Source organism: Sminthopsis crassicaudata, chromosome 3, assembly GCF_048593235.1.
Source record: "Sminthopsis crassicaudata isolate SCR6 chromosome 3, ASM4859323v1, whole genome shotgun sequence".
NCBI classification, from domain to species: Eukaryota; Metazoa; Chordata; class Mammalia; order Dasyuromorphia; family Dasyuridae; genus Sminthopsis; species Sminthopsis crassicaudata.
Genome location: NC_133619.1, coordinates 603,332,099 through 603,393,046, shown reverse-complemented (window position 1 = coordinate 603,393,046; position 60,948 = coordinate 603,332,099). Strand labels below are relative to the sequence as shown.

The window sequence follows — 60,948 nt, the reverse complement described above, 5'->3', positions numbered from 1 at the left end:
GAAATGGGAAGGAGTAAGCTAAGCGGAAGGGAATACATAAATTGTGAGGAAAAGGGGTAAGAAAGGGGGAGGAACTGTAAGGTGGGGGGAGGGATACTAAAAAGGGAGGGCTGTGAGAAGCAAGTGGTGTTCACAAGTTTAATACTGGGGACAGGGTAAGGGGAAAGGAAAGGAGTAAAGCATAAGTAGGGGTTAACAAGATGGCAAGTAATACATAATTGGTAATTTTAACCATAAATGTGAATGGGGTAAAGAAGAAGTGGTTAGCAGACTGGATTAAAAGCCAGAATCCTACAATATGTTGTTTACAGGAAACATACTTGAAGCAAGGCAATACATACAGAGTAAAGATAAAAGGTTGGAGCAGAATCTACTATGCTTCAGGTGAAGTAAAAAAGGCAGGGGTAGCCATCCTGATCTCAGATCAAACAAAAGCAAAATTAAAAGACATAAGGAAGGGCACTATGTCTTGCTAAAGGGTAGCATAGATAATGAAGCAATATCAATATTAAACATATATGCACCAAGTTGTGTAGCATCTCAATTCTTAAAAGAGAAATTAAGAGAGCTGCAAGAAGAAATAGACAACAAAACTATAATAGTGGGAGATCTCAACCTTGCACTCTCAGAATTAGATAAATCAAACCACAAAATAAATAAGAAAAAAGTAAAAGAGGTAAATAAAATACTAGAAAAGTTAGATTTGATAGATCTTTGAAGAAAACTAAATGGAGACAGAAAGGAGTACACTTTCTTCTCAGCAGTTCATGGAACCTATACAAAAATTGGCCATATATTAGGACATAAAAACCTCAAATTCAAATGCAGTAAGGCAGAAATAGTAAATACATGCTTTTCAGCCATGATGCAATGAAAATTACATTCAATAAAAAGCCAGGGGAAAATAGACCAAACAATAATTGGAAACTAAATAATCTCATACTAAAGAATGATTGGGTAAAACAGCAAATCATAGACATAATTAATAACTTCACCCAAAAAAATGACAATAATGAGACGCCATACCAAAATGTGGGGGATGAATCCAAAGTGGTAATAAAGGGAAATTTTATATCTCTAGAGGCCTACTTGCATAAAATAGAGAAATAGAAGGTCAATGGATTGGGCTTGCAACTAAAAATGCTAGAAAAGGAACACTAAACTTGAAATTCTAAAAATAAAAGGAGAGATTAATAAAATTGAAAGTAAAAAAACTATTGAATTACTAAAACTAAGAGTTGCTTCTATGAAAAAACCAACAAAATAGACAAACCCTTAGTAAATCTGATTAACAAAAGGAAAGAGGAAAATCAAATTGTTAGTTTTAGAAATGAAAAAGGAGAACTCACCACCAATTAAGAGGAAATTAGAGCAATAATTAGGAGTTACTTTGCCCACCTTTATGCCAATAAATTCAAAAACTTGATTGAAATGGAAGAATACCTTCAAAAATATAGCTTGCCCAGATTAACAGAGGAAGAAGTAAATAGTCTAAACAGTCCCATTTTAGAAAAAGAAATAGAATAAGCTGTTAATCAACTCCCTAAGAAAAAATCCCCAGGACCAAATGGATTTACATGTCAATTCTACCAAACATTTAAAAAACAATTAACTCCAATCTTATATAAACTATTTGAAAAAATAGGGATTGAAGGAGTCCTCCCAAATTCATTTTATGACAAAGACATGGTACTGATACCTAAATCAGTTAGGCTGAAAACAGAAAAAGAAAATTATAGACTAATCTCCCTAATGAAAATTGATGCTAAAATCTTAAAACATTAGCAAAAAGATTACAGAAAACCATCCTCAGGATAACACACTATGGCCAAGTAGGATTTATACCAGGATTGCATGGCTGGTTCAATATTAGGAAAACTATTAGCATAATCGACTATATCAAAGACCAAATTAACAAAAACCATATAATCATTTCAATAGATGCAGAAAAAGTATTTGATAAAATCCAACATCCATTCCTAATAAAAACACTTGAAAGTATAGGAACAAATGGATTTTTCCTTAAAATAGTCAGGAGCATATATTTAAAATTGTCAGTAAGCATCATATGTAATGGAGATAAACTGGAACCTTTTCCAGTAAGATCAGGAGTAAAACAAGGTTGCCCACTATCACCATTATTATTCAATATTGTATTAGAAACACTAGCCTCATCAATAAGAGTTGAGAAAGAGATTAAAGGAATTAGAGTAGGTAATGAGGAAACCAAATTATCACTTTTTGCAGATGATATGATGGTATACTTAGAGAACCCCAAAGATTATACTAAAAAGCTATTAGAAATAATTCACAACTTGAGCAAAATCACAGGATACAAAATAAATCCACATAAATCCTCAGCATTTTTATACATCACCAACAAAATCCAACAGCAAGAGATATAAAGAGAAATTCCATTCAAAATAATTGTCGATAGCAAAAAATATTTGGGAATCTATTTACCAAAGGAAAGTCAGGAAGTATATGAGCAAACTTGCAAACACTTTCCACACAAATAAAGTCAGATTTAAATAATTGGAAAAATATTAAATGCTCTTGGATAGGCTGAGCAAATATAATAAAGATGACAATACTCCCTAAACTATTTACTTAGTTCTATACCAATCAGACTCTCAAGAAACTATTTTAATGACCTAGAAAAAATAACAACAAAATTCATATGGAAGAACAAAAGGTCGAGAATTTCAAGGGAATTAATGAAAAAAAAATCAAATGAAGGTGGCCTAGCTATACCTGATCTAAAACTATATTATAAAGCAGCAGTCACCAAAACCATTTGGTATTGGCTAAGAAATAGACTAGTTCATCAGTGGAATAGGTTATAATCGCAGGACAAAATAGTCAAAAACTATAGCAATTTAGTGTTTGACAAACCCAAAGATCCCAACTTTTGGGATAAGAATTCGTTATTTGAGAAAAACTGCTGGGAAAACTGGAAATTAGTATGGCAGAATTAGGCCTAGACCCACACTTAACAGCATATACCAAAATAATATCAAAATGGGTCCATGATTTAGACATAAAGAACGAGATCATAAATAAATTAGAGGAACATAGGATAGTTTACCTTTCATACTTGTGGAGGAGGAAGAAATTTGTGAGCCAAGAAGGACTAGAGATCATTATTGATCACAAAAGAGAAAATGTTGATTACATCAAATTAAAAAGCTTTTGTACAAACAAAACTAATACAAACAAGATTAGAAGGGAAGTAACAAATTGGGAAAACATTTTTACAGTTAAAGGTTCTGATAAAAGCCTCATCTTGAAAATATACAGAGAATTGACTCTAATTTATAAGAAATCATGCCATTCTCCAATTGATAAATGGTCAAAGAATATGAACAGACAATTTTCAGATGATGAAATTGAAACTATTTCCACTCATATGAAAGAGTATTCCAAATCCCTATTAATAAGAAAAATGCAAATTAAGACAACTCTGAGATACCACTACACACCTGTCAGATTGGCTAAGAAGACAGGAACAAATAACGATGAATGTGGGAGGGGCTGTGGGAAAACTGGGACACTGATGTGTTAGGATTCTTACAAGGTACTAAGACAGTGGAATTGGTAGAGACAATAATTATCTAATTTAGCATGGTTCAGTATGATTTATCTAATCCTACAAGGAGATGTTATGAGCCAGAAAAGTGGAATTGAGGAGACAATAGTTAAATCTAGTTTAGCATTAATTTAATCCTACATCAAATAATGGTTTCCTATGATATAATGATTGGTGTATACTCAGTGTGGGGTATATAAGGAGGAGGTCTCAGGGCCAGGAAGGACAAGCCCACTAGAAGCTCATTTGGTGGAAGCCAGAGGCAGAAGCTGGCAGAGGCAAAGGACTAGTGGCAGGAGCTCTCAGAACCAAGGAGAGATAGGCCTTTAAGAAAGCTAACCAGGCCCAAGGAAGGAGACAAGACTTTGAAGGAAACAATAAAGGATTTGGACTTTTAATACCTGGCTGGACTTGTGATTACTGAGCAGAAAGGAAAGCTGCCTCCAGAAACCCCCCAAGAAACCTACTCACAGGAACATTACATTTTAGAGAAGAATATTACACTGATGCATTGTTGGTGGAGTTGTGAACAAATTCAACCATTCTGGAGAGAGCAATCTGGAATTATGTCCAAAAAGTTATCAAACTGTGCATCCCTTTGATCCAGAAATGCTACTACTGGCCTTATATCCCAAAGAGATTTTAAGGAAGGGAAAGGGACCTGTATGTGCCAAAATGTTTGTGGCTGTGGCTAGAAACTGGAAAATGAACAGATGTCCATCAGTTGGAGAATGGTTGGGTAAATTATGGTATATGAAGGTTATGGAATATTATTGCTCTGTAAGAAATGACCAGCAGGAGGAATACAGAGAGGCTTGGAGAGACTTACGTCAACTGATGCTGAGTGAAATGAACAGAACCAGGAGATCACTATACACTTCAACAACGATCGTATGAGGATGTTCTCTGATGGAAGTGGAAATCTTCAACAAAGAGAAGATCTAATTCAGTTCCAATTGATCAATGATGGATAGAATCAGCTACACCCAGAGAAGGAACACTGGGAAATGAGTGTAAACTGTGAGCATTTTGTGGTTTTCTCCCAGGTTATTTTTACCTTCTGAATCCAATTCTTCCTGTGCAACAAGAGAACTGTTTGGTTCTGCACACATATATTATACTAGGATATACTATAACATATTTAACATGGATAAGACTGCCTGCCATTTAGGGGAGGGCGTGGAGGGAGGGAAGGGAAAAGTCAGAACAGAAGTGAGTGCAAGTAATAATGTAAAAAATTACCCAGGCATATGTTCTGTCAATAAAAAGTTATTAAAAAAAAAAATGATAGACTGTACCAAAATAAAGTCAAAATGGGTACATGACTTAGGCATAAAGGGAGATACTATAAGCAAATTAGGAGAACTAGGGATAGTTTACCTATCTGATCTTTGGAGAAGGGAGGAATTTATGACTAAACAAGAAATAGAGAACGTTATGAAGTATAAAATAAGACATTTTAAGTACATTAAATTAAAAAGGTTTTGCACAAATTAAGACAACTCTGAGATACCACTACACACCTGTCAGATTGGCTAAATGACAGGAAAAGAATGACGAATGTTGGAGGGGATGTGGGAAAACTGGGACACTGATGCATTGTTGGTGGAGTTGTGAACGGATACAACCATTCTGGAGAACAATTTAGAGCTATGCTCAAAGGGCCATCACAATGTGTATACCCTTTGGCCCAGCAATGCTATTACTGGGTCTGTATCCCAAAGAGATCATAAAAAAGGGAAAAGATACTACATGTGCAAAAATGTTTGTGGCAGCCCTTTTTGTAGTGGCAAAGAATTGGAAAATGACGATTCCATTGGGGAATGGCTGAACAAATGTAGGTATATGAATGTAATAGGTTTCAGAAAAGCCTGGAAAGATCTACATGAGGTGAAGCTGAGTGAAATGAGCAGAACATGGAGAACATTGTGCACAGTAACAGCAAGATTGTGGATTGATCAACTATGCTAGACTTAGCTCTTCTCAGTAATTTGGTGATCCAAGGCAATTCCAATAAACTTTGGATGGAAAATGCCATCTGCATCCAGAAATTTTCCTGAGGCTGGGGGTAAGTGACTTGCCCAGGGTCACACAGGTAGGACGTGTTAAGTGTCTGAGATCAAATTTGAACTCGGGTCCTGCTGGATCAGGGCTGGTGCTCTATCCACTGCGCCCCCTAGCTGCCCCAGAAAAGTTTTTTAAATGCTTTCCGACTTGTGGGCTGAGGAGAATGAAGAACTGAGCGCAAGGAGCAATTCGGAAAGGCCTCTTGGTCTCGGATTTGGGAATTAGCTTCTACTCTCTGTTCCCACAATTACTCCCTTAGCTCAGGGTCATCTAAATGATTTCAAGGGCCTCCTAATTGGTCTTTTTGTCCCAAATCCCTCCTTGCTTCAGTCCATCTTCCACAAGTTCTAAATAATTTATTCTTAAGCGTAGATCTGACCCTTCTCTACCTGATAAAATTCCAGTAGCTACTAAAATGTACAGTAAAGCGGGAGGGGCGGGGTGAGGGAGGGAGCACGTGGCCTGAATGTTTCCTGTAAAATAGGAGGGAGGGGGAGGAGTGCCTGAGGAAGCGGGAGGTTTACAGGGGCTGCGGAGGAGGGGAGGTTTGGGAGGGTTGCTTCGAAGCAGTGAGGACCCGGACAGTTGTGTGATTTTCTCCACCTTCCTCTTCTCTTCTTAGGCTGGTGAACAATTATTGTCTCCCTCTGGAGAACAGAAGCCCGCTGGGACAAGGGCCGTTCCCTTCTCGCATTGGCGTGCACAGTGGCGGGCACATCATGGGTAGTAACGGTGAATTACTAGCAGAAGGAATTCCAAAGGAGAGAAAGGAGAGGAGAGAAAGCATTCTGGGGCCCAGAGTCAGTCAATAAACATTTATTACACAAATAAACAAGCCCGGGGGCCTGGGCGGGAAGGAATCGATTTGGGAAAAGGTTTGGGAGAGGCCAGCACCGAAGCACGGAGGGGCAGGAGGGGCAGCTCTCTCACTAGGTCCTTCCCTCAGCCCGGGGAAGGGGGGTAACGTGTTTTCCGGCCCTGAGGCCCGGCCCTGTAAGCACTGCGCTGCCCCGAGGCAGGAGGAAGGAAATGACGGGGTACGCAGGCCGGCATCCCGGCCTAGCCAAGACTGGCCGCCTAAGAGGCGGTTTATTTCACGCCAGAAGCAGTAGGGAGCCGCAGCAATCTCTTGGCTGGGAGCGGAGAGCTGAGCGTGTTCTCTTGGCCGCCGCGTGCTCCACGTCAGTGCTCCTCGGCGGGATCCTCGGGGGATGCCGCACGAGGACGAGAGGTCTGGCATAGGCCCCAAGAGGCGAGGCTGCTGTTCCGGGGGAAGGGGGGGACTGTTAAGAAGGGAACATCATCTCCAGGAAGTGACGCAGAGCAGAACGGCTCCGGCGGCCGGAGGTAGCAAGAACCATGGCCGAGGCGGAAGCGGAAGGATGCTCCCTGCTGCTGCCACCAATGCCCCCTCAGGGGATGGCGGAAGTGGAGGCGGCCGACGAAGCAGCGATGAAACAGTTCCGCGGAAGCGGCGCTGGCGGCGGCAGCGGGGTCGTGGGCATGGACGTGGAGCGGAGTCGCTTCCCTTACTGCGTGGTGTGGACGCCCATTCCCTTGCTCACGTGAGTAATCCTCAGAACCCCCCTCCCCGCTCCCCAGCCATATTCCGGCTCAGCCTCTGGAGCCCGGAGTGAGAGCTGTCGGCCCCGCCCCCATCACTAACCCGGCCCCGTTGTTAGTCCCCTAGCGCCTCACGAGCCTGGCTCCGCCCCCTCCAGCCCCTCCAGCTCCGCCTCTGTCTGACTTTAGCCCTGGGTGAAAGCTTTGCCTTGGAGAAGCTCGTGCCCCGTTCCCCGCCCCCATTGTAACAGCTCTGCTCTCTGGTGTGAAGCTGGCCCCGCCCTCTGAGCTGTCCGAGAGCCCAGCTCCGTCCCCCCCACCCGTTCTCACAGCTCCGCCCTTTGCCTGTCCCTCTGCGGTCCGTGAAAGCCGCTCCCACCCTTCGCCCGCCCCCCCCCCCACCCAGCTTCAGTCCTGTCTCTTCCCCGCGCTGCTCACCAGCAGCCCCGCCCTCCTCGGGTCACCTGTCCTAGCTCCGACCTCTGTGGTCTCAAAACATCTGTGGCTCCGCCCCCCAGAGTCCTGGAAGGAGGGCAGCCCTAGCCTTAGGTGCCCCTCCTTGCCTGAGGCCGCCCTCCCAGGTGGAAATTGGACTGGAGAAAGCTGGGGTGGGTTTTTTCTGCTTGTGACTCTTAGGCCTTGATGACTTTGGTCTCCTAACTGAAAAGGGGGTCCTGATGCCCGGGGCACTGCGCCCCCTGCAAAACGGCATGGGGGGGGAGGGGATGAAGGACCACCCTGACTCCCGGGCTGAGCCACCCCGGCTCTCCGGCTTCCCCCGGGCCGGCCTTCCGAGTGCTCCTTCCTGGGCCCTGGGGCCTCCCCTCGGTGGCCCCCACCCCGTTAGGACTTCCCTGCCTGGGGCCTTTGGGGAGAATCCCAGCCTGGAGGGGGAGAAGGAGACCAGGACTGCTCCCTGAGGCGGCGTCCGTCTGCAGCTCTTCGGGCGCTCTCCACGGCAGCCCCGGCCCCAGCGCCTCGCTTCCCAGCGCAGGAGGAGGGATGCCATGGGAGTAATAACTGAGTCCGAGGGCTTTAAAGCCCGCAGTCTTAGGCTCTCGCTCCGCCATGACCAGTGACTTCCAGATCCTTGGAACCCGCGCTGTGGGGCTTTGGGCCCCAATGTGAGCAGCCTGCTGGAAGGCGTGGCCTTGGACATCCCCGCCTACTCCCCACGTTCAGAGCGGCCCCCCTGCTCCCCCCTTGCCGGGGCTCTGGGGGACACAAGAAGCCTCTCCCTTCGAGGCCCCGGCCCCAGCTCCTCCGGACTCCCTTGCACATCTCGTCTCTACCTCTCACCCAGCCCCCAGCCAACTCTCCTCTGGCATTGCAGCCGCCTCCCTTCTGATCTCCCCCCCAGGCCCCTCTCACTTTTATCCCAGCTGACACCTGCATTACCTCTCCTGTCCCTTCTCTGTGATCCTTGGGTTTTCTGGGCAGAAACATTTGCCACATCCTTCTCCAGCTCATTTTTATAGACGAGGAAACTGAGGCACACAGGGTAAAGTGACTGGCCCAGGGTCCCGCAGCTAGGAAGGGCCTGAGGCCGGATCTGTTCTGAAGAGGAGCCTGCCTCAGGCCCTGCTCTCTGTGCCTGTGGCGCCCCCTAGCGCCCGTCGGGTGGTTCTGGAAGAGGACCAACCTCCCTGTGTTGGAGGGGGGGGGGGGCTGATGTGACACAGGGGGGCGGAGCGCTGGCCACAGGCTGGATGGGGCAGTCCCTCTGAACAGTGGGGATGAGCTCTCCAGCTCGGCGCCGTGTCCGGCCTAGTTCACTAGGCCCCCAGAGCAGCCTTCTCTGACACGCCAGGCTGGCCTGTCCCCGGCGGGGGTCTCCCACAAACCCAGGGCACGGCGCACACTGGCTGTCCCAGAATTCGTCTCCTCACCTCCCCCCGCTCCAGGCAGCCTTCCTGCTCCTCCAGCCTCCTCCCCAGATAGCGAGTCTTCTCCGTATGTTCACAGACACGCACGTTGCCTCCCCGTTAAGGCAGGGACTGTCCCTTTGCCTTTCTGCCCCCAGCCTTGGCACAAGACCTGGCCCAGGGAGCGCCTCAGAGGTGCTTAGTGAGTCAGAGGGCACCGGTATTACCCCCTTTACAGACAAGGGGATGTGACCTCTGAGACCCACAGCGAGGTGGGGCCAGGACCAGAGTCTGTGTGCCCTGTGTTGAACTAATTGCTCTCTCCCACACCCTGTCCCTCTGTTGTTCTGATAGCAGAGAGGAAGATAAGCCAAGGGATCCTTAAAGAACCCGTCCCATGATCTTCCTCCTGCCCTTTCAGGCCCAGCACATCCTGCTTGCAGCTTTCCCTAACTCCCTTTTGTGGCTGGTCCACGCTTCCCCTTCCCTGAACCTTGGATGTGGCTCTCTGTAGACACACTGCATCTCCCACCCCCGCCCAGAGCTGAGACTCTTGGAAGATCATATGCCTTTGACCTTGTATCTCCAGTCCCAACACCAGTCCCGTACCCCTGGGCCCTTAAGGAATGCTTGTTGAATCCAGCCGCACTTTTGTCTTGCAGGTGGGTTTTCCCCATCATTGGCCACATGGGCATCTGCACTTCCACGGGCATCATTCGAGACTTCGCGGGCCCCTACTATGTCTCGGTGAGTTCCCCAGGCCTCCATCCCTCTAAATCAGCTGATCTCTGTGCTTGGCTTCATGTCACAAAGATGAACCTGCAGTTAGCAAGCCTGTTTCTTTCCCCCTCCATTATTTGATCCTAGCACCAGCACCTCTTGTCCCAAGGGCATCGTCCAGGGAGTCAGAGTGGCCAGTGGTCATTTCAGCGGCTCTCTTCCTCGTTTCTCTTCTCTGGACCCATTTTTCTCTGAACAGTCATTTCCATCCCCTTAGGGATCCCTTCACAGCAGAGCTTGCAAAGGCAGGAGAGGAAAGCATGAAAAGCCACTTACAGGGCATTTGATTCCAAATGTTAAATGAAGGTGTGGAGAAAAGTGTTAAGTGTATTGGGACCCGCTCTTCCCTGCCCTTCCCCACTTACAGATTTAGAGTTCTAGGTAATCGCTCCTTCACGTCTCACTGAAAAATGGAGGTGATGAGATCATGGAGTGGTGGGCATTGTAGGGAACTTAGAGAATTACCCTTTAGATGCAGGTATGAGAGGAAGACTAGTGTGTGTCCGTCAAGAACAGGAGTCTCAGGGCTCCCGAGGGTGATGGTCTTACATCTCACCAGGAGGAGGCACACTTACCGGCATGGGTCTAGTTAATTATGAAGATCATATGGCATCATATGCATTGGCCCTTGGTCCTCGCATCCAGTCAGCTTCAGTCAGGCAGTGGTGAGGGAGTGGGCTTGGGAGCAGCTGGGAAAGAGCCTTGTCCTCCTCCTTCCTCAGCAGCTCCCCCATCAGCCAAGGAATGGCTCAGCCATAGAGTGATGGTGTCTGTGGCCACATGGGTGCTAGGGACCCCTCCCACTACCTCTTACCATCTCCAGTAACTGGTCTTTTTGATTTTGGGCTAGTTCACAAGGACCCCTTTTTTTTTCTCTTGAGGACACGAGATACTGGTCTCCTCTTCCTTCTTTAGCACTCTTAAAAATGCTTTCGTTTTTACTATTGTGTGGGCCCCACTTCTCCCCCCAGAGATCTAGACTGCAGTCACTGGCCAGAATGACAAGATCCCCCCCTTAGACCTAGAAGAGACCTCAGATTTATCTAGTACTTCCTGCATTTGGCAAAAAACTTCCTCTGCCGGCCACCCAGCAGGTGCCCATCTGTGAATACCCAGATGCTTCCAGAAATGGAGGCTCACCGCTTTGTAGGACAGAGCATTCCACCATCAGAAAGGTGTTCTCCTTTTTGAGCTGGAATTTCTCTCCCAGTAACGCTCATCTTTGAATTTTGGAAGGATTATTGCTGCTGACAAAGACAAGGCCAGAGGAAGAAAAATTAAACCTCAAGAGGGCTTCTCCCAGGGCCCAACAGAGGAGTTTCCCTCCCTGCTGCTTCTTGTAGGCATTCTTCACTCTAGCCTCCTCATCCCCAGGACCCCAGCCCCCTTCTCCTTTCCTCCTCTCCTCTCTGTTCTCCAAGTTAGGAGGCCTAGGCCAACCCTCCTGTCTTTATACTCTTTTTCTACAGTCAGTGACAATGTTATGTGACTTACAGAACTATGGTACTTTCAGTGCCCACATGCCTGTCCCATTTGTCCTCGGGGACTTCTTCCTTTCCCCTTAGGCCTTGACCTAGCCCTGTAGCACCGGGCTGGGATGTCTCCCCTCCTGATCCACAGAACTCGAGCTGTTGTTTGTCCCTCTTGGCCGTATGTGACGTTCTCTTCTCTCCCCACAGGAAGACAATATGGCCTTTGGAAAGCCTGTGAAGTAAGTGATTAAAAACTTAACCTGGAGGCTGGGTGTACCCCACATGCCCCAGCAGGGAAGGTGTGGCCAGAGTGTGTCTGCTTCCCAGAGCAGGGGGCAGAGTCTGCAGCAGCAGTGACCCGCAGGCTCCCCTTGCTGCCATGCTAGAGGCCTGGAGCTCGGTCCCTGAGATAACCTTCATCTTCCTTATTCATCGGAGGAAGTGCTGTTTCTACCCACGGCCTTAAGTTTGAGGGGAAGGGACCACACAAAACTGGCTAGAAGTGGGTGGTAGATGCCCATGGGCCGAGAGGGCTTCGCATTCAGAACTTCCGGAGGGACCTGGCACCCACATCCAGAGGGACGAGACCAGCTTCAGGGCCCCTGGGGATTGTGTTTGCATCTTCATTTCTCCATTGCTGAGCTCCCTTGTGGTTGATTCAGTGCAAGTGCCATCCTCTTCACAGACAGGTCCTTATCCCGACAGGGGAAGCCAGAGGCTTGTGTCCTTTCCTGCTGCTAGGGCCCAGAGTCCTTACCTGCCCCCAAGTAAAGCTGTCTTTGCTTTGAAAGCTTATTGGGATGAATTGTGGACTTAGAATAGAGGTTCTGGGGCTCTTCAGGAGAGAGGAGGATGTGTTCCCCACCCAGTCCTAGTCATAAAGGCCTTAGTCCCCCATCTCTCTCCTTCAGACCAAAATCATGGCCCTGGGTCTGCCCTGATTCATACTGGCCTTTGGAGGGGCAGGTGAAGGCAGGGACTCCACCCTCTCAGAAAGAGTGAGCTGGGCAGGGTGATTGGCTGCCAGGGCAGCCTCAAGTGGAGAAGAGGTACAGTTAGCCTTCATGATGCTGGAGCCCCATGGGTCCTTCTCCCCACAGATACTGGAAGCTGGACCCCTCCAAAGTGCACGCCGGCCGGCCCAACGCCTGGGACACGGCGGTCAATGAGGCATCAGAAGAATATAAGCATCGCATGGTAGGTGGGAGGGGCGGGGGCGGCCCGGGCTCCCGACTTGTCCCCAGGGTCGGCCCCTAACGCCTCTGTCCCTCCCTCCTGTAGCACAACCTCTGCTGTGACAATTGTCACTCCCACGTGGCCCTGGCCCTGAACCTGATGCGCTACAACAACAGCTCCCACTGGAACATGGTGAAAGTCTGCTTCTTCTGCCTGATCTATGGGAAGTATGTCAGGTGAGACCAGGCTCTGCCCCGCCCCCTGGGGAGAAGGCCACTGGCTGGGGGACAGAGGGTGGGAGCCTCTGCGGCCGGCGGCTTCTGCCCTCAGTTCTGTGCAGTGAGCTGTGGTGAGCAGTTAGTATTACTGAGATTGGCTGAATGACCTTGGGAAATCACTTCCTCTCTGTGTCCTTGTCAAGAAAACTGGGGCAGTCTTCTCTTCTCAGGGCTGTGTCAGGGAAAGTGCCAGGATGAAGACGTGTGCTCTCCCCCATGCCGACACCAGGGGGTGCTGTCTTAGCTCGGAGGCCAGGGACGGCCCCCACACTCCCTCAGAGATCATCAGACCCTTTGTCCAGGAATGGATCTGCCAGCCTCCCATCTCCTGGGGCAATTCCAGGAGCTGAATGTGAACCCTGCTCCTCCCCCCAGTCTGGGCCTGACTGGACAAGAGAGTAGTTTGCGCCCCTGGATTTCCAAACCCCCAGGAGTGCTCCCAAGTTGCAGCCCCTCCAGAGGCAGCCAGAGGGGGCTTATTTGGCTGTCTGTGAGCCTGGAGCTCCGAGGGGGCCTTAGAAATCTGAGCAGTGTGGTTGTCTTTGGTCCCACTGCAGCCAGGGAGCACGGGGATGGGTGTACAGAGGCAGTCCTGATGGCTTGGACAGTGCCTTACAGCCAGTGAAAGTACTCTCTGGCCCAGGGAGGGTCAGGGAGGGCAAGGACCTTGTCCAGAGTCAGGCCCAGGCTAGAGGGCAGAGGCCGGACTCACACTCAGCTCCTGGAATTGCCCCTGGAGGTGGGAGGCTGGCAGAGCCCAGATCCATTCCTGCATGATGTCTCTGATAGTCTCTGAGGAGCCCAGGAGCCGTCCCTGCCCCCTGGCATTGGCATCCGGGGGAGAGTGCTGGGTGGGAGAAGGTGGGGCTGCCCATGAATGTCAGCCTCTACAAGCCTAGCCTTGTTCCCGCTACCGGGGAAACCTAAGACACGGGCCCTTCCTCCACAGCCCAGCCCAGCCAGCCCCTGAGCTGAGGAACATGTCCCAGAGTGCAGTCACACACACGCCCGCGCCCTTGCCACTCCCCATGCCTGGGCTGTTTGCTTCCTGGTGTCTTTGTCGGAGACCCTTCTCAGAGCCTCCAGTCATGACAGCAGGAGGCTGAAGGCCCACCGAGGGCCGTCCCTTCCCCCTGGCTCACACAGCAAGGCCTCAGCCAGAACCCGACCCTAGTCCGCACCCCAGCCCGCTCTGCTGAATTCCCCCCTGACAGCTCAGGGCCTGTGCACCCCGGCCCTTCCTGGGGAAGCCAAAGCCCAGGGCAGTCCGCGGACTCTGGCCAGGCTAGCATGGGACAGTGTGAGGGAGTCAGGGGTTCAGGGAGGTTTGTTGTCCAACATCCTGTACTGCAATCAGCCTTCATCACAGGCTAAGAGGGCCCGGCAGGAGACCAAGATGGGGGCCTGGGTCCCTCCTGCTCACTCATCCTTGTTCCCTTCTGTCTCTCCCATAGTGTCGGGGCGTTTGTGAAGACCTGGCTCCCCTTCGTCCTCCTCTTGGGCATCATCATCACCACTGCCTTCGTCTTCAACCTGCGGTGATGGCTGCATCTCCAGCTGGCCCGGGAGTCTGGAGGCCCCGGCCGGAAGGAGGCTGGGCCTGGCGTACCCACTCTCCCTGCCCCACTGTCCCAGAGCGACGCAGGGCCGAGACTCACACCTCCTTCTGTCGCAGATACTGCTCCCTCCCAAAAGTAGCAGAGCTGCCCGTGAGCCTGGAGCCAGGGTCCTTAGCAGCCAAAACTCGAGACAGATGCTGATGCTGGAAGGGGCCGGGTCCTCCTAGCTCTGTTTTAGCCCAGCCAGGGCCCTTTGTCTTCTCCCTACCCCCTGGTGGAGCAGCTGTCCTCTCCTCACCTTGTGGGGGCTGGCTCTCTTCCCAAGGCCAGAATCCTTCCCTCCCCTTCCTGACCTTTCCCACTGAGCCCTGTAGCCTGGCACAGCCCGCCTCTGCCCCCATCCCAGGCTCCCCAGGCCTTTCCTTCTCGTCCCTGTCTGGGGAGGGACAGAAGGGCTGGCACAAATTCAGTCACTCTAGCCTAGCTGAGGCCCAGTGTTAGCCAAGGTGCCCCAGCAAAGGCAGTAGGTCAGGGCCTGTCTTGGGGAATGAGGTGCCCTGGCCCTCCCCCAGACTAATAATCTCTGGTTCCCCTTCTCTGCCAGGAGTAGGTAATGAATTGGAAGGGTTGGGCTAATAACTGCTACGATTGCCCAGAAGGGGAGCAGCAGGTGCCCAGCCTCCATCCCCTCCTCAGAGGCATGGGCTCCACTCAGGTCCCTCCCCTTGCTCAGGGCCTTGCCCTCTAATTTAGTGCAGAAGATGGTCAGCTGACCCTACTTCTCCCCGTCTGTTCTACCATGGAGGGAGATGTGTTAGCAATTCCTGGTCCAAGCAGGAAGCCCCACTTGTGCAGGCTTACAGTTCTTCTAGTAACCCCGGTGTGAGGGCAGGAGGGCCGAGCCACAGTGGGAACTCCAAAGGGATATGGATCATTATGCCCAGTGCCACACTGACCAGCCCTGAGCCTCCTCGAAGGAGTACTCCGGGGGCTCTCCTCGCTGGGGCACCTCTTTTCATGTTATGTGATTGGGGCCTGGTCCCTCCAGTCCCCTGCCAAGCAGATCTAGCCTTCTGTGTCCCTGACCTTCAGAAGGAAAGGGGGCTCACCAGGCAGGGCCAATAAAGAGCCTTGACTCCAGTCTGCCTGGTCTTTTGCCCTTCCTTGCTCCTGAGCCCATGACCCCTGGGTCTCTCCAAGGTTCCTCAGGAGCCTGAGCCCTCCTGTCCGAGACAAGACAGAGGCCTGGATGGGTGAGGTCTGGGGCACCTCTTAAGAACAGAGGAAGTATCCTCTCTCCCGCCCTCCCCTCCCCCCCACCCACATAATATATGCTCCTAGTCCACCCCTGACTGGGGGCTGAAGTACAGTCTGAGGAAGGAGTCTTAGCTCCATAGAGGCCTGCGGCTTGTGTTATCAAGTTGACAATTGAATCTTCTCCATAACGTCTTCTCTATAACATCTCTGCCCAGGTCCTCTGGCCTCTGCCAGAAGACTTCCATGCCAGGGAGTTCATTACCTCCTGAATTTGGCCCTCCCCATTTAGATGGGTCTTGTTGAGCCACAAGCCAGACGGGGCCTTGAGAGAGCTGGAAGAACTGGACTCGGCACACAAGTTGACTGTCCTGGCTGTGGGACCCAGGCCTAGTCCTGCCACCTTCCAGTGACCCAGACAACTCAGAAGGGGCTGCCAGGGCTTGGAGGGAGGGAGCTCCCTGTACTGTGGCAAAGACGGCTCCAGCCCCTCTCCTTCCTTGTTGGGAGCCTTGGGTAGGACACCCTTGAAGATAGCTGTCACGGTCCCCCTAAGTCTCCTCCAGGCTAAATGTGGCCCTCAACCAGATGTTTGCTTTGAGAGCATTCTTCCCTGATGTCTTGGCTGTCTTGTGCAGAGTCAATATTCTTCCAAAAGGTGGGCTCCAGAAGGCCTCACAAGTCCTGACAGGATTCCGGTGGGGCCTAGGGGATTGGAGGGGCTGGACTAGCATCCTGAAACAGTGTTGGGAGCAAGATCACACCTTGGGTTTGGTGCAGGACTGAGCGTTCTAACCCGGACACCCCAAAGAGGCTCAGTCAGCCAAGGATCTGACCAACAATTAGGCCCTACCTGTCCCCTGCTCCCTGGGGGCTTTCAGCCTCCTTTGGAGCCACAAGCCACAGGGAAGTACATCATTAATATCTACATTTGTTGCCTGTAGGTGTTCAGGAGGATGCGTAGAGCTTATGGCTGGACAGAGGCTGTGATCTAGGCTAGTAAAGGTGAAGGGGAGGACATCCCAGATCCCAGCGAGAGCAAAATGGGGGAGGCAGGAGAATGTAGGGCGGACTTCTCTCAAGGACATGTTGGAGCTAGTTTGGCTGGAGCCAGAGGCCAGAAAAGCAGGTTAGAGCTAGCGATGAGCTCAACTCTATTTAAATTGTCAACTCACTTGAAAATATACCTGACTGACCTTGAGTCAATTACTTCATTTCTCGCCGACACAGTTCCCTCATCCGGAAAATGGAGGGATTGGACCAGGTGACCTTTGCGGTCTCCTCCAGTAATAAGTTCTGAGAATCTGTGAGCCAGCTGCCTTACAAGGCAGGAAGCTCCCCCCCCCCCACTGGAAATATTTGAACAGAAACTAAGCCTAGAGTGGTTGAGGGGTACTGGGGGGTATGTCTGGTAGTGGTCTGGGTCCTTTGTCCCCGAAAATGTTACCGTTAGCTTATAGTAATAGGCTGCCATCAACAAGGAAGTGATTAACCAGCCCTGTGTTTAAAAAGGATTAATTACTCTGCCCTTGTGTACAGGAAGGACTGAGGGAGGTGAGCTCCAGGAGAAATGGTGAGGAAGCTGTTGAAATGGTCCAGATGAGGGAGTGACCCACAGGTGGAAAGTTAGACGTGTTCAAGCATGTTGGAAGGAGGGCAGCAGTCTGCTGGACAAGCCTGGGAGACAACTGGTCCAAGGATAGTTAACCTGGAGAAGACACAGTGTCCTGAGGGATGCTGTCCCTGCCATAAAGTATTTGGAGGTTGTTCCAGAAGGATCAGATTTATTCTGATTTATGTTCCAGGAGGAGAACTAGAGGAAAAATTAAAGGGAAATAAATGTTCACTGTGGGGTGGAAGGTATTCTTAATAATTTTATGAGAGTAGCTGGGGGCTCAATGAATAAGCCCCAGCCCTGAAAGTCAGGAGGACCCGAGTTCAAATCTGATCTCAGACACTTAACACTTCCTAGCTGTGTGACCCTGGGCTAGTCACTTAACCCCAGCCTCAGGGGGGAAAAAAACTTTGTGTTCAGTCATGTCTGACTTCACGACTCCATTTGGGGTTTTCTGGCAGAGATCCAGGAGTGGTTTACCATTTCTTCTCCAGTTAATTTGACAGATGTGGAAACTGAGGCAAACAGGGTTAAGACATGGCTAGGAAGTGACTGAGGCTGAATTTGAATTCAAGAAGATGAATTTTCCTGAGTCCAGGCTGGGCACTCGATTCATCCCATCACCCATCTTTCCCTTCTTAACAACCAGAGCAGTCCAAAAGGCCTCTCCATCACTGGAGGTCTTCAAGGGGAGGTTTAAGGACCATTTGCTGTTTCCTGCTCAGATATCAACCTGGAGGGCCTCCTAAGTCCCTTCTAACCCCAACATTCTGTGTCAGGAGATGGAAGGAGCAGAGTCAGGAAGGTGATATCCATTCTGCTCGGGCAAGCTGGGTGAGAAGCAGTTTGGAAACAAGGTCATGGATGGTGTGGGCTAGAGTCTGGGTGGAGAGAGGAGGCAGAGGGTGTGACCCGGGGAGAAGTGGGCCCATCCATGGGAGTCTAAGAGCTGCACTGGGCGAATGGATGGGAGGAAAACATCAACGCTTTGCCCCCTTCAGGAAGGATTTTTGAGGTGAGAAGCGTGTGTGTGTGTGTGTGTGTGTGTGTGTGCACAGGGGCCCCTCTCCCATTGATCAGGATCTCGAAGCTTTATCCAAGGACTTCAGTGAGAGCAGTGGTGTGAGATATTAAGCTGTGGGTAGGAGACTACATGGGCACAATAGACACAGGGACTGTTTTTTGTTTGTTTGCTGAGGCAATTAGGGCTACCCAGGGTCACTCAGCTAGGAAGTGCTAAGTGTCTGAGGCTGAATTAGAACTCGGGTCCTCCTGACTTCAGGGCTGGGGCTCTCTCCACTGCGCCCCCTAGCTGCCCCCAGGGACTGTTAGGTATTGTGAGGTTTGGCGTATCCTGGTGGTGAAAAGCTGTTTGGAGGGCTGCCTGAACGTGAGAGAGCTTGAGGTAAAGGCTCATTAGACATCATCTGGCCCACCTCATTTTACACATGGAAGGGACTAAGACGTCTGCAGGATCAGTGTAGAAAGGATGCCAGGGGTTCTAGAATTCAGAGCTGACCTGGCCTTCTATTCCAAGCCCCCGACTCTGCAGATGAGGAGCAGGAGAGGATGTAATCTCTGGGCCCAGGAAGGAGCGGGAGGGCTTTTGATGGCAGAACTTCCGGGTTAGCGGGGACAGCAGAAGCCGTCTGCGCCAGAAAAGAGATCCCCTTCTACTGACAAATGGCCAGAAGGAGCTCAATTTAGGAAAACCTTGAAGGACCAAGCTGCTGCTATTGACTCTGTATGTTTTTCAAATCCACAAGACAAAGGAACTAAGGAGCCGATGGAAAAATTTATTTCCAAGTCAAATAATAGCAATAAAAGTAAAGAACAAATCTTTTTTTGCTTCAGGTGACTAGTCTTTCCAGCATTAACCATCACCAGGAAGGGAAGGCCCATCACACCTGTGTTCCTTTCCCTGCGCCCACTGCCTGGGAGAGGGAAATGGCGTCAGTCGGGGCCCCTCCAGAAGGAAACACATCGTGTCCGGAGGCGAGGGAGGCTTGCCCTGCGCCCACTGCGATAACAGACCTTATGGGTGGGGGTAGTCCCTCTCCGAGCTGCTCCCAGAGGCGCAGGCGGCTTTAGGGGACCTCTGGTGGCGAGGGTGGGAACTGCAAGGAGGTGGGCGCGGTCTTACTGACTCCCTCATTTTTCCAATAAGGGAACTGAGCCTAGATAAAAATGATGGTTTGCTCCATGTCACAAGGCAGTGACTGAGCCAGACCTAGACCTTCCTCCAAGTCCGCTGGCTCCAAATTACTGCTCTTTCTGTGACCTCCCGCGGTTCAGTCCTGTCCCACTCCTTGTGGCCCCTTTCCGGGGTTTCTTGGGAAAGATACACTTCCCTCTCCAGCCCATTTTACAGATGGGGAAACTGAAGCAAACAAGGTGAAGCGGCACAGCTAGGAAGTGCCTGAGACCAGATTCGAGCTCAGGAAATGAGTCTTCTTAACTCCAGAGCCAGTGCTCTTATTGCTGTACCCCCAGCAGCGTCTTCACCCCTTACAAGTGAGGCTCCATCCTACCTTCTTGTGGGAAGACATCTCTGGGCGTCCCGCAGTGAGCTCCCCGGGGGGTTCCAGCCACTCAGCTCCCACCTTTGCCTATAAATCATAATTTTAAGGAGGTGATAAGGGAGGGGAGGGGAAAGGAGCTGTTTCACTTCATGTTCTGCCCAGTCTCTGGGGGCACATCTAGGAATAATCTAAGGCTTGGCAAGGGTCAGTGCTGTAAAACTTCCCATGCGTATGCTTTGTAAATAAAAAGTTTTAATTTAAAAATCAATGAATAAAAGGTATTAAGCATTTGTTGGGGAAAAAGGGGGGGTACAAACACTTGGCCAGGTTTCTGATTGTGCTACCAAGGAGCAGGCAGGACGAGGCCCCGGCTGCCCGTTTCCCAGCCGAAGCCACGGAGGCCCAGAAGGATGAAATCATTTCCTCCAAGCCCCTCAGTAAGAGGGGGGAGGGTCAGAAGGAGGACCCGTGTGTCTGGGTTTGGGCCCCACCTGGCCGGACAGCCTCGCGGGGAGCAGGGAGTCCAGGCTGGGCAGGAGTAGGCTCCAGGCCCGGTTTTGCAACAGACTCTGTAGGTGTTTCCTCCGCCCCAGGTTGAGTCAGCCTTAGAACTCAGTGGCTGCTTCTCCCTCTCACAGATCTGGCTGCTCTGCCTCCCCTGGCTCAGAGAAATTGGGGCCACCTCAGCGCGGAGCCCCCCAGCCTGGATCCTGACAGGTAACGCCCCCGGGCGGAGGGGACCTCCAACAGAGGGCCGTGCCCATCTTTAGGCAGGGAACAGGTGGGCACTTTTCCGTGGCCACCCTAGGCCGCCCACAAACTTTGGTTACCCCTTTTCTCCGGAGCAAGCAGAGCGATCCATCTGGGATGGGGGCCCCGAGAGTGCCGGGCCCGGGCTGGTCCAGACAGACACATGCGCCTGGAATTTCTGCCCTCGAGACTGCAGGAAGGGGGAACGGCTGGGTTGTTTATCTCACCTTCTCTGAGCTGGAGGAGAGGTAGCTGGGGATGGAGAAGCCAGGCAGGTTTAGGCTCACAGAATCCCCCCAAGACGCACGTGCCCCCCCGGCTTGTGGTAGGCTCTGGCCCCCAGCTTATTAAATTATGAGTTGTGACCCCCTACGGGTTTCCTAACTGAATATAGGGGGTCATGAACTGATGATTTATTCTCAGCCAATGTTTGATTTCTACACCCATAACTATATCCATGTACCTGGAGTCACGTAAACATGTCTCAAGCCCAAAGGGGTCGCAGGTGGAAAAAGTTTAAGAAGCCCCGCCTGGCCCCCAAAAGCCAGGGATATGTCACAAGCAAAGGCGTACGCCCAGCCCAGCTCTCGGCCACACACAGCTTCACGGCCGTGCCTCTGCGTACATGTGGACGTCCACAGAGGTCCACACCGGAAACGTGGCCACCTCACACGCGTCCCACACCCGGGAGTGACGGGAGACCCCCAGAACTGACACACAGACACACAGCTACCCAACAACAGAAGGGGAAGAGGCAGACACAAACAGCCCAGACATTCATAAAACAAACGGCACAATCCGCTATGTGCACAGCCCAGGACTGCCCGGGGCCCAGAGGCCCTTCTGGAGCTCCCCTGAGGTCCCCCCTCCCCGGCCCAATGTGTCCATATGTTTAACTTTCTCCCCCAGGGCACAGTAAATAGCACCTGAGCTTGTCTGGATTTCCTAAACGTTCCTGCCCCATCCCTTATCCCTCACCCCTTCCCTTACTTATAAAAGAAACTTTTCTCCTTTTTAAAGAAATTCTCCCTTCATCCTCTCCTTAAGTTACTGCTCCGCCAGCTTCGCCATCGGGGGCCTCCAGCACCTCCCAGCCATGCTCTGGGGAGGAAAGAGCAAGAGTTGTGCTGGGGCTGAGCCAGGGAGCTGGGCTGAGAGTCCCTCCCCAGAGAAGCGAGCAAGGGGAGGGCACCCAGAGCCCCGGTCGTGGGTGCTGATTCCGGCTGAGGGGGGTAGGGGGAGAGGACACAGGACAAGACCAGCCGCAGTCTCCAGCACAGCCTGGAACCCTGGGCAGCGAAGGGGAGGCCAGGAAGCCTTGCGAGGATTTTGTGGATCCCGGGACCCACTTTGGTGCCCAATTCTCCTGCCTGTCCGAGACTCATTCCTCCTCTCCCCCCTCCCCTGCTCACCAAACAAATGCTTTCTTCTGGGATGGGGGCGCTGCCTTGGTGCCCACCCACCCACTCTGAAGGAGGTCTCGGGGCCAAGTTCTGCCGGGCCTCGGGGCCCTGCCATCCACAGATGGGGCCTAGGAGGGAGGAGGGGGAGCAGGCTTGGAGTTTGCTGGAGTGAGTCCTGGGCCAGGGCTGGGGGTGAAGGTACGCGGTGGGTGTGGAAGAAGGGTGGGGAGGAAGTTGGGGAGGTTGCCTCATACAGGAAGGCAGAGGCCAGATCAGGGGAGAAGTAGGGGGCCAGCCAGAGCGTTCCGGGTGGGGACGGCGGATGTGGGGAAGAGGATCGATGTGTGGGCCTACTGTACGCGTGTGTGTACAACCCGTGGCCGGGAGGGTGGGCATCTGTGTGCTGCACCCACGCCGCCCCTGTGTGGGCCAGCCGTGACATGCGGGGACTTGCGGGCTCCCTCTGTGGCCCTGCCCTGTGTCTGAGTGGGCTTGTGCCCTCCTGCCAGACGAGCACCTCTGCTTGTCTGTGTTTCTGTACATGCACGTGGGCACTCTGTGGGAGGTGTGTAGTCCGTCCTCTGAGTCCTGGCCTCTGGCTGCTCAGGCCACCCAACCGACCCTCTGTACTGAGCCTCTCAGCCCCATTCCTGCAGAAGCACAGACTCGGGGGCGGGAACCAGGAGGGCACTCAGGGAGAAGTACTGCTGAGGGATGGGCAAGGCTCAGGCCTGGACCCAGGGGGCTGATCTTTGGACAATCTCCTTAGGGAAAAGCTGTCCGCAGGCAGCCTGGACATCGCTACTGACTGATGTCACCAAGGGTGCCTAGGACATCAGAAGGATCCCTCTCCTACCGGTGGTCCTGGGGCTGCTCGGCGCTGCCATCCCATGGCGCATGAAGTGGAGGCAGACACGTTGCTGGATCTCAGCTTCCTTACCGAGGAGGAGCAGGATGCCATCGCCAGTGTCCTGAGCAGGGATGCCCGTCTGCGCCAGTTGGAGGAGGGGAGAATCAGGTAAGGGTGGAAGCAAGGAATAAGGAGGGCAGGGCCCCAAAATGGATGGAATAGAACTGTAGCTTCGGAGAATTAAAGGGCCGCAAGGAACCTTAGAGTGCAAGGTGTTAAAGGTACTTAGAACATAGAATGTGAGCCTAAAAAACCTCAGAACACAGAATATCAGAGTTTGGAGGGGTTTTAGAACAGGGAATGTCAGAGCTGGGAGGGCCCTTAGAACCCAGGAGGTCAGAGCTGGGAGGGCCCTTAGAACCCGGGAGGTCAGAGCTGGGAGGGCCCTTAGAACCCAGGAGGTCAGAGCTGGGAGGGCCCTTAGAACCCGGGAGGTCAGAGCTGGGAGGGCCCTTAGAACCCGGGACGTCAGAGCTGGGAGGACCTTAGAACCCAGGAGGTCAGAACTGGGAGGGGACTTAGAACCTGGGAGGTCAGAGCTGGGAGGGCCCTTAGAACCTGAGAGGTCAGAGCTGGAATCTTAGAATCTGAAAACATCTAATAGCAGAGCATGTCAGAGATCAGACCATAGCTAGAATTCAGTAAAGGATTTCAGAACGTGTAATGTATCCTCATGGACAAGATGCAGAGATGTGAGATCAATGATCACTCAGTTATGAGAATTTGGGATTCAACAAATGACCCACATAGTAGTCATTAATATACTGATGTCAACTTGGAGCAAAATCTGTAGAGAAATATCCTCTGGGATCTGTTCTTCGTTGTCCAGGGCGACTCAACATTCTTATCAATGATTTGGATGAAATTATAAATCGATTAATTTGTCAGACTGGTAAATGACATGAAGCTGGGAGATATGGGTAACATGTCAGATGGCAGAGTCAGGATACCAAAAGGACCCAGCAGGCTGCAATAATGATCCAAACCTAATAATGTGGAATTTCATATGGATAAAAACCAAGTCCTGCTCAGGTTCCAACCATCAACTGTGTAAGCATAGCATGGGGGAGATATTTCCTTGTAGGGAATTCTCAGTTGAGGAACTATCTGCAACAAGTAAGTCAAACAACAAGCATTTATTGAGTGCCAACTATATGCCAGGCACCATGATAAGCACTGGGGGAAATAATGAAAGGCACAGATAGTGAGGTCCAGTCTAAATGAATCGCTGTAAGTACAATCAGTGTAAAGGTGTGATATCTGCAGGATAAATTGGAGGGAAGGCAGTAACTTTAAGGGGAACCAGCTTTCCTCTTTTACAAGGTGAGCCTTGAGGGAGATCAGGGAGGCAAAGATGGGAAGAGAGAGAGTTCCAGTTCTCATAGAGTTGGCAGCTGGGATACCTTAGGTCAGGACCAGGCAGGAGACTGGTGTTCCCGGATCACAGAGCACATGTCCAGGAGTAAGGTATAAAAAGACTGAAAAAGTAGGAGGGGCTTAGCTGAGGAAGGGCTTTAAAGGCCATAAAATGGGGATAATAACAGCATTTACTGGGGAATGAGGGCGTTCTTAGCACTTAGCACCATGGCGCATAGTGGGTGCTAAATACAGATTACTAGTTGTTGTCATACAGAGAACTCTGTGATGTTTTATCTGATACTGCAGGCAATAGGGGGCCACTGGGGTTTATTGTATAGGGAGGTGACACAGTCAGACTTGAGCCTTAGGAAGATGGGTCTGATGAGTGAGTAGGAGAAGAGGGACATGAGCGATGTAAGTGGATTGGGGCCCCTTTGAGTCTGAGATAACACTGAGAGGTACAAGCATTTCCCCAGGCTCCCAGGCCAGGATTTCCTACAGCTCTCTAGCCACTTTCCCAGTTCCCAGTGGGTCTTTAGAAGAGGGGTTGAGCTTGTCCCATTGAAGTCCAGAGGGGAGCAAGAAACACAAGCTGCAGAGAGGTCCTTCTAAGCTGCCCTGGGAGCTATCCAAGGTGCTGCGGGCTGCCTTGGCAGGAGCAGATTTTCCATTATTGGAGGTCTCAAGCAGAGATATGATGATCCCTCACTGGATATGGGTTGTAGAGGGCTGTAGCTCTTAGGGGCTGTAATTCTGTAAGTAATTAATGAGTATGACTGAGGAAAGAAGGCTTGGGAAAGAGAAGAGCAGGCTGAGGGTAAAGGGCATGGGGGATTGCAGCTGATTAGGGAGAGTTGCCAAGAATCAGCATCAATCATTGCCCATGTTGCCATCTCCTCAGCAAGCTTCGAGCATCACTAGTGGACCCTGGGCAGCTAAAGATCCTGACAGGAGACTGGTTCAGAGATGCCCGCTCCCAGAGGCACCGCCATGCCCGCCTGGGCTCTGACCTTGTTCGAGCCTCCATCCGCCGGAAGAAAAGGTCCAGGGGTGAGGAGCTGTTGCTCCAGGGACTAAACGCCCCTAGGAGTTTCCATTTGGAGCCCCCCTACCTCCCTACCCTACCCCTCTGAACAATTCCAGTCAGAAAGTAGGCCCCAGCCTTGTGGGTCTTGGTGCCCTGCCATGTGTCCCCTGATTAGCCTGGCACATAACTCCTGTTCTTTTCTGGTCTTTCTCATAGCTTAGCATGGTCAATCTCCTGGACACTGTGTCACCCACCTACATTGTCCCCGTTAACTTCCACCCACTTCTTCCTTGATCTAGACATAAGGGGCAGAATGTGTCTTCTGGGAGGACTGCCCAATGGGTGCAAGGATTCTGGGGGTAGGGAACACTGAGGCCCTTACTTTGGCACAGGTGAGCCAGAGCTGGGGAGTGAAGGAGAGCCTGAGGAGGTGGGCTCCAGGTAAGCAGGGAAAGGAGCTTAGGGGATGCCATATGGGGCACCAATGGGGCTGAGAATCCCAGAAGACCAGAATCCTTCCCCTGACACCCTTTTCCCTGCAGTCTCAGGCTCTCCTTGGAGGTGCCCACCCCAGAGAGGGACAGTGAAGCTGAGGTGAGTAGGGAGCTGGGAGAACCCCTGGATGCAGCTGTGGTAAGTCGAGCACAGTTTAGCAACCCAGTCAAGCAGGAGGCCACTACCCTGGGCTGGGTTTGGACTTTTGTGGGAGCCCAGAAGGATTGAGCCTATAAGGCCCTGAGTCAGGCTCCTGTGAGCCTCCCCTCCCACAAGCCTTAGGTCAGCCCTGGCCTGAGGGGGAGGCAAGTGAGCTGTTCAGTGAGAGTGGGAGGAAGCAGCTCTAGAACAGGCTAAGCTGGTCCCACAGCTCAGTTTTCTCAGCCCCACCCTTAGGCTCAGGACCTGGGCACCAAAGTTCAACCTCTGACCCCCCATTCTTCACTCTCTCCTCCTCACCCCCCAATCCTCCCAGCCTTCCTCTTCTCTGTCCTTCCAGGCTCCAGCCCCAGCCTCAGTTGAGGAAGAGCCAGGCTCCCAGGACCAAGCAGGTAAGCAGTCTTATGTGGGGAGAGGGCCTGAGCAAGAAATACTGGGGAAACAGGCAGGTCTGATTGTTTTTCCCAATAACAAAAGAAAAATGCAGGCAGCTTGGCTCAAAGGAAGAGATCTTCACTGGGAGTCGGGAGATGGGATTTTAATTCTGTCACTGATGCTCTGTGACCATGGGTAAATCACCTTTCAGGAACCCGGGATGTCAGAGCTGGGAGGTTCTTAGAACCCAGGAGGTCAGAGCTGGGAGGGCCCTTAGAACCAGGAGGTCAGAGCTGGGAGGGCCCTTAGAACCCAGGAGGTCAGAGCCGGGAGGGCCCTTAAAGACTGTCAAAACTGAAAAGGCACATAAATATAATAAATATAAATAAATGTGGAGAAATTGAAAGCCAAAGAGAGAAGGAAAGACTCCATTTATATATCATCTACTCCATGGGTAGACACTGTGCTAAACATTATTTCCCCCCAAATATTATATCATTTGATCCTCATAACAATGCTGGAAGATGGGCCATCTTACAGAGGAGTGAGTAACTGAGGGCTGAGGCTGGATTTGAATTCAGGCCTTCCTAACTCCAGGTCCAGCCCTCTATCCATTCTATCAGTAGCTGCTTCCAGAAGGTAAGTAATGTATCCATGGCAACGGGAAGAGGTGGCTATAAAGTCAAGGCTAAAGCTTGGCTCTGGCCAACCACAGTTCCTGTTCTTCACCACTGAAGAACCTATTGCCTTCCTCAAACCAATGAGAGATGAGGACAAGAATATGATTAGCCTTTTTTGTGCCATGGACTGCTGGCAGTCTGGCGAAATTGCTGGTCCCTTTTCAGAATAAGGTTTTTTCATGCATAAATTAAAATAAGAAGATTGCATTCTAAACATTATTTAAATTATTGCCAAAATGTATATTTTTAAAATAACAGACCAAAACAAAAACTCTGGATTTTGAGGGGTTGGTGAGTCTCAAGTTAAGAACTTCTGAACTAGATGGATTAAGGCTTTTCCCAGCTTTAATTTGTTCTGAGGTAACTTTTAGGTAAAATAATCTATGTTTTAACTGTCGATAACTTAGGATCTTGGACAGCTAATCAGTTAGCATTTATTGGGTTGGATCTTAGTGCAGAACACCTTGTTGGGGAGAGATACAAAATTCAGATATGATTCTGTCCTCTCCGCTTGAGGGCCCTCCCAGCTCTGACATCCCAGGTTCTAAGGGCCCTCCCAGCTCTGACCTCCCGGGTTCTAAGGGCCCTCCCAGCTCTGACATCCCAGGTTCTAAGGGCCCTCCCAGCTCTGACCTCCCGGGTTCTAAGGGCCCTTCCAGCTCTGACCCCCTGGTCTATCAAGGAGATAAGACACTAACCCACCTGCACAATATGAAGCGATAAAGGCTTGGAACTAAGAGGCAGAGTGATATGGTGCAAGAGCTGCAATTAGAACCCGGGATGTCAGAGCTGGTAGGGCCCTTAGAACCCAGGGGGTCAGAGCTGAGAGGGACCTTAGAACCCAGGGGGTCAGAGCCGGGAGGGACCTTAGAACCCAGGGGGTCAGAGCTGGGAGGGCCCTTAGAACCCAAGAAGTCAGAGCCGGGAGGGCCCTTAGAACCCAGGATGTCAGAGCCGGGAGGGCCCTTAGAACCCAAGAAGTCAGAGCCGGGAGGGCCCTTAGAACCCAGGGGGTCAGAGCTGGGAGGGCCCTTAGAACCCGGGAGGTCAGAGCTGGGAGGGCCCTTAGAACCTGGGATGTCAGAGGTGGGAGGGGTCTAGAACCCAGGGGGTCAGAGCCGGTAGGGCCCTTAGAACCCAGGGGGTCAGAGCCGGGAGGGCCCTTAGAACCCAGGGGGTCAGAGCCGGAAGGGCCCTTAGAACCCAGGGGGTCAGAGCCGGGAGGGCCCTTAGAACCCAGGGGGTCAGAGCCGGGAGGGCCCTTAGAACCCGGGAGGTCAGAGCCGGGAGGGCCCTTAGAACCCGGGAGGTCAGAGCCGGGAGGGCCCTTAGAACCCAAGAGGTCAGAGCCGGGAGGGCCCTTAGAACCCAGGATGTCAGAGCCGGGAGGGCCCTTAGAACCCAAGAAGTCAGAGCCGGGAGGGCCCTTAGAACCCAGGGGGTCAGAGCTGGAAGGGCCCTTAGAACCCGGGAGGTCAGAGCTGGGAGGGCCCTTAGAACCTGGGATGTCAGAGCTGGGAGGGCCCTTAGAACCCGGGAGGTCAGAGCTGGGAGGGCCCTTAGAACCCAAGAGGTCAGAGCCGGGAGGGCCCTTAGAACCCAGGATGTCAGAGCCGGGAGGGCCCTTAGAACCCAAGAAGTCAGAGCCGGGAGGGCCCTTAGAACCCAGGGGGTCAGAGCTGGAAGGGCCCTTAGAACCCGGGAGGTCAGAGCTGGGAGGGCCCTTAGAACCTGGGATGTCAGAGCTGGGAGGGCCCTTAGAACCCGGGAGGTCAGAGCTGGGAGGGCCCTTAGAACCTGGGATGTCAGAGCTGGGAGGGCCCTTAGAACCCAAGAAGTCAGAGCCGGGAAGGCCCTTAGAACCCAAGAAGTCAGAGCCGGGCGGGCCCTTAGAACCCAAGAAGTCAGAGCCGGGAGGGCCCTTAGAACCCAGGGGGTCAGAGCCGGGAGGGCCCTTAGAACCCAAGAGGTCAGAGCCGGGAGGGCCCTTAGAACCCAGGATGTCAGAGCTGGGAGGGCCCTTAGAACCCAAGAAGTCAGAGCCGGGAGGGCCCTTAGAACCCAGGGGGTCAGAGCTGGAAGGGCCCTTAGAACCCGGGAGGTCAGAGCTGGGAGGGCCCTTAGAACCTGGGATGTCAGAGCTGGGAGGGCCCTTAGAACCCAAGAAGTCAGAGCCGGGCGGGCCCTTAGAACCCAAGAAGTCAGAGCCGGGCGGGCCCTTAGAACCCAGGGGGTCAGAGCTGGGAGGGCCCTTAGAACCTGGGATGTCAGAGCTGGGAGGGCCCTTAGAACCCGGGAGGTCAGAGCTGGGAGGGCCCTTAGAACCTGGGATGTCAGAGCTGGGAGGGCCCTTAGAACCCGGGAGGTCAGAGCTGGGAGGGCCCTTAGAACCTGGGATGTCAGAGCTGGGAGGGCCCTTAGAACCCAAGAAGTCAGAGCCGGGCGGGCCCTTAGAACCCAGGGGGTCAGAGCTGGGAGGGCCCTTAGAACCTGGGATGTCAGAGCTGGGAGGGCCCTTAGAACCCAGGGGGTCAGAGCCCCGAGGGCCCTTAGAACCCGGGAGGTCAGAGCTGGGAGGGTTCAACTACTAGTGATGATTGTGAAAGGAAGGAAATCAGCATTTATTAAGCATTGTATGCCAGGTGCTTTGCAAATATTATTTTGTGTGATCCTCATGACAATCCTGAGAGGTGGATGTTATCCTCATTACAGTTGAGGGAACGGAGGGAGAGAGATTAAAGGATTTATGCAGTTACAAGGGTCCTGAGGTAACATTCGAATTCAGCTCTTTTTGACTTTGGCGCCCCCTAGTGTCCCTGGGCTGATCAAAACCCCTCGGAGCAATAAATCAGGCTTTCTTTTGTTAGTCCCTGTAATGGCTGTGGTGAAAGTCCTTTGCAGGTCTTAAGTTGGCACCTACTTGTCTGCCACTATTATGCGCCGTTTCTAACACCCAGTGGTCTGGAGCTCCTTCCATCTCTGCCATTCCATGTTTGGAGGGTTCTCCCCTGTCTGACATTCTGGGTTCTAAGGTTGTAACTGACATCCTGTGGTCTAAGGTTCCTCCCTGTTCTGACAGTCCGTGTTCCGAGGTCTCTCCTCAGTTCTAAAATTCTGTGATAACAAATACCTACCGACCCTCCCCATCCCCTGCGAGTCTATGAACTCCTTTCCCGGTCAGAGTGTCATAGACGTGCAGACATTATCACGGGATAAGTCTCTGTGTGCGTGAAGAGCTGGAGTCAACAATGTGTTAAACGCTAGGGATTCAAAGGCAAAAAATCCCACAACTTTCCAGGTGAGCGCCCAAAGGCCGCCCCCCCCCCCCCCCCCCCCCCGCCCCAAGCACTCGCTCGTCTCTGTACAAAGCTTGCCCTAGGTGTTCGAGGAGGGACTCTCTCCCAGCTTTGGAGACGGGGCCGGTGTTCACTCTGGTTTGGAGGGAGAAACTGCGGTGGGATGGGGGTGGGGTGTCCCATGGCCTGCCCTGTTCCCTGTAGCTCCAGGTACTGACCCCGGATCCGGTGTAAAGGGCTGGGAGGAGGTGGTGAAAGAGGAGAAGGAGAAGCAGGAGGAGGAGATTAGTGCCGGAGAGGTTCAGGAAGCGGAGCCGGAGCCGGAGCTGAGGCCAGAGCGCGAGACCCTGGGGCAGGAGCCCCGCCCTCCCCTAGTTCAGGTAGGCCGGACGGCCTCTCGCAGCTTTCCCAGCCGGCTGCTCCCAAGATGCGGAGCGGAGACCACGGCCTGGAGCACCTCTTTCCCCTCCACATTCCCGGGCCTCAAGGCTCGGGATTCTCAGCGGCCCCAAGGAGGGAAATTCGTACCCCCAGAACCTCGGAGTTGGGCCCCCTCAAGGAAGGGGCCGGGAGCTTGGGGAGAAAGGGCGGGAGTGGAGGCTATTCCGGGAGGGATTTGGAGAGGGGGCCACCAGTCTGGGGACGGCCCCCCTGCCCCTCACCATTCTCTGTCCCCCTCCTCAGGATGAGCCGGGTCTCCAAAGCTTGGAGAACGGCGAGGAGGAATCCTTGGGCTCCCCCCAGCGGGGCTCCGCCCCCCCCTTCCACCGCATGCTGAGTAGTAGCTCCTCCGTGTCCAGCCTCAGCTCCTCCACGGTAAGGGCGGGACAGGGGGTCCGGTACCTTGGGGAGGGGCTTGAGGACTACCCGGGCCCTTGCTCACCCTCTGCCTGGCCATGATAGGTGGTTTTTTCTGGGTTCCCTCCCTGTATCGGTACCCTGAGTCCCCTAGGCCCGTCCCCCCGCCACCTGCCCCTGGACGTGGCTGAAAGGTTCCGTCCCCTCCCGCGTCTCTCTGCGCGCCGGGAACAATGACGTGGCCCCGGTTCCGTGCCCCTTTCCCACTTTTCCCGTGACCTCTCTGGGTCCCTCTTTCTTCCATTCCCGTGTCCCTCGGCCAGTGACATGTGTGCCCCGTTCCATGCCCCTTTCCCTGCCTGTGCCCTCCCCGGGTCCCTCCCCCCGCCGGGCCCTTGAGGAGCCCCTGACCGCCCGCCGTGCCCGCAGCTGAGCGGCAGCCAGCTGAGCCTGTACAGCGAGGGCGAGGCGGGCTCGGTGCCCGTGCGCGGCTCCATCCACTTCTCGCTGCTCTACCAGCCGGTCCCCGGGGAGCTGAGGGTGCAGGTGATTCAGTGCCAGGGGCTGGCCCCCGCCCGGAAACGCCGCTCGGACCCGTGAGTGGGGGCGGGAGAGGCTGGGGGGCTTCGGCCCGAGCCCGGGCGGGCCCTAACACCCCCCCCCCCCCACTGCGCCCTCTCCCCTAGCTACGTGAAAAGCTACCTCCTCCCAGACAAGTCCCAGCAGAGCAAGCGCAAGACCGCGGTGAAGAAACGCAACCTGAACCCGGTGTTTAATGAGACCCTGCGGGTGAGGAGGGCCGAGGGGCGGGGCCGAGGAGGGGAGCGCGGGAAGCTGACCAGGAGGAGGGGAGGCAGAGGGCGGGGCCAGAAGGGTGGGGCCTGGCTGAGGGGGCGGGGAGTGGTCAAGGCGGAGACCTACGAGGGGGCCTGACCTAGTGGTGAGACTTGAAAGGCTGAGGAGAGAAAGAGGCGGAGTTTGAAGGTTTGGGATGGGGGCGGGGTGTAAGAAACTTGAAGCACGGGTCAGAGCTCTCTGTAGGAGGAGCCAGAGAGGAAGGGCGTGGCTTGGGGCGTGGCTGGAGCTGCCGGCAGCCTATCATCTTAAACCTCCTCTCCCGCTCCCAGTACTCGGTGGAGCAGGCGGAGCTGGGCAGCCGCGTGCTCCACCTCTCCGTGTGGCACCACGAGAGCCTCGGCCGCAACCTCTTCCTGGGCGAAGTCGAGGTGCCCTTGGGCACGTGGGACTGGGCTTCCGAGTCGGCCTGGCTGCCCCTGCAGTCCCGGGTAAGGAGGCCCCGGCCAGCAGCCCTCCCGCCCCCGCTCGCCCAGCCTGGGTGTGGCTCCCTCCCGAGCCCTCTCCCCTCAAGTTCCTTCCATCCCCCAGTCTCTTGAACGACCGCTCCCCACACTCTCTGTGCACGCCGGGCTGAGCTTTCCCGGTCCTGGGCCTCCATCCCGGCCCGCCTGATCGCCCCCCGTGGGACCCTCCCCTGTGCCTCCTCTCAGATGCTCCCCTCCCCCACAGGCCCCGCCGTCCCCCGACGGGCTCCCGAGCAGGGGGCAGCTATCTCTGGCCCTCAAGTTCATCCCAGCCGGAGCAGAAGGTGAGGAAGGCCCCGCCGCAGACTCCCCAGCCAGGCCAGGACCCGCCCCCAGGGCTCCCAAGGGCAGCCGCTGGGACCCTTCCTCGGCTGGGGGGGTGGGGAGGGAGCGCCGGCGGTAAGCGGAGATCTGTCTCCTGTCTTGGGACTGCAGGTGCCGGGCTCCCTCCCAGTGGGGAGCTGCACTTCTGGGTGAAGGATGCACAAAACCTGGTCCCCTTCCGCTCGGGATCCCCGGACTGCTACATCCAGTGGTGAGCGGCACCCCTCCCCCACTCTCCACCCGCTGCTTCCCAGCCGTCCATCAGCCCTTGCTGGACCCACTTCCCCTCTGTGCCTCCAGCTCAGTGCTGCCTGACGACAGTCGAGCCAGCCGCCAAAGGACGAGGGTGGTCCGCCGCAGCCTGAGCCCGGTCTTCAACCACACCATGGTCTATGACGGCTTCGAGTCCTCCGACCTGCAGCAGGCCTGTGCAGAGCTGTCCCTCTGGGACTCTGGCACCCTGGGCAGTCGCCTGCTGGGAGGCACCCGCCTCAGCCTGGGCACCGGTGAGGACAAAGAGGAGGCCAGACGCACTGATGGGGGCACCCAGAGGGAAGTCTGGGAGGCAGTGAGCACGGGAAGGAGGGTGCTTGTGGGGTGAACGTGCTTCTGGAAGGCTGACGGTGTGTTTGGGAGAAAGTGGTCCTGGGGCCAGGGGTCCGGTGGAGAGCGTGTGCGGAGCAGAAGGCCTGAGGTGATGTCAGCTCATCCTACCCCTCCCCCACGTGGCAAAAGTGCCTAACACCACACCCGAATTTGGGTGAGCACCCGATTGCTGCGTCAGGCAGTGCCTGCCCATGAGATGGTGCCTTCCTTCACCAGGCAGCAGCTACGGGCTTCAGGTACCATGGATGGACTCCACCCCTGAGGAGAAACACCTGTGGCAGATGCTGTTGGCCCGGCCTTGCGAGTGGGTGGATGGACTCCTGCCCCTCAGGACCAATCTTGCACCCAGGACATAGCTCTGCCAGCCCCTGCCAGGTGCTGGGTCAGGAGGGGAGTTGGGTGGGGAAAATAAAGTCACTACCGTAGTCTAAAAGGCCCTGGGGTCTGCTTGGGGGGCCGAGGGTTCTGGGAGGGTCAGATTCTCTCCAGTGGGAAACAATGGCCACAGGACTCTGCTTCCTGCACCCTTTGTGAGGGGCAGGAGAGTCCCGGGGGGGTTGGATCTCCATGCTCAAACTCGGTCACTTTGGAGAGGTTGGCCACGGGGACAGCCTTTGCCGCTGTCCTCTTCTGCTCTCAGCCACAAGTGCCTCCTCTGCCTTCTGGCCTCTGGCTCTGGTCTGCTGGGACTGTCCCTCCTTGACTACTTCTGTGCACGTGTCCCACCATCTCCCCCCATTGTCCCCGAGAGCAGGGACAGCTGCTTCTTTCTCTGTATCCCCGGTGTTTCGTCCTTAGGGAGGGCTCCAGAAATACATTTTGCATTAGACATGGGACATAGAATCAAAAACAAATACAGACCCGGCTCCCAGCCAGGTGGATGGGGAGATGTCGATGGAGACATCCAGGGACCCCGTAGTAGTGACAGACACAAATCTACAAAAGTATGCTCTTTAATGTTCTAACATGGTCAGGGCCCTGGGCCAAGCCCTCCCCTGGGCCGTCCTTCCTGTGTCTCTTCAGCTACCACGAGCACACTTTGGGGAGGAAGGGTCCTCTGCTCCCTGCGGGGAAGCCCTAGCTTCTGGGCCTCGGCATGGATGGCCACCTGCTGCCATGACGTCCGTGGGTCTGTTTTTGTGCCCCCTGCATCCTGAGCTTGAGGCAGGGGGCTAGGGCACTAGCACGGCCCTCTGGACCATGATGGCTCTCCAGATTCGGCATACCATTCCACCTCTTGGGAGAGAGGGGTAGGTTCAGTAAGCACAGCCCACTCTCCCCCCACCTTAGGTGGGAGGGCCTGGCTGACCAGCGTGAAGGGTGCGGGGAAGCTGTGGTCAGAGAGGGAAAGGGGTCCTCTGTCAACTTTGTGCCTGAATAAATCAGGGAAGGTACCTGATCCGAGTATAAACAAGGTCATCTCGACTGGCACAGGTGAGGAGCATGGGCAACGTGAAGCCGTGGTTCAAGAGCTGGGGGCAAGAGAAGAAGACAATGGCTAGTTTTCCTACAACCTTTCAACAACACTTTCCGTGTCTTATCTCAGTTTATCCCCATAACAGCCCTGACTCTGAGGCCTGGAGAGTGCAAGACAATGTCCGCTTTCCTTGAGTCCCCATCCCTTTGCCCTTAAAGAGACTGAAGCCAAAATGCGCCGCCCAGAATGGTGGAGACCTCTGGCTTGGGGCCCCCATTCTGTCCTGATCCTCCTCTCTGGCTGTCCTCAGCCAGGCAGGGCCTCTGTCCGGACTTTGGTTCCCTTCTCAAAAAAGAATCAGAAGAACTTCATCTGGAGCTCTGGGTTTGGGTTCTGGTCTTGGACTAGTTACTTCCTCTCTGATAATGGGGGGGGGGGGCTGTGCTTGCTCCCCCTTTAACATGGTTCTTCCATGATTCTATCCCATGAGACCTGGACCTGGTCCCTCTCAGCTCCAAGAGGCTGTGACAGTCCAAGAAAAAGGAAGAGGGACAAGAAGAAATCCCTCTGTGCTTACTGTCCGGATGGTGCCTGAATCCACTCCCAGCTGCTGCAGCCACTGGGTCAGCTCAGGGTCCCCTGCGGAGGCTGCTGGGCTATCTGGAAGGGAAATGGCCTGATGAGCCCGGACTCTTCCTCCCTACCTCCCCCCTCCCTGCTCTTGGGCTCAAAAATCCAATGTCAGATGGCATCTGGGAGAGCAGCAAACTGGAATCATTCTTGTTACTTAGCCAGCTATCTCACAGAGGGACATATTCCAGCCCATTTGTGCTGTGTCCCACCTCCCCGCCCAGGCACTCCAAGCTGGTGCCCTCAGTTACCGGGAGGCCCAGAGCCTAAGGTTAGAGTTGAGGTCTCCTCTACACACTGCAGGGCCTTGAGGGCTAATGCTTGGCACTGCCTCTCCTTCTCTGCCAGATGTCCCAGGAGTCTGAAAGACAAGGGGTGATGGGAAGGGCCTGATTGCCCTATATACATCCACTGACTTCTCTAAGGGACAGACAGTGTCCGTCAGTGTGCTCACCTGCCTGTCTCTGCCTTTAAGAGGCTCAGTTGTGCCATCAGGGGTATGGGATCCTCGTCAGGTGCCCTTGAGTGGCTCCTCCTGGGGGGCACGCCCCTCTGCCCAGGTTCCTGCTCTTCTTCCTCACTGCCATCCTCAGGTTCCCCTGCAGCTGGCTTCTTTAGCTCTGAAAAAACAAGATATGGGCAACAGTAGCCAGTTTGTATTTGACATGAGCAAAGGGCCCCAGGGAGGGCAATGCTAGCCTGGCCCGGAGCATTTGCTGTGGCCCCGGGCCAGAAGATGTGTCTCTTTTCCCTTCCTCTACATCCACTCCTTTACTCTCGCCCACAGTGACAACCCTGTGCCCATGAGCCCCAGCTCAGGCCTAACCTGTCCCTAGCACGGCCAGGGCTGCCCGCACAGCCCGGCTCATCAGCCCATCCAAGGCAAACATCCAGTGGGGCCGGATTTCATGCCTCCGGAGGACCCGTTTCACCTGGGGAGGGGTTATTTCAGAGAAGAGAAAGCTGAAGTCAAAGGGAAGATTGAGATTAGGGATGGGCTGAACAAGGCACTGGGAGGAGAGCCCACTGTGTCCTAGGTGGGTGAGAGGGCAGGCATGAGATCCAGGGGAGTAGCAGGGGAGGATCTGAGGGGTTTGGGAAGTTCGAGCCAAAGGAGATTGTTTCCCTGTGTCAGGAGGACACTGGTCTTTTTTCCCATGTGAGCAGGAGCAATCTTAGCAGGGATTCAGGTGGTGCCCCATGGGCAGGATTGACTTCCGGGCCAAAGGCCCTAGGGTGGTTCAGCTTGAAAGTCCCCCTCAGCCTTATCCCCACTCACAGCATCCTGGAAAGCAAAAAGGGGTCCCTGGAGTAATCCCACGCTGTGCCCCAGGACTTGAAGCTGCTCCTGCAGGGCCTGGAGCTCCTGGGCCAAATGTCGGCGGCTGGAAGAGCAAATGTAGCTCTGGAGGCCTCTCACCAGCTGGGCTACCTGCTCCCGGCTCAGGTGTGGCCCAGGGGGGCCCTAGGGAGGAAGAGAGGGGAGGGAAGGAAAGCAAAGCAGGGTTAGCTCATCAGGGCCCCGGCCTAGAGCCAGGGGATGATGCCCTTGAAATATCTCCCTTGGCAGGTCCAGGTCCAGATGTCTCAGAGCCAAGGCTTAGCAGGGTTGGTGAAAGGCGGTTGGGATGGACTGGATATGGGCAGTGGAGGGGAGGGTGGTGCCCCCAAAACAAGATGGCTTAGAGATAAAGGACCCTAGAGGCTCTCATTTGGAGACAGAGAAAGTGGAATCAAGCTCTCCCACACTGCCCACTCTTCCAGATGCCCCTGGACTTCATGTGCCTACCTGCTCCAGCGCCCGCTGCAGGCCCTCCACGATAGTGGGCAGCTCCTGGCTGAGCACTTGATCCAGCATAGCCCTCTGCTCACTCTCCTTACGCATCAGGGACCGCTGCGGGGTCTCCTCTGGAGATGAGGTCTGCTCCGTGGCAGAGTCCTTGGGCACCCTGAACATGGCATGGGGACGGTGGCACCAAGTACCTCCAGAATGGGTTAGGCCCGAGTCACTGGAACCCTGGGGACTGCACCAGCAGGAAGGTGCAGACACATTTCTGGGCACCAGGGAGCACTTGGTGCCAGGTGCAGGAATGGTCCCTGGGGATGGGGTGGACCAGAAGGGCCCGATTTGGGACCTGTACTCCCAGCTCTTGGGGAAGAGGTATCTCGTCCTCCCCGCTCAGCCTACAGTCCTCACCGGAGCTGGCTGTTGAGGGCTCCTCCTTCACTGAAGCAGCGTGTGGGGGGCAAAAGGCTGGTTTGGGGATTGGTTCCTGGGCACGGCACTGTCTGTGACTGGCCAGCCGAGGAAGCTAGGCTGACTGGCGTGACACCTGGGGATCAGACATCGTCAGGCCGAGCTCTGCCCTGCCCCACCCCACCCCCACCAGCCCAGGGCATACCTGTAGGGTGAGAGGGGTGTTGGGGTGACGTGGAGCTCCGGGCTTTACGCCGAGGCTGCAAGAAAGGGTCCCCCAGCAGGGTGGCTGCGCTGGCCCGGTGCTCGGGCTCAGGCTCAAAGGTGCGCAGGATGAAGGCTCTGGCTTCCTCAGACATGGCGCCGGGCACTGGGGGGTGGATCTTGTACATACCCACCTGGGGGGAGTAGGCAAGGTCACTGGGGCCTGCCAGCAACGCGCCCAGGCCAGCCCGGCTCACCCCACACTGGCCTGAAGGAGGAGGGTACCTGGAACATGGCGGCCTGGGGGCTGCCCAGCTCATGGAAGGGCGGGCGTCCGGTGGCCATCTCAATGACAGTGCAGCCCAAGGACCAGATGTCAGCCGCCTTTCCATAGCCCCGGGGGCCCTGGTCAATGATCTCGGGGGCCATGTACTGCAGGGTTCCTATGGGACAGATGGAGTCTGACTAAAGGCTTGGCTTCCCACGGGCACCACCTGGACCAGGAAGGGCCCAAGCCCAAGGCCTCCAGAGGGCCTCCCTTCCCCCACTGAGTCTCACCTGTAAAGGTCTCGGTGCAGGGAGTGATGCCCGCCAGCCTTTTGGAGGTGCCAAAGTCGGAGATCTTCAGCAGCCCACTGTAGGTGTTGATTAGAACATTATCCCCCTGGAAAGAGAACGTGGGTGTCCATCAGGGGCGGGGGGGGGGAACCCCAGGGCCAGGCCTGACTCCTGCCTCTGTGGAGGGGCTCTGGGAGCCCTGGAGGGGACAGATCTCTCCAACCTGGGCCCACCCTCACCTTCCCTCCTGCCCCAGAGACAAACCCCCTGTCTCCTTCCCATCCCCCCCACACCAGTGACTCTCCTCTGTCTCCCTGTGCCTCTCTGTCCCTCCCACTTCATCAAAGATTCATGGAGTAAGGCCTCAGTTTTGTATTCTATAAAATGGGAAGACTGTGCGCAGTCCCTTCTCTCCTACTGTGCTCCTGCTCATTCCCCCAGTCACTCTCTGCTGGATGCCCTGGTCCGTCAGTGTCCTTGGATCTGACTGCTGCTGAGGAGCCGCCTCCCAAGCTCTGGGCATCCGGGCATCACCAGGCCGTACTGTGGCTCCACTGAGGCTGCCCACCGCTCCCCCAGGAGCCTTCAATCCCCCCAAGCCTGGTCTTTTAATTCAAAAACTTGAGACCCCTGTGGGGCTCCCATTGGCATCTTAATCACTTTGGCCTACAATCCTTAAGCACAGTTTTAGCCCCTGCCCAGTCTTGTAATTTTCAATTTAATTTGTGTCACTTCCAAAGCACTTGTTAAGCACCTACTGGGTGCCCGAGGCTGGGCGAAGTGCCTGGACACAGACAAATGAAGCTAGTCCCCGACCTTGACCTTGAGCCTGCCTCATGGTCCCCTGGGAAGTTCCCAAGCATAACATCTAGCCTTAACTCTGCTCGTGGGTCAAGATGGTGATGGGGTCGCCCTGCAGCAGGCTGCCCTCAGTCCTTAATGAGTCCTCCTGGCGCTTATCCCTCATCCTGACCACTGTGAACCGCCCCCCCCCCCAGCAGCAGAGCCCATGCACACGGTTCTCCCCAGCCTCTGCCTCACCTTGATGTCACGGTGGATGATGTGGTTGTCATGGAGATAGCTCAGGCCCTGTAGGATCTGCCGGGTGTAGTAGCTAATGGTGCTCTCGTTGTCCTGAAGCGGTCCCCACACAGCCCGCAGCAGGGACGACAGGCTGCCTGTGCACAGGGATGGATTTATCAGACCCCATCGAGCATCTCCCACCTTCCTCCCACAGTCCCTGCTGGCCCCTCCCCGTGACCCTTGCTGAGCTCCGGATCCACAGCAGTGACCTCCCTTGGTCCTGGGTCCACAGACTCCCTGCTCCCCCCCTCCCCCCACCCCATGTTCTGGCCCACAGTTAACACCCAGATCCCTGAGCCCACAGCCCCACGTCGCAGTTCCCCTGCTCCAGCTTTCTGCCCCCAGAGCCCCGTGCCCACTGGCACACTAAGCCCTGTAACCTTAACCAGCTACCTCCGGGGACCTCCTCCATGAAAATCTTGAGGAAGCCAGCCTGACTGATGGAGCCCAGGTACTGAATGATGTTCTTGTGGCGCAAACGCTTGTGCAGGGCAATTTCCTCGTGGAGGGGCTGGGAAAACCTGGGGGCCGGGGTGAAGCGCGGTATCAGCTGTGGGCAGTGCCCTGTGCCTCGGGCCCAGCATGGCCCCCCTGTGCAACAGGGGTCTTTTGGTCACTGCCTCCGTCCGTGCCAGCCCCCCCAGAGCCAGGCCCCAGGTACCTGCTGTCCCTCTCGGGGATCTCCTTGATGGCGATCCGCACCTGGGTGCTGAGGTCCCGGCCGGCGTACACCACCCCGTAGGTGCCTTTGCCCAGGACCAGACGCTCCCCCGTTTCTGTGTACTCATAGTCAAACTGGGGCGGGGGAGGGAGGGTCAGCGGGCCCCCTCAGCCCCTCCCCCAGGGGCCCGGTCATACCACACCCACAGCGGCCTCACCTCCAGCACCTCCTTGGTGGCTGTGCCCTCGTCTCCGGGCAAGACTGGCTGGGTCACGAAGGCCTGGATCCGCTTGCAAAACCTGTGGGGACCCAGCCAGCTCCTCTGGACCTCCACCTATACCCGCTCCCACCCGGCCTGGCCAGAGGCAGCTTTTTCCATGATAGACGGGGGCAGTGCTGGGGAACCCAGCCTTTCTCAGACCCTCAGTTACCTCCCACCCAGGGCCCTGTTCCCAGGCTAGGGAGGGCATCAGCTCCAATAACTTAAGATTATATATACTAATAATAACTAAGATTTGGGAGCACCCTGTGTGGCAGCTAGGTTGTCCCCCACCTCCTCACATGACCCTCGCTCCCACCTCCCAGGGCGGTTCAGACTCAGTGAGGTCACCGAGCACACCCCTCGGCTGACCCCTGGTGAGAAGGGGACCCCTCCGTTAGCCCCGGCCCTCAGGCTCACCACTGGCAGTACTGCTGACTCGAGAAGCCCAGTTGGAAGTCCTGGGCCGTGTGGAACACATACAGGAAGCAGCAACGCTCGTCCCTCTTGGAGATGCTGGGCAGGGAGAGTTGGGAAAGGGGCTAAGGTGGGCTTGGGTCCCCCAGAGTCCCTGGGGGAAGCCCTGCCCTCCCCCAGCGGGGCGTCCTCTGCCAGGAGCGAGGAGAAGGGGGATCAAGGGGCCAGTATCTCACCTGACTCCCCGGATGGAAGCCTCAGGGAAGGTCCAGCCAGAGCCGGCAGCCTGAGGGAGAGGGGACTGGTCTAGGGGGAGTGGGGAGTCCTGGGGTGCAGGAAAGATTCTAGGCTACAGGCCTGGGAGGAAGAGATTCCAGGCCATGGGGGAGGGAAGGGCTCAGGAGATTGGGGGGGGCATGGATTGGGCCCAAAGTGTAAGAGTAGGTTAGTCTGGATGGAATAGAGGTCCATGATAAAGAGGAGGGGGTGGGGCGGGGCTGGTGAAGGGCGATGGGGGAGGGAGGGTTTCAGGCCCCCGGCACTTGGTAGGGCTCAGGACACCGGGGAGTTTGGGGGGGGCAGCCCCACCTCTGTCTCAGACTCTAGCAGGCTCAAGGTCACAGCCGCACCGGGGCTCCCCTCGGTCACCCGAAGCCTGGCCGGCTGCAGCACTTTGTTCTGCTCCAGGATCAGCACCTGGAGGGGGAGAGAGGGCTCACCCTGGGTCGGGAGCAGCCCCGGCCCCCCCCCAGCTCCCTCCCGACGTCTGCCTCCTCCGTACTGGGCATTCGTCTGTGGCGGCGAAGGGCTGGCAAGACTGTAGAAGGAAGCGGAGCCAGAAGAGGGCCCGGAGACCCACGGGCCCCGAGGGCAGGGAGGCCGGGCAGAAGTGCTGGTAGAGAAGGAAGGTCTCCATGACAGAGGCCAGGTACCTGCGGGCATAGGACAAGCTTGGGCTCTGGGCCCCGGGGAGTTGGCCCCCGCCCCCCTCCCTCAGCCTGGAACCTACCAGAGGGGGGCATTCAGCTTGTAGAGCTGCTCGGCAGCCAGCGCCACCTGCGCGGGGTCATTGGCGAGGATCTGGGCACCCAGGTAGAAGCCCACGTCCCAGTAATACTGCATCTTCTCCACGCTGCCTTTGCGGCCCAGCAGGCATCCCAGCTTCAGGCCTAAGCATGGGCAGACACTGGGCTGGGAGGGGACCCTGCCCAGGGCCCCCTGCCCCCCTCTGCTGTGTCCCCAGGGCTGGGACTCATTCCTCACACCGGGGATGTGGGAAAGGGCTGGCCTTGTCCCTGGGTCAGGGGTCTCTCTCGGGGCAGGGGGACGGGTCAAGTCACCTATCTGCCGGAGCTCATCTGAGTCCTCAAACTGGTGTCCAGCAGCCAGCAGGAGGACGGCCGCGTTGATCCCCGAGTGAAGGCTGGGCTCAGTCTCAAAGGCCTTTTTGTACCTGGCAGCAGACGCAGGGCTGGTGAGGGGGCGGGGGCCTGTGGCTGAGCCCACAGGGGGTCACCCAGGGTGGACACTGAAAGGGCCATGATCCTCCCCCCAGTGCTCCCAGAGGCCCCTGGGACTGGCAGGAGGAGGGCCAGCTCTCACCAGTGACAGGCCTGGTCCCGGTGGCCTGTGTCCGTGAAGCCAGAGCCGATAAACATGTCCTTGTAGATGCGGCCACACATGCAGTAGAGGTCGGGGGCCACGGTCCTGCTGTGCACCAGGGGCAGCAGCACCGAGAGGGCCTTGTCTCTGTCCCCAGGCCTGTTCCTCCTGGAGCCAAGGAGAGGAGGTCCTGGGCAGCGGTACCTGGGCCCCTTCAGCCTCAGTCAGCCTCCACCAGGGGCCTCTCCCCCAAGGCCTGCCCAAGGGCATCTCCCTCACCTCCACCTGGGGGCATCTCCCTCACCTCCTGCCCAGGGGCCTCTCCCCCAGGACTTGCCCAAGAGCATCTCCCCCAGCACCTGCCCAGGCCCCTCCCTCACTGTTCTATTACAGGATTCTAGATTTGGAACTGGATTCATCTACTCCTGTCCCCTCATTCGCTGATCTATGGCGGCTGAGGGCACTTTGTCTTGAGTCAGTAAGTAGGGCTCAGCCACGATGGAATTTGAGCCCGGTGCTCCTGCTCCCCAGTGCAGGTTCTTCCCATTGAACCCGAGACTCCCCGACCCGCACCCCTCCCTGTCGGCCCTGGAGCCCAGGACTCCCACACCTTCCCTCCCCCAGCCTCTGGACCTTACTGGTTGAGGGCAAAGGTGTAGTGGAAACAGATGTTGTGCTGTTCGGCCAGGTCACAGGTGGGCAGGGCCTGCAGCGTCTCCACCAGGGAGATGATGGCCCCATAGTCCTGAGGGGGAGAGGGCAGAGAGAGATGGTAGCCCCTCCCTCCCCCACATTGGGAGGATCCTTTCTCCATGAGCCTGCACATCACCTCCTACATGACATGGGAAGAAGGCTGGCCTGGGGGCCTGGCTCTGACTTGGGGAGGGAAATGGGGGGAGAACTGACAAAGAGAAGTGACTTGTACAGTCAGAGGTGGGATTGGGACTGCACTGAGTAAGGTTCTCTGACTCAGAAGCCAGGGCGCTTTCCCTTGCATCACCCCGCCTCAGTTTCCTTCTCTGTAAAATGGGCTGCCATCCTAAAATCCCTCAGCGTGGATGACACGAGCTGTAAAGTCTCCCAGAAGTGGCGCAGTACGGGCACACCTGCACGTCCCGGTAGGAGAGGAGCAGGGTCATGATGATGTCAGGGGTCAGCAGCTCCACGCTGTCCAGCCGTTTCTGCAGCCGCCCCAGCTCATGCCGAAGCTGGTCCCCAGAGAAGTGCTCCCGCACCCGGCGGATGTCCCTGCGCATGGTCTCCCGGAAGTAGCCACTGGGTGAAGGAGATGGGTGACCTCCCATGGTCTCCGCCCATCTCCCACCTCCCCGGCACCCCAGGCTCATGGCCCTCCGGGCCTTCCCTCCCAATGCCTCAGTCCCTCTTCCTCCCAGCCCTCCCTGCCATCTCCACCCGAGGTACCAGGAGGTGGTGGGCACAGCTTCCAGCAGGCGCACAAGCCTGCCCACCAGGGGGCTAAGGAGGGTCTCGGAGCCTGCCCCCGACTGGAACAAGCCCTCTGCCAGCCCCTTCATGACACCTGCATCGCCACACAGGACCCGTCCTTGGCCCGTCACCATGTAGGGGATGAAGGTGTAGCCCCCCATACAGTCCTGCAAAGGAGCCCCAGCAATGAGGGGGGCCCGGCTCCCCTCCAGTGGCACCCATGTCTGCCCCTTGGCTGTGGGTCGGGACGGCCTGGGCGGAGCGAACCAAAGCCAAGAACCACAGACTGGAAAGTGGCTGAGGGACGCGTGCACACGGGTTATGTGTGCGTGTGTCTGGAGAGGCCTGGGGAGGGGCACAAAACGGGGGAAAAGGGGACTGGGGGCCGGGCTGGACTGAGGTCTGGGCCAGGGAAGGAAGCTCCGACTCTACTCACAGCGTTTTTCTGAAAGACGTCTTCCTGCAGGGAGAAAGGAGTGAGTGAATGGGCTGGCCTCCTGCCCACCCAGGCACACAAGCACACAGGGCAGCCAGAGGGACCCCAGCTGCTCGGCCTGAGCCATTCTCCCCAAAACTCCGGGGGACATTCAGCTCCTACGGGGATCGAGAGCTGGAGGGAGCTGGAGGTCAGCCCTCTGCTCATACAGGTCTACCCCTTGCCCCCTTTGTCACAAAGGGGCGGCCCAGTGGACAAGAGTGCTAGACTCGGAGGCAGGAAGTCCGGGTTCAAATCCTGCTTTCAGAGACCTTGCTAAGGGGCCTAAGTTGAGATAAATCACTCAATCCTCATCAGGAAAATGGGGATAATAGCAGAGTTGTTGTAGAGATCAAATTTTAAAATCGACATAAATGTTAATGATTATTATTATTAAAGGGAAACTGAGGCCTAGAGAGAGCCCAGGTCCCAGAATTTCGTCAGAGTTGTGAGAGACCTCAGCAATCTTCAGGCAAGAAGCCCTGACAAGCCCTTAAGTCAAGCACTAAGCCTCGGGTACAAAGTCAAAGGTGAAAGCGCCCGCCCTCAAGGAGCTCACAAGCCACGCCTCTCCTTTTACTGATCAGGAAGAAGATGGACACTCCTCCAAAATGGTAAAGGTGGTGACTGGGGTGGGAGCAGGAGTTAGCCTCAAAACCCAATAGACTACCCAATAGCACACAGTAAGCGCTTAATAATTGCTTGGGGACTTGACTTGAACTTCCCCGAGTCTCATGGGGGGGTAATGCAGCTTGTGAAGGAGTGGTTTGTCCGAGGTCCTTCTGGACCTTTCACCCCCACCTACCCTGAGGGCCTGGAGGTCAGGCAGGTCTGCCTGGGCACAGAGAAGCACGTTGTTGGTCATGCTGAAACTCTCCCTCACTCCAAGGTGGTAGAACAAGGAGGGCTGGCCCAGGGAGCCACTCACTTCCAGCACAACCACATCTGGGAGCGGCAGGAGAGAGCGGAGTAAGGGATGTGGAGGATCATTCTCCAGGGACCCCCCCGCAGGGTGTGAAGGTGACAAATGTGGGGAGAAAGTAAAAAAAAAACTCAAGAAAGGAGTCAGGTCAGACCTAGGGAAGAAATGATGTTGTCAAACCTCTGCCCCCAACCTCAGGCTTGGTCCTCACAGCCTTCCCTCAGAGAGTAGGTGGGCTACTGCCCCTCCCCGACCCCTGCCACTGCCCCTGGCTTCTGAGCCTGGCTGTCTCCCCGAACTGCCCGAACTTCCTGGGTAGAGGAAATGTGGATTCTCCCAGGAAAGACAAGAACAGGGAGAGACTTTCCCAGCTCATTCCCCAGATTCCCACAAAGGGGTAAAAAAGGGGAATTAATTGGCACTGGACTTTAGAACCCAGGAGGTCAGATCTGGGAGGGCCCTTAGAACCCGGGATGTCAGAGCTGGGAGGGCCCTTAGAACCCAGGAGGTCAGAGCTGGGAGGGCCCTTAGATGGCAGGATGTCAGAGCTGGGAGGGCCCTTAGAACCCAGGATGTCAGGCTGGGAGGGCCCTTAGAACCCAGGAGGTCAGAGCTGGGAGGGCCCTTAGATGGCAGGATGTCAGAGCTGGGAGGGCCCTTAGAACCCGGGATGTCAGAGCTGGGAGGGCCCTTAGAACCCAGGAGGTCAGAGCTGGGAGGGCCCTTAGAACCCAGGAGGTCAGAGCTGGGAGGGCCCTTAGAACCCGGGAGGGCCCTTAGAACCCGGGAGGTCAGAGCCGGGAGGGCCCTTAGAACCCGGGAGGTCAGAGCTGAGAGGGCCCTTAGAACCCGGGAGGTCAGAGCTGGGAGGGCCCTTAGAACCCGGGAGGGCCCTTAGAACCTGGGAGGTCAGAGCCGGGAAGGGCCCTTAGAACCCGGGAGGTCAGAGCCGGGAGGGCCCTTAGAACCCGGGAGGTCAGAGCCGGGAGGGCCCTTAGAACCCGGGAGGTCAGAGCCGGGAGGGCCCTTAGAACCCGGGAGGTCAGAGCCGGGAGGGCCCTTAGAACCCGGGAGGTCAGAGCCGGGAGGGCCCTTAGAACCCGGGAGGTCAGAGCCGGGAGGGCCCTTAGAACCCGGGAGGTCAGAGCCGGGAGGGCCCTTAGAACCCGGGAGGTCAGAGCCGGGAGGGCCCTTAGAACCCGGGAGGTCAGAGCCGGGAGGGCCCTTAGAACCCGGGAGGTCAGAGCCGGGAGGGCCCTTAGAACCCGGGAGGTCAGAGGTGGGAGGGCCCTTAGAACCCGGGAGGTCAGAGCTGGGAGGGCCCTTAGAACCCGGGAGGTCAGAGCTGGGAGGGCCCTTAGAACCCAGGAGGTCAGAGCTGGGAGGGCCCTTAGAACCCGGGAGGTCAGAGCCTGGAGGGGTCTTTGACTGTTGAGTGGGGCGGGACTTTAGAATACAGAATCTTAGAACCAGGAGGAATCTTGTAACGGGGTCAGAGGGGGGTAGACAGAGCTAGACATGATCTGGTCTAACCTAAGCAGTTTCTAGAAGAGAAAAGCCAACCCCAGCTCCGGGTTCCAGGGCCCCTCCCTTCCCCGCTGTCAGCCCCTTCCCGAGGTTGTGCAAGAGGCCGCCTCTTCCCATCAGGAAGCCCAGCTGGAAGCCGGGGCGTGGCCCTGGGAGCAGGGCTCTGGGCGGGGAGCCAGGATTCCCAGCCTCTCATCCCAGTTCTGGGGTCCTGACCCTTCAGGTCCCAGGGCTCTGAGCCTCAGACAGGACGCTCCCTGCAGGCGGAAGCCCACGAGCACGATCCCGGTTTTAGGGGGAAGGTGTCTCCTTGGAAGGAGCAGTGTCCTCCAACGCCCCGCCCCCAACCCCCACGCTGGGCCCATCCCCCTGCCAGGACTGCGGCCGAGGGTCACTCGGTGCCCTTCTCTCGGCGTAGGGCCCGAAGCTGCTTAATAAGGATTTGTTTAACAGAATTGAAGCGTTCGCAGTATATCTGTCCCCTTGCGGTGGAAAAGCCATTTTTAAACAATGATTCCATGGAAAGGCCTTCGGGGAACAGCCAAGCTGGTTTCCAAACCTAGAGCAGTTGGAGCTGACTCAGGGTAAGAGTTCTGACAGCCCATAACCTAAGCTACAGAGTGGGTCCTGCCCCCGAACCCCGCCCCGAGGCTCCACCCTTCTAACCTCCCTCCCCCCCCATCCTGGAGTGTCTGGTTCTTGGCTCCGCCCCTAGGCTTCATTTCCTCATTAGCCCCACCCCCAAATTCTGAGCCCGCCTCTCCTAGGTTGTTATCCCTTGAGGTTCCTTTGATAGGTGTTTATAGACACACCTCTTTCTAAGCCATGCCCCTCACACAATGATGCTTGTTTTCTACCTTTGAGCCCCGCCCCTTTAAAGTCGCCACCCTTCTAAGCCCCACCCACTCTTCTCTAAACCAGTCCTTCAGCGGGGGGGGGGGGGGGGGGGAGGGGGGGGTGTCCCCCACCTTTAGGCTGCTTTTTATAACGCTGCCCCAGCTCTCCTCTCTATCTTCTTGAGCAATCCCCTGAGTTCCACCCACTTCACTTTTTGTCCCACTTCTATCCCTCGAATGCAGCTTCTTGATCCTCCTGCCCCAAGTGTGCCTTCTAGGCCCTGCTCATCCACTCCTACTGCAGTCCCTCCTCTGTAGCCCCGCCCTCAGAGTCCGAAGGCCCCGCCTTCCCTTCTACCGCCTATCCTTTAAATCTACCCTCTTGGCTCTTACCTTGCCCTGCCCATTCTGTTTTCTAAGCCTGGAGTCCTATCCCTCTTAGCCCCGCCCTAGGCTACAGGCCCCGCCCTCGCCTTCCCCTCCTCTGACCTTCCGGCTCTTCTAGGTTTTTCCCCTGAATCCCGCCATTCTTAACCCCGCCTCCGGCCCTGCCCTCTTAACCCCGCCCCGGCCATGCCCCGCCCCCAGGGCACTGCTTCCCCGCCCGCTCCTGGCTTACTCACCGGCGTTGTAGAAGGCGTCTAGCGCGGCGGGCTCGCCCAGCGCCACGGTCCCAAAGGGCAACGTGCGCAGCTGCGGCGCCGGGCGCGGCCCGGGCAACTGGGCGCAAGCGTCGCGGAGGCAGCGCAGGGGCAGTGGTTCGACCTCGGCCTCGGCCTCGGGCTCCCGGGTCAGCACGTAGACCACACTAAGTGGCCGAGTCCGCCCCCAGCCCCGGCCGGGGGCCGGCGGCCTCGCGGGACTCAGCGCCATGGCCAGCGGGTCCTGCCAGCAGCTCCCGGCGCGCTCCGGGCCCCGGTGGCCCGGGCCGGCCATCCCGCACCTCAGGCCGGCGGCCGCGCTGTGGCTTCAGCTCCCCGCTTTGCTGCTGCTCTCACGTGGGGGCCGGCCCCGCCCCGCGGCTCCGCCCCGCGGCTCCGCCCCGCCCCGCCCGGACTCCGGGCCTCGTGCCCGGGACACCCGTGGGCTGGAGACTCGAGGGTGCCGACCTACCAGAGGGGGAGGGGCCGTGGAAGGGGCGAGTCCGCGCTCCGGCTTGTTCCTTTCCTTGCTCGCTCTCCTTAGCCAAGTCAGTGCCTTTCCGGGCTCCTCAGTGCCCTCCGAGATCAGGCTCGGCCTGGACCTCTCCCGCGCCCCCGCGCCCCACTGGCGGATGTTGGCGAGCAGTGAGACCTCCCCCTCCCCCGTCAGTCCCGAACCCTGAACTCGGAACCTGCCTCACCCCGTAGCTGAGATGTATACAGCGCTCACAATATACTCAGATCCCAGAAAGACCCTGGGAGGGAGGTGCTGTCCCCTTTCTACAGGAGAGGAAATTGAGGTTAAATGACTAGCCCAAGATAAGTGTCTGCATTTGAACTCGTGTCTTCCCGACTGCAGGCTCATTTCTTCACCTAGCCTGGAGATCCCGATCACTTAATCTCAGCCTCAGTTTCCTCATTTGTAAAATCGGGATAATAATAGCATTTACCTCGGAGTGCTGGGATTATCAAGTGAGATGATACACACGGAAAGTGCTCTTCAAGGCTACGGAAATGCCGTTATGATGATGAGGATGATAAAGAGTCAGAGTACATATATTATGCGCCTACTGTGTGCTGGTCTCTCGTACTCTCTCCTCTGTAAATTTCCCTACAATCCTGTGAGTGTGAGGGGCCCGGTTAAGTGAGAGACTAAGCCGGGGGAGAGTTTTAACCCAGATCCGACTCAGATCTCGGGGTTTTGTCTTTGTTTCAGGAGGCACCTCGCTGCCTCCTCGGGTGTCGCATGCACATCCTTTGGAAGGGAAAGGGAGCTGTGGGTGTGCGGGGGCAGACAGGTGCTGGTGGGGGAGGGCGCAGGGCGTGTCCCAGGCGTCCCGGAGAAACCAGCCCCTACCCTCCTGTTGGGGCACCGGAACTGGGAAATCAGGCAGGATAGCTCCACCCTGTTCTGGCATTCTGCTGGCTGGGCGGCGCCGGGGCGGGCTCATGTTTCCTCCCCCCGAATCCCCAAACCAGGCACTGTGTAGGGCACTGCCCACCCTGGCCAGGGCTGATCTCCCCGCCCTCTAGGCTGGCTGCCAACTGTAGCTTCCTCTCCCTCCCCGGAGAAAATATCTGCCTGGGAGGAGAGTTGGGGAATGTGTCCGCGGGGGGGACGGGGGAGGAGAGGGGAGCCATTTATTCAACAAACACTCGGACCTCCCGCACAGTTTTATGATCAACAGTTGGGGGGACACATTCCATCATGTTCTCCCTCTTTCTAAGCCATTCTTCCTATGGGACTTCTTATATTCTGTGTTGTTACAGAAACCCTGTCTCCCCCACTCCTCAGAAAAATGCATCCCGGGTTTCCTTCCCCCGGACCTTCTCTCATCAATCAGGTCCCCATCTCCTCCCGGACACTCACCCTGAACCAGGAGGTGGAGACACGCTCTGTTCTCCTCCCTGCTATTTCCAAATCTTCCCCTTTCCCCCACTAAGCACCAACTTCTCCTTTTCTCCTTCAAGAGTCACCCACTATCTGTGCTGCCCTGGTTCCATCTTTTCTGTCAGCTTTCCAGATCACTTTCTCCTCATGTCTTTTCTTTGGGGGGTGTTAGTGAATTGGGGTCAAGTGTTTACCAGGGTCACACAGATAGTAAGTGTTAAATGTCTGAGGTCGAATTTGAACTCGGGTCCTCCTGACTCCAGAGCCATGCTCTAATGTACTGCACCATCTAGCTGCCCCTTTTTCAAGGGGGGCAGTTAATACCGACAGGACTCATGGGCTTCTTTTTCACCCCAACTCCCTGCTCTCATACTTGGAGACTTCAATACACAGTCTTTCTTCCAGGTTCATCCTCCTCAACTTTCGTGACCTGGTCCTCCATTCCATCTTGCCCATACACAGCATGGTCGTGCCCTGGATGTCCGTACCTTCCAGTGTCCCACCTCCACAGTCCATAACGCGACTCCTCTGCCTGATGGTCACCTTCTAATCTACCATCTCTGTGCCTCGTCACTACTAAACACGCATCCTTCTTATGTCTACTCACTCCACTGGCCTTGTTTTCCTGCTCTGGTCTCATTTTCCTCTATCCCTAATTTTATGCCATAGGGAACCAATTCATGTGGACACTTTCCTTTCTGTTCAAATCCTTTTTTCTTTGTCATATTGATTCATGTTCCTTTCCAGATCCCAAACTCTGCACCAACTTCCAAATTGCTCTTCTACTTCTGCTTCAGGGCTATTGAACACTAGTGTATTCAGTTATTTTCAGTCCGACTCTTTATGACCCCATTTGGGGTTATCTTGGCAGAGATCCTTTTTTTTTTTTTTTTTTTTTTTTTTGCCATTTCCTTCTCCAGCATATTTTACAGATCAGGAAACTGAGGCAAACAAGGTGAAGTGACTTGCCCAGGGTCACACAGCTAGTAAGTATCTGAGGCCAGATTTGAATTCAAGTTTTTCCAACATGTCATCCAGCATGTCATCTAGCTACTTCATGAGCTAGTTGAGAAGAGAAGGAGAATGGTACAGAATAGTGGTCCTCAAATTATTTGGTCTCAATTTTTAAGGAACTACTCCAAAGGGCTTTTATTTATTTTTGTTGTTCAGTAGTCCAAGTCTTCTTGATCCCATTTCGGGTTTTCTTAGCAAAGATACTAAACTTGTTTGCCATTTCCTTCTCCAGCTCATTTTACAGATGAGAAAACTGAAGTAAATGGGGTGAAGTGACTTATTCAGGCTCTTACATAGCTAGGAAGTATCTGAGGCCAAATTTGAGCTCAGGAAGGTGAGTTTTTCTAATTTAAGGCCCAGCGTTCTCTGTAGCTGCCAACAAAGTCATACAACTGTACTATTTAAGTCCATTACAAATTTCTTTCCAAATTTTAACTGAGTGCTCACTATTGCAATCTTTTATTCTTCCCTCCTTAGATCTAACAGTGCTTCTTGAGACTTCTGGGAAGTCTACAAAGTCAAAATTATTTCCATGATGATACTAAGATATTTTGATTTGTAACATGGTGGATGTTGATAAATGTTACCCACATAAATAAAGGAGGCCTAAAATCAGAAAGACCCATCTTCCTCAGATGCTTACTAGGTGTATGACCTTGGGCAAGTCACTTAACACTATTTGCCTCAGTTTCTTTATCTGTAAAATGAGCTGGAGAAGGAAATGGCAAACCACTCTAATGTCTTTGCCAAGAAAACCCCAAATGGGGTTACAAAGTTTGGACATGATTGAAAGGACACAACATTCATCCAACTATCTATCCATCTATCTATCTATCTATCCATCTATCTATTATCTCTCTCATCTATCTATCCATCTATCTATCTATCTATCCATCTATCTATCTATCTATCTATCTATCTATCTATTATCTCTCTCATCTATCTATCTATCTATCTATCTATCTATCTATCTATCTATCTATCCATCTATCTATCTATCTATTATCTCTCTCATCTATCTATCTATCTATCTATCTATCTATCTATCTATCTATCTATCTATCTATTATCTCTCTCATCTATCTATCTATCCATCTATCTATCTATCTATCCATCTATCTATCTATCTATCTATCTATCTATCTATTATCTCTCTCATCTATCTATCTATCTATCTATCTATCTATCTATCTATCTATCTATCCATCTATCTATCTATCTATTATCTCTCTCATCTATCTATCTATCTATCCATCTATCTATCTATCTATCTATCTATCTATCTATTATCTCTCTCATCTATCTATCTATCTATCTATCTATCTATCTATCTATCTATCTATCCATCTATCTATCTATCTATTATCTCTCTCATCTATCTATCTATCTATCTATCTATCTATCTATCCATCTATCTATCTATCTATTATCTCTCTCATCTATCTATCTATCTATCTATCTATCTATCTATCTATCTATCTATCCATCTATCTATCTATCTATTATCTCTCTCATCTATCTATCTATCTATCTATCTATCTATCTATCTATCTATCTATCTATCTATCTATGTGTGCCTATCTATGTATCTGTGTGTCTGTCTGAATATCTTTATGTTCATAGGCTCCAGATTAGACCCTCGGCTCTAGAGCATGTTTGGAGTGGGGGTTGAAACAAGAGGGAGAGATACCAAAGGGAGAAGAACAATTCTTTTGAATGCTGAAATTTGAGAAAGGTTGGAAAATAAGCTTTTTGAGAAGGGTGGCTCCTTTCTCCCACTGCTGAGTCTTCAGAACCTTCATTTTGAGGAAGAACCCAACATGCCTGACAGTGGGAAGGGCTCTCCCTTCCCATTACCTCATCTTGCTTTTTTGAATTTCCTTTATATCATGTCTTCTTCCATTAGAATGTAAGCCCCTTGAGATCCCAGACTTTTTGCTTATATTTTTATTGATAAATGCTTGTTGATATAACTTTGAGCTGAGATCTTAGAGCTGACTGTTAAAACATAAAATGTAAGAGATGTTAGCACTCTAGGAATACATAATGTCCAAGGAAGGACTTTAGAACAAGTAAATAGGTCAGTATTAGATGGACTTTAGAGAGACCTACAGAGGGGAAATGGCTTGCCTAAGATCACATGGGATGCTGTGGTTCTCACCAGTAGTCCAATCAATGCCATACTTGTGTGCTGTAGCCTCAGTGCTTGCATAGCGTTCATTGAGGTTGGATTTATAGCAGCCCCCACACCACCGGGCCCCTCGCACAGTGTCTGCATAGTTTCCATTGTGGGTATCACCATCAGCATCATGGGTGGAGAAGGGCATTCTATTATGAAAAGTCAAGGAATCCCCTGGAAAGAGAAAAAAAAAAAAAAAAAGACTCACTCTGGCAGTTTGTCTCCCTTACTTCCCAATTCATTTCCTGTCCCCAGGTCACTCCTTTCTAGCCAAGCACTGGCACATAAAGAGAGGTAGTGCCCTATGACAGCTGGAGAACTGAATTCTAATTCTGACTCAGATGCTAATTTGCTCTGTGGTCTCAAGGAAGTAATTTCTCCAATCTGGGTCTCATTTTCTGCATCTGGAAAGTGTGAGGTTCAATTAAGATGATGGTAGCATTTGGAGTCTGTAAAGACCTCAGAAGTCAACTCCATTTTACACATGAGGACTGAGGCCCATTGAAGTTAAATGACATTATGAATATCAGAGTCACAATTCAAACAGAGGACCTCTGCTTCCAAATCCAAATTCTTTCCATTAAGTCATACTGCAGGCTATCAAAAGTCTCTTGCAGATTTAGAAACCAGAGTCCAAATGATTATAAGGCACTTTAGAGATCAAGATGTTTAACTTCTCCCCCATCACTTTCCAAGTTTTCTCAGGATCATCACCTCTCCAGCTCTTTCTGTTTAGCCTCCTCATCCATGAAAACTGGACAAAAAGGTTCTGTCAAGGGTGACTTTGGAAGGGTCCATCTCCAAGACTCTGAGGAAGAGAACACCCTTTCCACCAAGCTAACTTCCTTCTTTTCAGTCCCTCCCCAGTGACTCTCAAATCTCTGAATAGCCTTTCATGTTTCCTCCTCCCAGAGGCCCCAGTCCCTGCTCCCCCCTGCCAACCTACCCACATTGCCCTCTAGGAACCAGCTGGTATTTATCAGCCTCACTCAGGATCCTGACGCCCTGGTAGTGGGTAAAGATTTGGGTACCATTGAAGTCTTCCAGTTGCACTCAGTTCCTTGGGTGCTTCAGGGTAGGGAGAAAACAAAGTGTATAGATGGGAATTCCTTTATCTTCAGCAAAAATAGTTGGGATCAGACATGATCTGTGGGTGTGATCACACCTGAAGAAGATGAAAGCCAGCACTTTTGGGTTATTTTTTCTATTTTCTCTGAGCTAGAGATCTGGGGGAAATAGTGACCATTCTTTCCCCAGCTCATTTCTACATTGCTATAGCAGGATTTACAGATAGCATCCTCATCTCCCTGTTCTTGAACTAGCCACATTTCCCACAACTTTTTGCCTGGCAGCATCATGTAATACAAACATTACATCTGGAATCAGGTTCAAATCCTGGCTCTTATCTGGATGAATCTGAGCAAGTCATGTCCATTGGCCCTGTTTTCTTGTCTGTTAAATGAGGAGGCTGGACCTTTCTCTAGCCTTTTCCCTTTATAACTATCTTTCGCTCTGCTTCCCAGTCACTCTTCTCTTCAAAAACCATCAGTGATTCCCCATTGCCTGTTAAGTAGAGTATAAATTCCTGATCCAAGGCTTTTTATAACTTGGACACTAGCTGCCTTGTTTCTCTTCTTCCCCTTCATGCTAGAATCAAAGTGGGCTTGTTCCTCAACACTGAACCTCATAGAATCACAGATTCTCAGAGTTGGAAGGATTTTCAGAGTATATCTAGTCCAATCTGTACCTAAACGCACAACATCCCCAACAAATGGTCATCTAATCTTTTAAAGACTCATTCAACTTAAGGACATCTCTATTAGCAAGATTTCCCCTGACATTAAGCCTAGAGTTGTCCCTTTGTAACTCCTGAGTTCTGATGAACAGAACAAGTGTAATTCCCCTATCTACTCACCAACCCTCCAAAGAGTGGTTTTTCTCTTCTTTAGGCCAAGAAATCTCAGTTCCTTCAGCTAATTCTCAAATGTCATAAACTCAGGTTTCCTTTCCTATCCTGGTTACCCACCTTTGGATACTCTTCTTTGCTTTTCTTAAACTACTATACCGAATCATGATCTGACCAGGACAGAATACAGAAGAATGATCACCTTCATTTTTCTGGAAGTTATGCCCACCTTACTGGGGACTTAAGATTTCATTAACTTTCTTGTTTATTACTTTATGCTGTTGAGCTTGTTCTATTTTTCTCCACATGGTAATGATAAAATTGATTTTTTGTACTTAAATGTAAGACTTTACAGTTATCCTTTGTGAATTTCATCTTATTCAATTTAATACAATGCTCCAGTTTATCAATATCTTTTTGGGTCCCGATTCTGACTTCCAGTGTATTAGTTGGTATTAATGGCAAATTTGATGAGTCTTTTGATTGATAAAAATTTGAATCAACCCAGAGCAAGCATAGATCCCTGGGGTTCTCCCTTGGAAAGCCTCCTGAGGAATCATTAATGACTATCTGTACTGCTTCCTGCCATTTCTGTATTTAAGTTCCTAGAATGAATTCCCATTTGCTATTAGTGGGAAATAGTGAAATATATACTGAATTTAGAATCAGAGGCCTTGAGTTCAAATTACTTAATACCTGATACATCTTATATAAGTCACTTCCCTTCCACGAGTCTCAATTTCCTTTTATGTCAAAAAAAGAGGGGTGGGAATTGGACTAAATGGTCTCTAACATGCTTTAGGTATAGGATACTGTGATTTGTACATGGTAAAGTCTCTTCTAGTTCATGTGCCAGCTTCTCCATTAGGTCTTTCCTGCTTCCCTTCTAGATATAATGAAAGCATTCTTCTCACACACCTCCCTTCACATTTCACATAGCATTTTGCCTGGTACTATTGTGGAATAGAAAGAATATTATATCAGCAATCAGGCTCATGTCCAATGGGTCTCAGTTTCCTCATCTGGAAAATGAGGGGACTGAACCAAAATCCAGAATTAATGAAAACATTTTTCATCTAGGGCAAAAATAATTGGTTCTGGGGAGGTAACAGCTCTGCTAAGGTCCTTTCCAGATTGAAATCGACAGTGCTATGACCCTTTGGTCTTATCTCCTTTGCCCTTGAATCATATTTGCTTCTGTCTCCTCTTCACCCAACTCCTCATTCCCAATTGGACTTGGAGTCAACTTTTGAGGGCAAAAATTAGATTTTATTTCTCTTTGTTTCTCTAGAACCCAGCCCAATGCCCTGAACACAATTGAGCTTAATAACTATTTGTTGAATTGAGATTTGAAAAAGAGAAGCAAACCCCAGAAAAATGGGTCTTGGGTTAGCCAAAGAGCAGAAGATAGTGGGATTGGAGGTGTTCCCTAAGCCCCCTCTGTCCCATGGCCTGAGAAGTTACCTTGATGTTTAAGCTGATAGAGATTCTTATTTTCAAGCCAGAACTTGGATTCCTGGCTCCCAAAGCTAGCTTTGTAGGATGTCCACGAGCAATAGGAATCTACAGAGCCATCCTGACATTTCTGGAATACCTAAGGAAGGGCCCAAGGTCCAGGAGTTGAAAACTCAGGCAGAAGAGAAAAGTTTCTCAGTCCCCAACCTCCAGGGGAAGCTGTCCTATTTCTTTAAAATGGAGGTAGGGAGGAAGGATGGGTTTCAAGCCTACAGAGTTTATTGAATCAGGGGAATATTGGATATGAACCCCACTACCTCTATGGGAGAATTTGGGGGGAGAGTAAATGTTGGTCATAAAAAATAAAAGAATAATGGATCTCAAAGGGTAATTAGCATTGAGGAAAGGTGGGCAAGACTAGAAAGAACAACCCTTATTGCTTCTGGGGGCCCTTAGCTTCCCTTGTCTCATCTAAGCAGAGAGCTCCTTGGCTCTGCAGTTCCCTGCAGTCTTGGGGTCCTGGGTAAGTCAGAAGGGTTCCATCCCCTGGCAATGTCCCTCCCCATTTCAATCCTTGCATCTTACCTCACCCAGTGGTGGACTCCCAACAGCCAACACTAACCCCTTCTCCTTAGGAAGTCCAGCAACCTGCCTCAGTACTTCATCCTAATAAACCCTCCCCCTTCATTTCCACCAGGGCTCCCTGAATCTTCATTGCAGGCCTACCCAAGGGTTGCCCAATCCCAACTCTCTCTCTCTTTTTTTTGTTTAATTTTATTTTTTTATTTTATTAATTTTATAACTATACATTTTTTGACAGTATATATGCATGAGTAATTTTTTTTATAACATTATCCCTTGTATTCATTTTGCCAGATTTTCCCCTCCCTCTCTCTACTCCCTACCCTAGATGACAGGCAATCTCATACATTTTACATATGTTACAGTATAACCTAGATACAATACATATGTGTAAATCTAATTTTCTTGTTGCATGTTAAGTATTAGCTTCCGAAGGTATAAGTAACCTGGGTAGATAGACAGTAGTGCTAACAATTTACATTCACTTCCCAGTGTTCCTTCTCTGGGTGTAGTTGTTTCTGTCCATCATTGATCAGCTGGAAGTGAGTTGGATCTTCTTTATGTTGAAGATATCCACTTCCATCAGAATACATCTTCATACAACATTGAAGTGTACAGTGATCTTCTGGTTCTGCTCATTTCACTCAGCATCAGTTCATGCAAGTCTCTCCAAGCCTCTCTGTATTCCTCCTGCTGGTCATTTCTTACAGAACAATAATATTCCATAACCTTCATATACCATAATTTACCCAACCATTCTCCAATTGATGGACATCCATTCATCTTCCAGTTTCTAGCCACTACAAAAAGGGCTGCCACAAACATTTTGGCACATACAGGTCCCTTTCCCCTCTTTAGTATTTCTTTGGGATATAAGCCCAATAGTAGCACTGCTGCAATCCCAACTCTCAAAAAACTCCCCTCTTGGGTTCCTCCCAACCATTGGTGTCAGAACCAGGGCTGAGTTCAAGCAGCCAGAGTCATAGGTTAGCTGGATTTCCTAACTGTGCCTCAGTTTCTCACCCTTCAATATGGAGGGTCTCAGAGAGGAGGAGAGACTTCAGAACAGGTGGAGTTTTTAAAAGTTCCAGGAAAAAGACATTTGCCTAGACTTGGTTGGAATGGGTAGTTTTGCCCCCTCCTCCATTGTGGACCCCAAAGGCCCTCAAGAATCGACCTTATTTTTCATCCAGGGATTTCCTCACCCACCTGGCATAGCATCTCCTGGCACCAGGGGAACAAGCCGTGTTACCTTGGTGGTCATGTAACTGACCATCCCTATGCAAAGGTCAGGATTGGGGCCTCTGTGAAGTTGGGGCAGCTTGAGCAGTGGAGGAGGCCTACCAGGACCTCAGAAAAGTTGAAGGGTTCAGGTGAGGAGAATTGGGGAGCTCATCCAGAACTTGTTCTTCTTCCTAAAACCTCTACTCTAGGAAATTCAACTTGTCTTAGGGGGAAGAAGCAAGTCCCTGAAGCTGGAGGGGAAAGCCCTAGAACTGGGTTTCACTTCTACTTCTGGTGCTTCCTAGTTTCTGATTCTGAATTTCCTTATTTGCAAAATGAGAATCATTAGACCAGTGAAGAGGGAAGAGGATTAAAGTTGGCTTCCAATTCAGGGAAGAGCCAGCATCAGGTCCTGTGCCCTCTCTTAGTAGCTGTGGGATCAGGCTTAAGTGACATAATTTCTCTGAAACTCAGTTTCCTCCCATGTAACAGGAGGTCAGTCCCTGTGGGGACTATGGAAGGGCTGTTTCCAGGCCCAGAGGAGAACTTGGCAGTAGAACAGGCGTGGCAGACCTTAAAGCTGGCTGTGCAAATGTCAGCTACTGCTCTGAGGAAGGGGGCTGGTAAACTGGAGGGGTGGAAGGACCGAGGAGCCCCCCAGCCTCTGGCTGTGTCCCCAGAGATGCCCGCTGAGCCAGAGGGGCAAACCCTGGGATCCAGAGCAGAGAGTCTGAGGAGCACCAGTGGAGAGGGGATTCACTCTCCTTAGATCTGGTCTTCCCTGGTGGCTCTGGTAATCCTGAAACAAAGTAGTGGAGGCAACACGCAGGAGTCTGGAACCTCTTAGGACGGCCTAGCAGCTCTCCCTCTGTCTCAGGATAGATGGAGACCCCCAAAGTCCCAATTCTTCCCCCCATTCCTTTTCTTTTCTCACCACTTTCCCCAGGGCCTCCAGCTGCCTCTGTGGGTTCTGGGCAGCCTTGCAGAACAATCACTTTGCTTGTAGCCAAACCTTTGAATTCTGTAGAAGGAAAAAAAAATGGGGATAGATGGGGAAGGGAACAGAGGGAAGGTCAGTTGGCTGCTGACACTTAGATATTGAGAGATGGCACAAAGCACAGAATATTGAACTTTAGAATCAGGAAGTCCAGACTTCAAATCTGGAAAATTAATTTCACCTGTCTGCCTCAGTTTTCTCTTCTATAAAATGGGGACAGTAAACCTTCCCAGGGTTGTGTGAGGAGCAAATGAGATAATATTTCTATAATACTATATAACCACTAGCATTATTGTTACTATTAATTATACCTCTAGAACCTCTCATGCTCAACTACTCATGGCCATGTGGCCACTTAGGGAGCTTCCAGAGAGGTCTCCTTGCCCCTCAGACTCTTCCCTTTTTTAGGCTGTCCTAGATTGCCAAAGTGTTCTTTGTGGGCAGATCTTACCACGTCATACCCCCGATTGAGAAATATTATGATTCCTCAGAGCCCTGAACTTTGAATTCATTGTATCCTTCAGTAAAACACAGTCTCCAAGAGGGCAGAGACCATTTCAATGAAACTTTGTATTCCTGGCATTTCCTATAGTACCTGGAACACAGCAGGCCTTTTGTTTGCCACCTCCAGAGCAAAGCCCTTCACCTAGGACTCAAGGACTTCCACAATCAGATGATGATTTATTTCCTAAACCCCCCATCACGTAAAATCTGCTTCAACCCAATCGGGCCATTTGTCCCTATTCTGCTTCCCTCTATGGCTACATGTGCCTTGTACCCTGTTCCTGGGACCTAGGCACTGTGGCCTAGTGGAGAGCCCCTGGGTCTAGACTCGGTCCAAATTGCTGCTTTATATCTGAGCCCTGCTACTTACTGGGGCCCCCTGATGGCCCAGTGGATAGAACCACCAGGTTGGAGTAGGGAAGATTTGAATTCAAATATGGCCTCAAATGCTGACTAGCTGTGTGGGCAAATGACTTCAACCCTGTTTGTCCCAGATCTTCCTTTATAAAATGGGACACAGTGGAGAAGAAAATAACCAGCCATTCCAGCATCTTTGCCAAGAAAGCTCCACAGAGTAGAACATGACCCAGCCACAATAAAGACTATTTACTGGCCATCTGTCCCTGGACAAGTCATTTGACACCTTTAGGGGCTTGAATGAGATGATCTCTACGGTTTAACATCGGGCTCATCCTTCCTTGGCCCAGCTCAAATCCTCCTCCCTTCCAGGGGAAAGGAGGAGGAGTTAAAAAGAACAAAAAGGAAAGAGGGAAGGAATTGAGCCAAGTGTCAAGCTGAGGAGGCAGGATCCGAGAAGGAGCCTGAAGGAGAAACAAGGAATCCTGGGAGCAGGCTGATCCTCCTCGCTTAAGTGCCCTCCCCACAAACCCCCACCTTCCCAGACACCAGGGGCTCAGGCTCTTATGTGCTGAGCCCACACAGATTGTTTCCTTTTTTTGCGTCCAGGTCTAGTGCTGGCGAATGGAAAAGATCTGAACTGAAGGGGGCCAGGAGCCGGATTTATTTTCCCCCAAACCCTCCCCTCTTCTTCCTGTGGAGTCCAGCACTGTGGTCCCG

The 60,948-nt window shown here is 53.3% G+C and overlaps 3 protein-coding genes and 1 long non-coding RNA gene across 11 annotated transcripts; 2 read left to right on the top strand and 2 right to left on the bottom strand.

The window, feature by feature from the left end:
- Positions 1-6,749: 6,749 nt before the first annotated feature.
- TMEM222 (transmembrane protein 222) lies at positions 6,750-15,489 on the top strand. Its single transcript, XM_074305681.1, has 6 exons — positions 6,750-7,221; positions 9,747-9,831; positions 11,544-11,575; positions 12,437-12,533; positions 12,618-12,748; positions 14,245-15,489. Exons 1-6 carry the CDS (start codon positions 7,016-7,018, stop codon positions 14,330-14,332), a joined length of 639 nt encoding a protein of 212 aa, XP_074161782.1. The 5' UTR covers positions 6,750-7,015; the 3' UTR covers positions 14,333-15,489.
- Positions 15,490-18,994: 3,505 nt separating this feature from the next.
- Positions 18,995-22,085, bottom strand: LOC141563904 (uncharacterized). Its single transcript, XR_012488534.1, has 2 exons — positions 21,903-22,085; positions 18,995-19,827 (listed from the first exon to the last, which is right to left on the bottom strand). It is a non-coding gene; the product is annotated as an uncharacterized LOC141563904 (long non-coding RNA).
- Positions 20,326-33,677, top strand: SYTL1 (synaptotagmin like 1). Of its 7 annotated transcripts, none has more exons than XM_074305676.1 (15): positions 20,326-20,457; positions 22,663-22,911; positions 25,064-25,212; positions 25,582-25,630; positions 25,732-25,783; positions 26,184-26,235; positions 30,399-30,574; positions 30,879-31,010; positions 31,422-31,588; positions 31,679-31,781; positions 32,120-32,278; positions 32,520-32,598; positions 32,750-32,849; positions 32,939-33,144; positions 33,461-33,677. In XM_074305676.1, exons 2-15 carry the CDS (start codon positions 22,784-22,786, stop codon positions 33,598-33,600), a joined length of 1,692 nt encoding a protein of 563 aa, XP_074161777.1. In that variant the 5' UTR covers positions 20,326-20,457; positions 22,663-22,783; the 3' UTR covers positions 33,601-33,677. The 7 variants fall into 7 exon arrangements, with proteins under 7 accessions (XP_074161777.1, XP_074161776.1, XP_074161778.1 ...); XM_074305675.1 differs by having other exon boundaries at positions 26,160-26,235; XM_074305677.1 differs by having other exon boundaries at positions 25,732-25,822; positions 31,512-31,588.
- A 504-nt stretch (positions 33,678-34,181) lies between these two features.
- On the bottom strand, positions 34,182-48,449 carry MAP3K6 (mitogen-activated protein kinase kinase kinase 6). Of its 2 annotated transcripts, XM_074305671.1 has the most exons (29): positions 48,102-48,449; positions 44,999-45,138; positions 44,155-44,178; positions 43,695-43,885; positions 43,379-43,547; positions 42,911-43,017; positions 42,273-42,440; positions 42,011-42,123; positions 41,680-41,839; positions 41,452-41,602; positions 41,259-41,366; positions 40,907-40,956; positions 40,674-40,769; positions 40,212-40,293; positions 39,995-40,128; positions 39,727-39,854; positions 39,292-39,428; positions 38,251-38,356; positions 37,978-38,135; positions 37,694-37,886; positions 37,489-37,624; positions 37,081-37,240; positions 36,571-36,756; positions 36,118-36,223; positions 35,746-35,911; positions 35,543-35,652; positions 35,239-35,321; positions 34,640-34,716; positions 34,182-34,480 (listed from the first exon to the last, which is right to left on the bottom strand). In XM_074305671.1, the coding sequence occupies exons 1-29, from the start codon at positions 48,412-48,414 to the stop codon at positions 34,417-34,419; spliced, it is 3,816 nt and encodes a 1,271-aa protein (XP_074161772.1). In that variant the 5' UTR covers positions 48,415-48,449; the 3' UTR covers positions 34,182-34,416. The 2 variants fall into 2 exon arrangements, with proteins under 2 accessions (XP_074161772.1, XP_074161773.1); XM_074305672.1 differs by lacking the exons at positions 34,182-34,480; positions 34,640-34,716; positions 35,239-35,321; positions 35,543-35,652; positions 36,118-36,223 and having other exon boundaries at positions 35,805-35,911.
- Between the last annotated feature and the right edge of the window lie 12,499 nt (positions 48,450-60,948).

Coding starts and splice junctions, on each gene's coding strand:
- TMEM222 (XM_074305681.1), top strand. CDS start 7,016: ATGGCCGAGGCGGAAGCGGAAGGATGCTCCCTGCTGCTGCCACCAATG. Junction 9,832..11,543: donor CGGGCCCCTACTATGTCTCG/GTGAGTTCCCCA, acceptor CTCTCCCCACAG/GAAGACAATATGGCCTTTGG. Junction 11,576..12,436: donor GCCTTTGGAAAGCCTGTGAA/GTAAGTGATTAA, acceptor TTCTCCCCACAG/ATACTGGAAGCTGGACCCCT.
- SYTL1 (XM_074305673.1), top strand. CDS start 22,784: ATGGCGCATGAAGTGGAGGCAGACACGTTGCTGGATCTCAGCTTCCTT. Junction 25,631..25,731: donor CCTGAGGAGGTGGGCTCCAG/GTAAGCAGGGAA, acceptor TTTTCCCTGCAG/TCTCAGGCTCTCCTTGGAGG. Junction 30,575..30,878: donor CCCGCCCTCCCCTAGTTCAG/GTAGGCCGGACG, acceptor CCCCCTCCTCAG/GATGAGCCGGGTCTCCAAAG.
- MAP3K6 (XM_074305671.1), bottom strand. CDS start 48,414: ATGGCCGGCCCGGGCCACCGGGGCCCGGAGCGCGCCGGGAGCTGCTGG. Junction 44,179..44,998: donor CTGACCTCCAGGCCCTCAGG/GTAGGTGGGGGT, acceptor TTCTCCCTGCAG/GAAGACGTCTTTCAGAAAAA. Junction 34,717..35,238: donor ATTCAGGCACCATCCGGACA/GTAAGCACAGAG, acceptor TCTTGCCCCCAG/CTCTTGAACCACGGCTTCAC.